The sequence below is a fragment of the Spinacia oleracea genome, chromosome 4 (assembly GCF_020520425.1).
Source record: "Spinacia oleracea cultivar Varoflay chromosome 4, BTI_SOV_V1, whole genome shotgun sequence".
Taxonomy (NCBI): Eukaryota; Viridiplantae; Streptophyta; class Magnoliopsida; order Caryophyllales; family Amaranthaceae; genus Spinacia; species Spinacia oleracea.
The window spans coordinates 114,702,541-114,774,629 of record NC_079490.1 but is presented as its reverse complement, the minus strand read 5'-3'; the positions used below and the strand labels follow the sequence as shown (position 1 = coordinate 114,774,629).

At 37.3% G+C, this 72,089-nt stretch overlaps 2 protein-coding genes across 3 annotated transcripts; both read left to right on the top strand.

Moving 5' to 3' along the window:
* Positions 1-49,518: 49,518 nt before the first annotated feature.
* On the top strand, positions 49,519-50,052 carry LOC110787026 (uncharacterized). Its single transcript, XM_021991608.1, has one exon. The coding sequence runs from the start codon at positions 49,519-49,521 to the stop codon at positions 50,050-50,052; it is 534 nt and encodes a 177-aa protein (XP_021847300.1).
* A 1,495-nt stretch (positions 50,053-51,547) lies between these two features.
* LOC110787039 (basic leucine zipper 34) lies at positions 51,548-56,491 on the top strand. 2 transcript variants are annotated; one of them, XM_021991613.2, is made up of 4 exons: positions 51,548-52,563; positions 52,837-52,930; positions 53,111-53,237; positions 55,564-56,491. In XM_021991613.2, exons 1-4 carry the CDS (start codon positions 51,935-51,937, stop codon positions 55,752-55,754), a joined length of 1,041 nt encoding a protein of 346 aa, XP_021847305.1. In that variant the 5' UTR covers positions 51,548-51,934; the 3' UTR covers positions 55,755-56,491. The 2 variants fall into 2 exon arrangements, with proteins under 2 accessions (XP_021847305.1, XP_021847306.1); XM_021991614.2 differs by having other exon boundaries at positions 51,549-52,563; positions 52,840-52,930.
* Positions 56,492-72,089: the final 15,598 nt, after the last annotated feature.

Below are 72,089 nucleotides of genomic sequence, written 5' to 3'. Positions count from 1 at the left end.
CTGGAGAACTAGTATGAAAAATCAAACAATGATGCCATTCCCTGGCAATGGTGCCATTTTGATAGGTCCTATTTTCCATCGTTGAAAAGAAAACAACCCGACCAAGCTACGTGCACTACCTCGAGCAGCGAGCGCAAGCTCACGTGCGACGATGGCAGGCGCGCGCAGCGAGCCAGAGGCCAACAAGCCTCGAGGCGCCTTGCGATGGTGTGCAGCGATGGATGCGACGCAGCACATAGGCTGCGCACATGGCCAGCGATGGCTGCGTGCGTGTGGCCTATGGTTGTGCGTTGCGTGGTGATGTTGCGTACCTTGTGTTACGATTAGATCGTTTTAAAATTTTCATTTGAAATTTTCAGTTTATGTAATTTTAATTAATTTTAAAATTAATAATTTAAATTGTTTTCTTTGATTTTAATTTTGAATATTATAATTATAATAAATTTCATTTATTCTAATTATTTTACTAAAATTAAAATCATGAATTAATTTAAATACGACTAAAAATAAATTAAATAAGCGGATTCAATTATAAATTTATATGAGCTTTAAATTTTAATTAAATTTGTATGTTTCCGGTTAGACTAGAAATACATTTTTATGTTTAAAATTAGTAAAGCATATGAATTTATTGGTTTTAGTGGGAGTATTTATAGTCATAAACTCTTGATTAGGTCTACAAATCCCTTAAGGTTAAACAACTTGATTAGAATTAATAAGGACTGAATAATTGGTAGATTATTGGTGCCCTTGATTAATTGCTGCAAATATTTATGTGATGCATAACGTATTTTACTAACCAGCTATGTGGGCCATTCATGATAATGAATGGGTGAATGGTATATATTTTATATGTACTGTTTTGTAAGTTATGAAGTGACTAGTATGGCCCAAATAGGATAGAAAATATGGTCTGCGTACCATTAATTTGAATGTAATTGGTCTAAAGTACCAAAATTGTTTTTCAATTCAAATATGGTCTGCGTACCATCAAATAGTTGTAATTAGTTTAATTATAGCTTATCCTATTTGAAGAAAATGGTGTGTCCCACGGAGATTTTCAAGACGGACTTTGAAGTTGAAGCTTCAAGATGAAGTCGGACCATACTAGATCACATTTATCTTATGCATGTTTTAAGTTATTTATTGCTTTTAAATATGTCTTAAATATGCATGAGATCAAAGCTTGATTATGTTGCATGATTAAGGATTTTAGTTCACTTAAAATCTAACCAACATAGTAAGAGCCTTAAGTTCCAAACTTAAAATTGAGTTAAAAGGTGCCATGCCAAAATAACACTTACTTGGATATCCTTTCTTCATCGATCTTAGTAATAGTTTTCCGCCATAGCGAGGTGTTAATTATCGATACTAAAGGGGTAAGGTACACAAATAATTGTGAGTACATGTTAGTTTTGGTGAAACTCAACGATATAAGTAAGGAGTCCTTTTATGTAGTGGCAAAATCGATAGGTTTACCTAATAAGTTCTTAGACGTGCCTATCAACCAAGAATAGTTTCTAGACTATTAGCAAATGGCTTTTGCTTACCTAAAAGATTTTAGAATTAAGTCTAAATACATAATGTGCTTAATTCTTCAATGGATTTTAGGATCTTGGAATCATTTTATTCACACCTGCCGGAACAAATAACTTGAATAAAATGCTTAATGAACATTGAATTATGCATGTATGCTAGAATTTAATTTTATTAAGAGAAACTGTGAATGATTATTTATTTGTTTATTCTTTTTCAATTGTAGTTTTAATTATGGCAAACAACAATTCATTCAACATTCGATCAATTCTCGAAAAGGAGAAGTTGAGCGGAAAAAACTTCCTTGACTGGCAAAGGAACTTGCAAATAGTTCTTATGCAGGAAGAAAAGGAGTATGTCCTGGAAGAGGCGATACCCGAAGCCGCAGGCAAAGGGGTCACTCAGGCAGCCCTCAATCGTTGGATTGATGCCAACAAGGATGTGAAATGTCTGATGCTCGCCACCATGAGTGCAGATCTGCAGAAAACGTTCATCAACTCAGATGCTTTCACAATCATCAGTGAGTTGAAGAACATGTTCCAAGATCTGGCTCGGGTCGAAAGATTCGAGACTCATAGGCAAATTCTTGAGACCAAGCTTAATAAAGGCGAGCCCGTAAGTCCACATGTTCTCAAAATGATTGGACTCATTGAGAATATGAGTCGGTTGGATCAGCAATTCTCTCAGGAAATGGCTGTAGACACCATACTCCATTCTCTTCATAACGGGTATGATCAGTTCAAACTGAACTACAGTATGAATAGTCTGGACAAAACGCTCACTGGGCTTCACGGTATGCTGAAGACCGCTGAAAAGACGCTCAAAAGTGATAAGCAAGATGTGCTTATGGTGCGTGGGGGCAAGTTCAAGAAATCTGGAAAGAAGAGGAATGCTAAGAAAGGTGGCAACAAGGCCAGCCCAACTAAGCAAACTGGCGCCAAGTCTGGAATGTGGAAGGTCAGTCAACCCACTTCTGAATCCGAATGCTTCTACTGCAAGAAGAAGGGGCATTGGAAGAGAGATTGCTTGAAGCTAAAGGAAGATCAGAAGAATGGAACAGTCGTTCCATCTTCAGGTATTTTCGTTATAGAATGTACACTTGTTAATTCAACTTCTTGGGTATTAGATACAGGTTGTGGCTCACACTTATGTTCCAATTCTCAGGGACTAAGAAGAAGTAGAAAGTTAAGCAAGGGTGAAGTCGACCTACGAGTGGGAAATGGAGCACGGATTGCTGCATTAGCTGTAGGAACTTATTATTTGTCGTTGCCCTCTGGGCTAGTTTTGGAACTGGAAGAGTTTCCATGTTCCAAGCCTTACTAAAAACATCATTTCAGTTTCTTGCTTAAATGCTAAGGGATTTTCCTTTTTAATAAAAGACAATAGTTGTTCGTTTTATTTTAAAGAGATGTTTTATGGATCTGCTAGATTAGTCAATGGACTTTATTTATAAGATCACGACAAACAAGTTTATAACATAAATACCAAAAGGGCCAAAAAGGATGATTCAGATCTCACCTATCTGTGGCATTGTCGATTAGGCCATATTAACTTGAAACGCATGGAAAGACTTCAAAAGGAAGGAATTCTAGAACCATTTGACTTAGAGGATTATGGTAAGTGCAAATCATGTTTACTTGGCAAAATGACAAAGCAACCTTTCTCTAAAGTTGGAGAAAGAGCAACTGAACTATTGGGTTTAATCCATACAGATGTATGTGGACCAATGAGTACAAATGCTAGAGGTGGTTTCAACTACTTTATCACTTTCACTGATGACTTCAGTAGATATGGTTATGTCTACCTAATGAAGCATAAGTCTGAATCCTTTGATAAATTCAAGGAATTTCAGAGTGAAGTAGAGAATCAATTAGGCAAGAAGATTAAGGCACTGCGGTCTGATAGATGCGGTGAATATCTGAGCTATGAATTTGATGACCATCTGAAAGAATGTGGAATTCTATCAGAATTGACTCCTCCTGGAACACCACAATGGAACGGTGTGTAGGAACGGAGGAACAGAACCTTGCTAGACATGGTCAGGTCAATGATGGGTCAGGCCGAACTTCCATTAGAATTTTGGGGACATGCACTAAATACAGCTGCACTCACTATAAATAGAGCTCCGTCTAAAGCTGTCGAAAAGACTCCATATGAGTTATGGTTTGGAAAGCCTCCAAAAGTGTCTTTTCTTAAGATTTGGGGATGTGAAGTATACGTCAAACGATTAATTTCAGACAAACTCCATCCAAAATTTGACAAATGTATCCTTGTGGGCTATCCAAAGGAAACAAAGGGGTATTACTTCTACAATACATCTGAGAACAAGATGTTTGTTGCTCGAGATGGTGTCTTTTTGGAGAAAGATCACATTTCCAAAATGACAAGTGGGAGAAAAGTAGACCTCGAAGAAATTCGAGTCGAACAACAAACTCTAGAGAATGCTCAAGATGACATTCAGGATGAAACTCAGAGATCTTTAGAAGAATCTGGTGAGAATCATGGTCATTCTAGAAATGTTACCCCGCGTAGATCGCAGAGATATAGATCTCAACCGGAAAGGTACTTAGGTATTTTGACGAACGAGAGCTATGAAGTTCTATTACTTGAAAGTGATGAACCTGCGACTTACAAACAAGCTATGACGAGCCCTAGCTCCAAGCAATGGCAGGAAGCCATGTAATCTGAATTAGACTCCATGTCAGAAAACCAAGTATGGGATTTGGTCGATTTGCCAGATGGCTACCAACCCATTGGAAGCAAATGGGTTTTCAAACTGAAAAAGGACAAGGATGGGAAACTTGAAGTTTTCAAAGCTAGATTGGTTGCAAAAGGTTACAGGCAAGTCCACGGTGTGGATTACGATGAAACCTTTTCACCAGTTGCAATGCTAAAATCTATTCGGATAATGTTAGCAATCGCTGCATATTACGATTAAGAAATATGGCAGATGGATGTCAAAATCGCTTTCTTAAACGGCGTTTTAACAGAAACTGTGTTTATGACACAGCCTGAAGGTTTTGAGGATCCAAAGAATGCTAAAAAGGTATGCAAGCTAAAGAAATCAATCTAAGGATTGAAGCAGGCATCCAGGAGCTGGAATATTAGTTTTGATGAAGCAGTAAGTGACTTTGGTTTCATCAAGAACGCAGACGAATCTTGTGTATACAAGAAAGTCAGTGGGAGCAAAATTGCTTTCCTAGTATTATATGTCGATGACATATTACTTATCGGAAATGACATTCCTATGTTGAACTCTGTCAAGATTTGGCTTGGGAAATGTTTTTCGATGAAGGATCTAGGAGAAGCACAGTACATATTGGGCATCAAGATTTACAGAGATAGATCTAAAAAGATGATTGGACTTAGTCAGAGCACTTATATCAATAAGGTGCTTGATAGGTTCAAGATGGCAGACTCCAAGCGAGGCTACCTACCCATGTCTCATGGAATAACTCTAAGCAAGACTCAGTGCCCAAAAACACTTGATGCGCGTAGACGAATGAATGGGATTCCGTATGCATCATTGATTGGTTCAATTATGTATGCTATGATATGTACACGCCCGGATGTTGCGTACGCACTCAGTGCTACTATCAGATACCAGTCAGACCCAGGAGAGGCACATTGGACTGTTGCCAAGAACATTCTGAAGTACCTGAAAAGGCACAAAGATGACTTCCTGTTCTATGGTGGAGATGATGAATTAATTGTTAAAGGCTATACGGACGCAAGTTTCCAAACCGACAAAGATGATTTCAGATCACAGTCTGGGTTTGTCTTCTGCCTCAACGGAGGTGCAGTAAGCTGGAAAAGTGCTAAGCAAAGCACCATTGCGGATTCTACAACTGAAGCGGAGTACATTGCTGCACATGAAGCAGCAAAGGAAGCTATATGGCTAAGGAAGTTCATAGGTGAACTTGGTGTAGTCCCCTCCATTAAAGGACCAATAGCCCTGTATTGTGATAATAACGGAGCTATTGCACAGGCAAAAGAGCCTAGACACCACCAAAGAGTCAAGCATGTACTTCGTAGATTTCACCTTCTACGAGAGTTCGTTGAAAGAAAAGAAGTCCAGATAAGCGAGATAGGAACTGATGACAACGTATCAGATCCATTGACTAAACCTCTGCCGCAGGCGAAGCACAACTCGCACACTGCAGCTATGGGAATCAAGCATATTGGAGAATGGCTTTGATGTCCTTATTTAATGTTTAAAATTTTTAGAGTTTAATTCTTTGTAAAACATTATTGGTTAATCATTCACAATAAATGAATAGAATTCATTTTTCCATTTAATTTGTGGTTTATTAAATAATGAGTCCCTTCAATTTGACGATATATTCAAGATAGACTGTCAGGACCAGTCCTGTGACTAAGAAATGTCTATCAAGTGAACTTGAATGTCAAAAGTTGAAAATGGTCCCTGGTCGGAGTTTTCTATAAAATTGGACGCATAGAAAACGTTAGACGACTAGAATGCAAGATGACTAGTAGTTCTGTTTCTTGAACTATGTGGACATGGAAATGTCATAATCATTTGTATAGATACTTACTTTGGGAAGACTAGTATCGGACAGACCTATAAAACTTTACTGTAAGAGATGAAAATCTGTCATAAGTAAATTTCATTAAAATTATTAGACACTAAATCCTCAATACCTGAGTGATTTGAGATTACTTGTTTGAGAACTGGTTGCTTTGACGTTGACCAACCGTCGCACCGTAAAAGGAGGCTATAAAGGCAACGCTCAGGTAATCACCTATCAAACAAAGTCTAATCTCAAGATCGATCGCAAGATTGGAATTGTCCTCCCATAAAACGGGATGAGATGCTTAAAAGTTGTACAAGGCCACTCGGAGAGCTAGAAACTGTGAAATGCATGGCCGTGCTCGCACACTGCAGCTATGGGAATCAAGCATGTTGGAGCATGGCTTTGATGTCCTTAATAAATGTTATAAAGTTTTAGAGTTTAATACTTTGTAAAACGTTTTGGTTAACCATTCATATAAATTAATAGAATTCATTTTCCATTTAATTTTGTGGTTTATTAAATGATGAGTCCTTTCAATTTGACAATATATTCAAGATAGAGTGTCAGGACCAGTCTTGTGACTAAGAAATCTCTATCAAGTGAACTTGAATGTCAAAAGTTGAAAATGGTCCCTGGTCGGAAGTTTTCTATAAAGGCGGACGCATAGAAAACGCTAGACAACTAGAATGCAAGATGACTAGTAGTTCTGTTTCTTAAACTATGTGGACATGGCAATGTCGCAATCATCTACAGATACTTACTTGATAAGATTAGTATCGGACAAACCTATGAAACTTTACTATAAGAGATGAAAAGCTGTCATAAGTAAATTTCATTACATTATTAGACACTAATCCTCAATACCTGAGTGATTTGAGATTACTTGTTTGAAAACTGGTTACTTTGACGTTGCGCACCGTAAAAGGACACTATAACGGCAACGCTCAGGTAATCACCTATCAAACGAAGTCTAACCTCAAGATCACAAGATTGGGATTGTCCTCCCATAAATCGGGATGAGATGTTGAAAGTTGAACAAGGCCACTCGAAGAGCTAGAAACTGAAAAATGCATGGCCGTGCTCAGATGAATCATAGGCTATGATTAGCTGTTTATTTGATCAGTTGAACTCTGAAACCGAGAAACACCTCTGGACATAATAAGGATGACAACTCTTACCTTATGTTCAAGAGAAAGCATCGAGCGACAAAGGAATTAGGAAATGCACACTTGTCCCTAAGGACAAGTGGGAGACTGAAGGAAATAATGCCCTTGGTCCAAGTATGCATTCAATGTTAAGTCTAATAAATGCGGTTCAGTATTAATTAACAAGTTAATAATTCAGTGAGATCAAGTGAGCTGAATGCCTAGCTAGAGGCCGCTTCAGTTCAAGTGGAATTAATGATATTAATCCACAGCTTACTCTTGACTGAAACCGTAGGGTCACACAAATAGTACGTAAACGGATCAAGTATTTAATGGCATTAAATACTCCATCTATGGATATTCGGAATCGACGGATCTTGGTTTCAGTGGGAGCTGAGATCGTCACAAGCAAGAAATGAATACTCCGGAAACGATGATATTGCCGGAAACGGAAATATGGATCGCATCGGAAATATAAATATTATCCATGTCGTAGATGTTGCCGGAAACGGAAACATGGTACGTATCGGAAAATATTATCGGAAATGGAAATATTGCCGGAATCGGAAATAATGCCGGAAACGGAAATATTGTCAGAATCGGAAATATTATCGGAATCGGAAAATAATTCCGGAAACGGAAATATTAAATATTTGTTCGAAACGAAAATTAATTCCGGAATCGGAAATATTAAATATTGTTCGTATCGGAAATGAATTCCGGAATCGGGAATTTAATCGGAAGCGTATCGTACGAATTAGCATCGAACGAGGCCCGCTAGACGAAGGCCCAGCACGAAGCCAGGCCATCGCCCAGCGAGCCACACGCACCATCGCACGCCAAGCCTCGACCAGGCCCAGCGGAAGGCCAGGCCCAGCCAAGGCCAAGGGCGCGCGCGCGAGAACACAGCAGCAATGGGCCGAGCGCTGTGCGCCTAGCGTGGGCCGCAAGGCTTGCGCGGGTGTACGGTGCTCGTGCAATGCTCGTGCGGGAATCCTAAAGCAATCGGGATTCGAAATATGATTAAATCCTAAAACTATTAGATAATGATTATTTAATAGAGTCCTAGCAGGATTCTAATTAAACTAATTAATATCCTAATAGGATTATAATTCCTTTTCCATACCTCTATAAATAAGTGCCTAGGGTCATAATTTATAGACACAATTGAAGTATTCAAAGGGTAAGTTTTTGAAAGAAAAATCAGCCATACACTTGCAAACACAATAGCCGAAATTCCTAGTAACCTTAAGGGCGATTCTAGTTGGTCTAACTTGAGGCGGATCCGGACGTACTGTGGACTATCTACGGAGGGACGACATTTGGAGTCCTAAAGACTTGTTCTTGTTCTTGTTCGGTTCGGGCGCAGCTAGGGAGGGCACGCTACAAAGTGTATGCTCCTAAATTATGCTAAATGATTATGTGTAAATAATATGTTTCCTGGCATTAAGGTTTTTCCGCATGATTTATGTTTTGTCATATATATCATAACCTATCAAAACAAACTCATACCACTTATTTGGGGTACCCCCAAGCTTATTCAACAACTATTCTAAACTACAACTCTTTTTGCCCTTTCTTGATTTGATTTTCTCTTTTTTTGTGTTTCAATTGAAACTTTTTCTCATGCCTTATTTTTCTCTATTTTTAGCTTTTTCAAAACTTTCCTTTCTCTTTTTTTTTTTGGCTTATGCATCATTTATTCACTATATACAACATAATTCCCAAACTTTGCCATTAATACCAATCAACATTCATTCCTCAACTTTGCATAATCATTCAAAACCATCAAGCATCATAACTCAAAGCTTCACTATCACTTCTAAGGGTGAAAATAAAATAAAGGCTATTAGGCTTGTAATGTGCTTATAAGAAATGAAGGGGAAAGGCTCAAATGGCTAGCAAGTGGGCAAATGCAAACAAAAATATATGAGAAAAATAGAAAATAAAGTCCTAAACTAAAAAGAAAAATAGTCCCCGAAAGAAATGCCTCTATCGTCCCCTAAAGTAGTTCGGTCGCGGTCTCGGGAAGGAAATAGTCAAATTTGGGAGATAAGAAAGTCAATGCCAAGGATCCATGCCACTCAATATATGAAAACAATGTGGTTGGACTAATGTGAACATGATCCTCACATAGGAGCAAATACCACTCTCTCCGGTTTCAAGTCATTAGAGAGATCAACACCTTCTTACCACAAACCAAGGGTTCAAGACTCATGCTACCCAAAGTTCAACCAACTTTCTTAACACCTAAATCCTAGATTCGACCCAAGACATTGAAAACCGTGTAAACATCTACCAATTAGGAATAAAAGAATTCTAGTCTACAAGTTTCAATTTTATTTGCCCAAGTCAAGAATATTGCCTAAGAAAACTAGAAAAACTTGTCTTGACAAAGATCGAAAAGGAAAAAAAAAAAAAGAAATGGAAAAGAAAATAAGGAAAAGAAAAGAAAGTAAAAAGAAAAAGAAAAATAAAGAAAATATTCACAAAATCAATGAAACTAATCAAGAAATATGCACAAAATCCAAAATATCCACAAAATCAAGCAATCCATCCCACGGAGATCAAAGTAGCAAACAATAGAATCTCCCCCCAAACTCGAATTAGGCCAAGTCCTCAAGGCCTAAAACGAAACTAGGAGGGGCACAGCTATCCATCCAACCAGTGCCCCATATGAAATATGCCCAACCCCAAGAATGCAAGAGAGTTAGAATGATATTACCGGAAATGTCGTGGGAGCAAGTCCCGCAAAGAACCGTAATAACAAATGAACTCACCAATAAGAATAGCCGGACATGGAAAAGATGGATGCAAAGATGTCCACATCAAGAAAGCTTGATCCACAAAAAAACTTCAAAAAATCAAGAAAAATTAGTATACATGGGCCAAATGGCCAACACCCACTGGTTGCCTCCCGAGAAGCGCTCTTTTTACGTCATTAGCTTGACGTCTCTTACCTCTAATAAATACCCCGACAACGATCGCAATAGTTTTTCATATGAAATGGCAAACATATCCAATAGTAACAAGTAGGCAAGAGTCAAATGAGATGCAAGCACAAAGTAGAATGTAACTCTATGCCTACGGGGAGTGGGGAACCAAAAATAAGAAAAATCAAAATGAAAAACAAAAGAAATACTCCCTTCTTCATGCTCCTTTGAGGAAGGAGAATCATTAGGATCAATGGAGGAAAAGGAATCCTCAAGCGGCTTGGGACAAAAAAGGAAAAGAAATGGGAAATGAAGGATAAATGTTGAGTTTCTTCTTTCGGAATGGGGAATGAGGGAAGGGAGTGGGAACAAGAGATTCACAAACAACTTCACTCACATCATAAAGAGCACAAGAAATGTCAACATAAGATCCTTCATTCACTTTTAAATTTTTTTGGTTGGCACATTCACTTCTTTCCTCAACGTTAATCGTTTTAAGCACTTCAAGGCAAAAGGGAGCAAATAGATTTTCATCACCATCATCGAGGCATTCACTCAAAGAGGAACGAGTAGGAACAAACTCTCCAATACTCAACTCCTCAATGTCATGCATCATAGGTGGCAATGTAGCCTCATACTCTTCTCTTCTCCATGAAACTTCCTTGATAGATTCTTGCATTAGGTTAGAAATTCCCAAAAATCCTTTTACAACTTGTTGGGACATGACTTCAAATGAATACAAACTAGAATCTATTCTTTGCTCTTCTTGAATTTCAAGATATTTTATGAAAAAGAGCCTCTCCAACAGTGATTTTGGAGATTCAAAATTCAAAGAGCTTAGGAAATTATCATGGAGAAAGAGAAGATCATCAAGTGTAATCGATTCGTCATTTTGAGAAACAAAGGAATTTGCCATTTTTTTGGTTTTCAAAAAAAAGAAAATGAAAAATGAACTAGTCTGGAGAACTAGAATGAAAAATCAAACAATGATGCCATTCCCTGGCAATGGTGCCATTTTGATAGGTCCTATTTTCCATCGTTGAAAAGAAAACAACCCGACCAAACAAAATTTATAAACCTCTAAACTAACCGGCTATATGGACTATAGCGGCAAGTATAGGGATCATCCCATAGGAATGGATATGTTTGACTATTCAATCTATGCGTTCACAAGCTAGTTCGGATGGAAAATGAGTTTTTGAATTAATCTAATGAAAGCTAGAAACGGAAACAAATAAAGAAATTCTAGAGGATTTGGGAATCGGCAATGGAAATCGAATCAAAGGAAGCACAAGGTCAAAACATTCATGAATAAGCAATGACTTAGCACATAGGGGAATAGAATCAAATGACGAACTCGCCACCTCTCGGATGGGGCACGCGAAACGTCTAATCTACGGAAGAGCTTTCGCCTAATCCTAGACTAAACAAACTTGCATATAATAGACACCACTATTCACTTACACAAGTTAGGCTCACAATGTCTTGCCAAACCTAGCGTATGCATTCCAATCAAGTCCCAATCAAATAGCATTTGCCACTACTACTCAATTAGTCATGGATGTCCTATCACTAAATCACATTTAATCACAACATCAATCATGAATTTCCCTAAAATTCCCCAAATTCAATCCCAAGGCTTCAACCCTAACCTCTAGACTAAACTACTCAATTAGCATGATTAACATCAACATTGAACTAACATTAATCCTAATCATGAAACTAATTGAATTAAAGAAACTAATTGAATCAAGAAAATTCAGAAAATTCAAACCTAAAAAATATAAAAACTCGATACTTCGTAAAATTAAGACCTTTCGCCCGAACATCGAAAATTAAAGGACTGAGAAAAAACAGAAAAGTGTTATCCTCGTCAACAACAACAACTACATTTTTGAAGTATGTCCATCTGTATAACAATAGTGCAGGTGCTTCATGCTTGTGCTAATCCCTAAAATCTCCAACATAATTGCCGAAAAACAACCAAACTAGGAAATTAATCCCCCTATCAAAGTACCAAAAAAATTGTTTTAAGTTACTAAGAACTAAAATTTCACTAGAAACCAGGTATCAATTTCATCTAAAATACAAGAACACATCTTTTCTCAACCAATTTCTTCAATTTTTCTTTCTATTTTATTGGGATTAATCATCATTAATAAAGTTTTCTCCTTTTATTTGATTGGGCGCAAACCCACAACAAATCTATTTCTGCCCAGAAAGAATTCCACCCTAGATAATCGAATCCCAAATTCAATACATATAGAAAAATAGGGAAATTCATAAATTGCTGGAAAATTGTTGATTAATCATCATTTAAAGCCTATTGAATGAGAAATAATTGGGGAATAAGAACAATTGAAGATAAAAAAAAATGACGAAAAATCAAATAAACAATGAATTTTAAGCAAATCGAAGATGAAAATAAATTTATGCATTACCATAACCGCCTCAACTATCATCTCTTGCCATTTCTACCTATTAGAAATCCAATAACACCTTAAAGGAGTCCGGAGATGGTAATTACTCCTACGACACCATTTTCAGGCGCTCTGTGTTCTTCAATCTGGAGAATTTTAGAGAGAAAAACCCTAGATTTTTAGTCTTCTTCTTGTTCTTAATCTTCTTAGGGATGGTATACGTCCTCTTCTTCTTCCTCTTCTATTTGCCACCACGAAGGCGAAGGACAAGGTGGAGGGTAGACACCTTCTAGATGTCATAGTCGGCGACTGTTCGTCGGTCTTGAACCTGTTTTTCGACGAAGATAAGACGTTGCTGGTCTGGTGGGATTCCTTCCTTATCTTGGATCTTGGCTTTCACATTGTCGATTGTGTCAGAGGATTCTACCTCTAGGGTTATGGTTTTCCCGGTTAGAGTTTTCACGAAGGTATACATTTTGGGGTTATGTTTCTTTCTCCTCCTTTTCTTTCAATTCGGTTGCGCCTGTTGTTGTGAAGGAGAGAGGAAATGAAAGTTTGTATGGGTGAATTAGGTCGAGTGCAATGAAGAATTTGAGTGTGAGACTCGGTACTAAATATAATCTTGTAACAGTCAAATAAAGTGTAAGTTACAAATAAAAAATATAAATTATTATTAGCAGGTATTTGTAACGGGAAACTGAAAGTGTAGGTTACAAATGCGTTTATTGTAACAGTAAAAAATAATGTCCATTACAAAAAATTTCCAACATTATTTTACATAGTATTTGTAATGGTCATTTTTAGTTTCCCGATACGATAGGGTTTTCGTATTTGGCGACCAAACCGTCCGTTACAAATAGGGCTTATGATTGACGTTTTTTCCACTAGTGACGAATTTTAAGAATATATAATATTTGTTTTCTCGAAATAGTGTCCTTTTCAAGAATTTTTTCCAAAATGACAAGTGGGAGAAATAGACCTCGAAGTTTCTTCGAGGCGAACAAAAAACATACACGGGCATTCCAGAGGCTTTTAGAAGTTCAAAAATCCCACACTAATTCACTAAGGACTTTAGAAGTAGCTTTGAATAATATATCTCAGAAGACTTTACAAGTACTTCAAGGAGAATAGAATATTCAAAAGACTTTTAAAGTGGCTATTGGTATTCTATTGTTTGATGTTCAATACTCATGTAGGCATAGAATTCGGGTCAATAAAACTATGAGATTCTTATATTATATAGTGAAGAAACCTACAACTTGCAGTCAAACTATTATCATGAATAGTAATGAGTTTGTGACTTTTAAGAAAGCTATGACAAACCCATATTCCCTAAAATGGTTAGAGGCCATAATAGACTTGATGATTTAAATGGTTAGAGGCCATGAAAAAAACGCACTGTTTTGATGACAAAATTAAAATTTTGTTGATTTGCAAGAATGGTATTACACCTATTGGTTGTAAATTGGTTTTAAGGATAAAAACCATCAAACATGGAATAGTGTTTTCACACAAAGCTATATTAGTTGTTAAAGGTTACAAACAAATTCACGACGTTGATTGTGTTGAAACCCCATGCATAATCAAAATGCTTAAGTCTATAAATCAAGAAATGATTGCATATTGGTACATATGGAAATTGGATGACAAAACATCTTCCTCAATTAAACTTTGGAAGAAACTATGTACATGATTTTGTTAGGTTATGAACAATATAATGAACATGCGGAAAACCATAATTGCCAAAATCCTTGTTAAATGCACATAATCAATTAGCATAATTTAGTAATCATACATTGATGATGTGTGCCCTTCCTAGCTGCTCACGAACCGAACAAGAACAACTTAAGACTCCAAACGTCGTTCCTTCGTAGAAAGTCCACAATACGTTCGTATCCGCCTTAGGTTTAACCAACTAATATTTTATCTAAGGTATAAGGAATCCGTGATCTCACTTTATGTGATAGGAAAAGTATGTTTTTGTGATGTTTTTAATTCATGATCACGGACCAAGTATTTATAGGAAATAGGAAAATCCTAAAGTGCCAAAACCCTAGAAGTAATTTAGCAGTTTTGGGGAAAATCCCAAAACCCTAACACCCCTTAGGGCAGCCGGTCAGCATACTTGTTGCACAAGATAACCCATGTTTGGGCTTGCTGTGCACAACCTGGGCGCGTTGGCCCAGCAGCGCTGGCCAGCTCCAAGCGCGCGCGCATGTTGGGCGCTGCGCCTGCGCGCTGGCGCTGGGCATTGGGCCTTGCAGCCTTGTGTGCTGGCGCTGGGCCTTGTGTCGGCGGTGCGATGCGCTTGCGGGCTGGCTCGTCGAGCGTGGGTCGGCGCTTGCGCGTTGGCCTGTCGCTCGTCGTGCTTTCTATTTGTTTTCCGATTCCGGAATTAATTCCGACTCAAACAACATTTCCGTTGTCCGTAATATTTCCGATTCCGACAATATTTCGGATTCCGATAATATTTGCATTTCGGACAATATTTGCATTTCCGATATTATTTCCTATACGAACCTTATTTCTGTTTCCGGTAATATCTTTGACATCGTTAATATTTATATTTCCGATATGAACCATGTATTCGTTTCTAGCCACTTCATTTCCGGTAAATATTATTTTCTTGCCTTTTGATGGTTTCTTTAGCTCCACTTAAACCAACATCCATCATTTTCGAATATTCATTAGAGTATTTACTGAATACAATCACCTAAATACTTGATCCCTTCACGTAGTATTTGTGTGATCATACGGATTATGTCAAGAGTAAGTTGTGGCGCTAATAATATTAATTCCACTTGATTTGAAGAGACCTCTAGCTGCATTAAGATCACTTGACCTCACTGGATAATTAACTTGCTTAATTAATACTAAACCGCATTTATTATACTTCTCATTAAAAGAAGACTTGGACCAAGGGCATATTTCCTTCAGATATGTCATAGGATTTTTGGATCCAAATAATGCTTGGAAATGAATTCTAGCTTATGAAATCCAAGTATGGATTTAGGCAAGCAATTTGGAATTGGAACTGTATTTTAGTGAAGCTAATAAGTATTTTAGTTTCATAAAATATACATAACTTTTAAGGATGTATAAGAACTTTAGTGGGAGTAAAAATCAAATGGTCTTATGTGTATCAAGCATATATCTATATTGTAAAATAACATTCAAATGTTAATGACTTAGATTTGAAATTATTTACTAATGTTGGACCAAGGAAAAACTTAGTACATATTGGGTATTAAGATCCACTAATTACAAAGATCTTAAAATTGTTTTGGATTAAGTAATGGGATTTACGAAAGACTCCATAGGAGATATTCGACCCATGTGAAAAAATCTAAATAATTAATGTTTAAACTATGTATAAGTATTTACTAAGTTAAACATCAAAGGATCTAAATGAGATTCTTCACCTACATTGTATGCCAAGGAATTTAACTGGATTCAGTATCTACTGAAACTGGATGAGCTAAAGTTACATGGATAGAATTCAATTGGCAATTATTCTGCAAAAGAATTTATCATGTATGACATAATATGAGGATCACCAAAAATGCCTTGTCTGTGTTTAAGCATGACGAACCTATACCAATCTTTCATGATCTAAGTAATGATAAACTAGATTGAGATAAAAAAAATAAAAATGAAAAAAAATATTAAAAAAATATATAAAAAAAGTTCCTACGATACTTGGAAAAGTTATAGGAATAGGTCTTGATTCTACAAAATCAAGATACGCTAAATATTAATGCTACCCATATAACCCTTGCAAAGGATCAAGCAAGATCTCTTTGGAGTTAACCATTGGCAAGGACGAGCTATATGAATCGTGGTTTGAAATGGCAACATGGATTGAATACCACGTGTTGTTGCGTGGGAAACTAAATATTTCTATGTCTTAGATACATAAATAAAGTCTTCCACCTATGTGTGAACAGCTTGGAAAAGTAAAATCCAAACAAAGCATCACTATCAACCTATATAGTTAAGCAATGAAACACTTATTTTCTAATAAGCAATGAAACAAATTTGTTTATGTTAAGGAGTTCTTCATTGAACTTGTGTCGGTTACATGTCTCCTGACTTGATGGTTCTTCATTGCAAAAAGCATAAAATAACTATTGAAGCAAAAAAACTAGATCACAAAATTAACAGACTCAAAGATCCTATAATCCTATCTCAATATGCATTCAATGAAAAGATATTAAGATTGGAAAAGCATGAAAACTAAACCTATGAAACAAGTGAGATTCAACACTCACATTGTGGAACTGGAAATCAAGTATAGCTTTAAATTCCATTAAATGTTTTAAAAAATGGGTTAGAGGCCCATAGTTGTATAACATTCGAGTTGAACATTTATCATATATGAAATACATTTTCATATTTCATTTAATATTGGTTTCGTATTAAATGATGAGTCCTTTCAATTCTACAATATTTTCAGGATAGACTGTTAGGATTAGTCATGTTACTATGAAACGTCAATCAAGTGAACTTGAATATCAAAAGTTGAAAATGGTCCATGGTCGGGAGTTTTCAATAAAGGTGGACGCATAGAAAGCATTAGACGACTGGAATGCAAGATGACTAGTAGTTATGTTTCTTGAACTATGTGGACATGGCAATGTTATAATCATTTGCATAGATACTTACTTGAAAATATTAGAACCGGAAAGACCTATGAAACTTTACTATAGGAGATGTAAAAAAATTTCATAAGTAATTTCATAAAGTTATTAGGCACTAATCCTCAATACCTGAGTGATTTGAGATTAGTTATTTGTGAACTGCTTACTTTGACGTGGTCAACCATCGCACCGCAAAAGGAGACTATAACGACAACGCTCGGGTAAGAACCTATCGAACAAAGTATAATCTCAAGATCACAAGATCGGGATTGTCCTTCCATAGATTGGGATGAGATGTCAAAAGTTGTAAAGGGCCACTCGGATAGCTAAAAGCTTTAAAATGCATGGCCGTGCTCATATTGATTATTCTCTATGATCATATGTTCATTTGATTAGTTGATCTCTGACACCAAGAAATACCTCTGAACATAATAAGGATTACTAGTCTTACCTTATGTTCATGAGAAGGCATCAAGCGACAAAGGAATTAGGAAATGCACACTTGTCCCTAAGGACAAGTGGGAGATTGAAGGATATATGTCCTTGCTCCAAGTATACATTGAATGCCTTTAATGCACAGTTTAATAAATACGGTTCAGATAATTAAACAAGTTAATTGTTTAGTAAAATTAATTCATCAGAACGCCTATACGGAGCCCGCTTCAGATCAAGTAGAATTAATAATTCCACATCTTACTCTTGACTGAACCCGTCGGGTCACACAAATAGTATGTGAACGGATCAAGTGTTTAGGTGAATATATGTTATTCAGTAAATACTCTAATAGATGGATATTCGAAAATGATGGATGTTGTTTTCAGTGGGAGTAAACAAATCATCAAAAGGAAAAGTCGATAATATTCTCATAAATGAAGATATTGCCTGAAAAGGAAATATGGTACGTATCGGAAATATAATCGGAAATAGAAGTATTACCAGAATCCAAAATGTTCCGGAAACGGAAGTATGGTTCGAATAAGAAATATTATCGGAAATGGAAGTATTGTGGAATCGAAAATATTGCCGAAAACGGAAATATTGTTCGAATAAAAAGTAATACCAGAATCGGAAAACAAATCGGAAACACAAAGCTCAAAAATCTAGAAGCACGGGCCAAAGGTCTGCATGCATCAAAGCCCATGGATTAGGCAATCCCACGAGCTCGTCGTAACGCAAGCCCATGGGCATGCCATGAGCAACGCTAGCCAAGATCCAGCGCATGGGCCAGCATGAAGCTAGCCCATCGCCCATGGACCAGCGCGCGCGAGCGAGAAACAAAGCAAGCAGTGCAGCGCCAGTCCATGCAAAATGCAAGGTCATCCCAGCACAGCGCCAAAGCATAGCAGTGTAGCGGGCGCATGAGCCAACCCAGCGTCACGCGAGCCCACTGTTGACGTGGGCGCTAAGGTAACTTGCCGAGAAAGTTACTTGTTCCGCAAGTAACTCCAACCGGCCGGTTGGATTTGACTAGGGCTCTATGCTAGTTTCCTAAATCTCCCTAAATACTAGTTACCTAAATATAATGGAGTTAGATTGTATAGAATTTTAGAATTTTCCGAGGCAATTCTTTACTGTGTGTGTTAACGTGAATTTAATACTTTTTTTTATCTCCTAAAGTGATAACCCGAATTCATTTATACCTTACATTGATATTCTAAACTAATCAAATAAAGGTGGATCCAAATGTAATATGGACTACTACGGAGGGGCGACACTTGGAGTCCTAATCTTGCTCTTGTTCGGCTCAGGAGCAGATAAGGGAAGGCACACATCACATATTGTATGTATTCTCAATTATGCTAATTTATTATGTGATTTATATGGATTCTGGAAATTATGGTTTTTTCGCATGTTAATTAGATTATTCATAACCTAAGACCCCTTTCGCTCTCTTCTCCTTCAACCTTCAACAATGCCAACCACCAAGCCACGTCAAGTGTTGCCCTCTGCCACTCTCTTAAACTTAGCTCTTGTCCCCCTCTTCACTTATCTATCTCCTTGCCCCTCTCTCACTCTGTTACACCTTTCTCTCTCATCCTCGCTCGTTACCACCACAACCACAACCACCCGTCGCTCAAACGTCAACAACCCACCCATCACCAAACCGGCAAACTAATTTCAACCTTCATCTCCATCTTCCATCATCACCCTCACCCTATTCTACATTAATTTCTCCTTCCTTCATCAACTATAACCATCGCCCTGCTTTCGCCATCCAAAACCAACCCAACACAACCCCAACTCAGCTTTCTACATCGTTCTCTCTTCTTTCAGTCGCTGCACCAACAGGTAAATTATTCTTACTTTTAATGATTAATTTATTTTATTTTAGGTCATCAGATATGAAGGAGATAATTTGGGTAACTTGAGATTGAGATGATGATGGTAGAGGAAACACGAAGGAGGTTATGAATATGATGATGATTGATGATTGGATATAAAGAAAGAGGGAAGAATTTTTATTTTTATTTCAAATTAAGTTGGAAAAATACCTTTTTCACCTATTACCAGCCACATGGGATTGTTAAAAGCGAATGACTATAAAAGTTTAGATTATTAAAAAAACTCATACGTGGAATTAATAAAAGATAATGGTCTAAAGGTTGGATTATTATAGTCAATTTTTCCTTTTACATATAGAGTAATAACTTTTTCCTCATCTCACATGTTTTTAAAAATTTACCGAATACAATTTTGTGGAAAGATTATAATCTAAGTGACAAAACCACAACAATTATACAATAAAAAAGGGAGATTTGAACCTAATTTAATATAAACAACTTTGAAAATTATGAACGTGCATTGGCGTTTTTTTTTTGTTTCGGCCTAATCACTTTTGTGCAATATACAAACTGGTTTCCCTTTTTTGTGCAATTTGAATGAATTGACTAGTACTATATATGACAGTGCAATTTTAATGCAACATATACATAAGCTATAACTACTCCACATTTCATAAAAACTTAGATGAAATATTTCTTCATATTTTGTGCAAATTAAGTAGTTATACTAAATAGTTAGAAAGAATTGTAGTTTTAGAATCTTTGCACGAAGATGACAATTATTCATGGTGTTGATTGGATGTTGACGTTAATTTTACCAAATGAATAAAACTCAATTTTTTTTTTAAAGGTAAGGAAAACATACTTTAGAGCCTCTCCGCACAAGAGTAACTCCTAAGTAGTCGTTGTAAAGAATAGAAGATACACTTTGGCTAGTAGTAGGGTTTATATACATACTTTCACTAATCAAATGCCCAACATTTGCAATCCAATCTGTTGCTGAGTTTGCTTTTCTAAAAGCGTGCTTGATCTCCCAAGTGTAAAAAGGTAAGGAGATGTGTGATGTAGATAATGATACTATGAATTTTCCAAGGTGTCGCCCATATACCTTTAACCGCATTGATGATAAGAAGATTGTCTCTCTCTATCTGAAGATGTGTATATTGATTCGTCGTGCTTTTTGAAATCCTTTTTCAAGAGCAATAGCTTCGGCCATAAACACTTGAGTGACCATGGTTATAAGTACAGGCGGAGATAGAGTGTCATGTACTGTCTCTCATGATAATTCTTGTTGTTGCTGATGAAGATTTACAAGAGCCATCAAAGTTCTGTTTGGAGGTACCTGTTGGGGGGGATACTAGCGAACCATAATAGGAGGTGGTGAAGAAAGAGGGGTAGTGGTGTGTCAGGTGAAAGGGGTACCCTTGAGTTGGTGATGGTCCAAAAGTAGTCTAGATTGCCATTCGTGAAAAGCAGTGTTAGCTTTATATAAACTTTAAGGGGTTAAAAGATGCACTATTAAAAATGCAATCGTTTCTCTCCTTCCAGAGTGACCAGATAAGAAAGATGGATTTGCATAGATTATTGAGATTATTGGGGTATTTCCTTAAGAGATGAAGAGTTTCAAGGAGGTTGTGGCTAGCTATATTATAATCTAGCCATTTTTTAGTGATCGTGAGCTCCCATATTTGTTTGGAAGACGAGCATTGCAGAAACAAATTATTTCTTGTTTCAATATACGTACCACATAGAGGACACACATCAAAAGGGAGAATATTCCGTTTATAAAGAGTGTCTCTGACTGGAATGCTATTATGACAAAATTTCCATAAGAAAATAGTGACTTTCACAGGGATATCTATTTTCCAAATCCAACTATAGTGCCACTTATGTAGTAAACTATCAAAACCATGTGCTAACCAGGTAGCATATTTAACAGAAAATTCACCTGAGGTGGTGGCACCCCATATCGAGGTGTCTTCCAAGTCAATAGACGAAATCGGAAGGCCCTAAATTTTCATGGCCAAATTTTAGGGTGCAATAGAGGAAGGTTTATATACATCCCATTATCGAGAGGGAAGAATAAAATTGGAGACAAGAAACTCACTATCAATGGAATTTATGTTCAGATTTAGATGCTTAACCAGATTATCCTGGATTACCCAGTTGTCTAGCCAGAAATTAATAGATTTCCCCTTTTCAATTTTCCAGTGGGTACCCTTATGAAGAATTTCTCTCTAGCTGAGTATGTGATGTCAGATAGGCGAATCCTTCGATTTAGGCTTATAATCAAAAATAGGAAAGCTGGAGAGATATTTCTTCTTGACAAGAGAAACCCATAATTCTTCTCATTTGGAGAATCTTCCAGCCAAGTTTGGCAAGGAAAGCCTGATTTAGCGGTCTCGTTTTTCGGAGACCCATACCCCCCAAACACTTAGGCTGACAAATTTTATTCCAAAAGATAAGATGAGTAGAAGTTGAAGAGGTTGTTTGTTTCCAAAATAAGTTCTGATGAATAAAATCTAGGGTCAAACAAGTTTTTTGTGGTAAAAGAAAGGAAGATCACACATAAGCTGGTAAGGCTTCCAGATTGATTTGAATGAGAATGGCCCTTCCAGCTTTAGATAGGAAATTAGCATGCCATAAATTAATACGGGAGATATTCTTTTGTAGGATATTTTCATAATCCGTTTTTGTCGGTTTGTGGAAGAAAAATAAGCACCTAGATATCTACCTAAGGAAGTAGATTTAGTCATTGAGAATGTTGCAACTATATTATCTATACGTTGATTATCAATATTGTTTAGAGAAAAAAATTGCATATTTGTGGAAATTTACTAGTTAACCTGACAGGTTGCAAAAAGAATTGATCAAGGATTTTAAATGGTTGGTAGTCGAAGTTGTATCTTTAACAAAAAGGATATTATCATTGGGAAAAAAAAGACAAGGAACTTTGGGGGTAAGGGGTGCAATGCAAATTCAAATACCTGTACTGGAAATAGTGCTACTTTGAGTAAGAATAATTATAAAAACTTCCATGCATAGTAAGAAGAAGGAAGGAGACAGGGGATCTCCTTGACGGATACCCCTGGTAGGAGTAAAATGTCCCGTGGTGGAACCATTAATTTTGAGTGAGTAAGAAACTGTGGTAACAAAAGCTTTCACCCATTGAATCCATTGATCAAGAAACCCAAAGTCTGCTAGAGTTGCCCATAGAAAATCCCATTCAATTCTACCTTACACTTTTTCCATATCAAATTTAAGAGCGCACCAACCAACCTTCGATGTAGATTTTTGAAAGGTATTTAGGATTTCTTGAACTATCAAAAGATTATAGGAAAAATTGATAAAGGCAGTCTGAACTATGGACGTTTATCTTTAAAAGGTCCCAAGTATGGATTATTACTGACTGGTCCCAACTAAGGGGGGTGTTTACTTTGCGTGGGTCTTTTTACCGGTGACCGGATGTGTAAGTCAAGGATTTTTTTTTTTACCCAAAATAAATATTCTTAACTTTTTTCTCTCTCCACCAAATCTACCCCCGCATCCACCGCCGGCCACCACTTTCCTCTCCTCCCTCCTCGCCTCTCACCTTCACGCTGCGCGCAAACTCTCCCCTTCAGCCTCCGGCGCCGGCCCCTTCAGCCTCCACCGCCGGCAAATAATTATTTTTTTAATTTAATAAAATAAATAAAAAACAAGGAGATCTTGTGCACGGCCATTGTCGTTCAAACCTTCTCCGGCGAGAATTGGGTTGTGGGCGGCGAGATCTGGGTTCCCCGCCGCGAAATAGAGGGGAGTGTAGGGCGGCTTGTTTGCATCTCCGGCGAGAGGGGAGTGTAGTGCGGCGAGTTCGCAGCTCCGACGGATATGGTGTGAGCGAGAGGAGAGTGGAGTGCGGCTTCTCCGTTCGGGTTTGCGCTGGACGGAAACCGAGAAGTGAAAAACAGAAGGGAGATCGGTAAACAGACATGTGGTGGGCGGTGAGATTTTGGGGTCGACGGTTGGGTTTGGTAGCTAGCTAGGGTGGTGGGAGGTTGTTGCAGGTAGTGTTGCTGAGGGAGGAAGGAGGTAAAAAAAATAAAAAATTTTAAAATCAAACACCCAAATAACTGGGTGGGTATTTTAAGTGGTTGGTTTTTTATTTAATGGGTGGGATTTTAGTTAAATGGGTGGGATTTTTATTAAATGGGTGGATTTGTTTTAAAGTGGCACGTGATTTTTTTAAATGACCCGACACGTCATCGTCTTCAACTTAGTAAACCGGTCATTTTGGAAAAAGACCCACGCAAAGTCAACAACCCCTTTATTTGGGACCGGCCAGTAATAATCCGTAGTTGGGACCTTTTAAAGATAAACGTCCATAGTTGGGACTGCCTTTATAAATTTTTCCAAGATTATATCATGGATAGACCTTTCTACCGTAAAGGCATTTTGGAAAGGGCTAATATGTTGTTGAAGGATAGGTCTGTGGATACTAACTAATATCTTAGGAATTTCTTTGTACATAGTATGACACAAACTAATGGGCTAAAGTGATTCGGATTTCCTGGGTTTTCGTTTTTTAGAATATGGGTAAATATAGTATGATTTGAGCTTTAGGAATTTTCCCTTGCAAAAAGAAACTTTTAATAGCCGTAGTAACCTCAGTGGAAACAGTCGTCTAGTACGCTTTGGAAAATTGAGAGCCAAATCCATCTGATCCTGTTGACTTGAGAGGCTTCTTTAATTCCGTCATCCGAGAAAGGATGTAGTAGACTATTTTCTTATTCTTGAGAAAGCTATTTGACAAAAAGGAGAGGTCGAGTTGTCTATTTGAATCGGAGGAGGATAAGACTCTCTGTTTAAATGAGTTAATGAGTATACTAGTGATAATGGAGGGGTTAGACTCTAATTGGCCCAGGTCATTTTGAACTGATAAATCGTATTCCTATCAGACTATGTTTTGACTTCTTGATGGAAAAACTGGGAGCTTATGTCTCCCTGGGTTCGCCATTGTTTTCTATTGAAATATTTCCAGGATGGTTGGCCAAAAATAAGTAATTTATCCCTTTGTTTAATCAATCGTAGCAAATGATTGTGAAGAATCTGGTTAAAATGATGGCTTAAGAAATTCGCCTGGATAGCCGAAATATTTTCACTGTTTTTTTAAAGCTTGATGATATTGTTTCCGTATTTAACTCTCTCCCGGTCTCGGAGTTTGATTTTGTAGGGGAATACAGTTAAATACATATAACATGTGCAGAACAATCCCCAAAGCAAGGAAACATGAATAAAGCACAGATTAAGCAAACTTACATTCGAAGCGTGTTTTCCCGAGATTATGATTCACGAACACGAACAAAGAACTCCAATTGTCGTTCCTCTATTTGGTTCACCGACACGTTCAGATCCGTCTTGATAATCGTAGCTTAGACAATGATCAAGAGTGTTTGATTTTTGGGAAGAACAGTTTTGTGTAGAGAGCAAAACAGAAACTACGTAATTTTCTAAACTAGGTTTAGGGTTACGAAAAACTAACCGGCAAAGGCACAAGGCATTAACCGGCCACACAATCACACTCACCGAAGCCACATAGCAGCCGAAGCCCACACAGCAGCCGAGCAGCAGCAGTGGGCCGTGGGCCGTGGGCCTTGCTTGCTCAGCTCGCTGCGCTGCTGCCCACTTGCACGCACACGCTGTGCCGCGGGCTGGCTGCTTGCTGCACGCAAGCTTGCTGGCTCGTTGGGCCTTGCGCGCATGCGCGCTTGGCTCGACGGGCCGGCATCTCCGTTGCGGCTCGTATTCGCGACGAACGCCTTACGGCTATTATTTATCGTATCGTACACGACGAATCACCGTCGTACGATACGATTATTTGTTTCACCCAGCTTACGAATATTCTCGATACGATATACGATTCCGATCCAACGTCATATCGTATATTAAGTTTTTCCGAACTAATTCCCGAAAAGCTACTAAATGAATTTCCGATTCATTTAATCCTGTGATCTATTACATGACATTGGTGTGACCTTATAGGTTCAGTCAAGAGTAAGTTGTGAGCCTAATATAGATTACAACTCACTGATCGGAAGCATTGCTCCACCTAGTTGTTCCGATCACTTGATCTCACTGAATTAATTTTTTGCAATTAATCTGAACCTTGGTATTAGACTTAATGCACCTTGGGTGAAGGACACATTTCCTTCAGTCTCCCACTTGTCATTCAGACAAGTGTGCATTCACATTCCTTTGTCTCTTAGTGTTACTTGCTGAATATAAGGTAAGATCCAAGCCATCCTTATTAGGTCCAGAAGTGTTTCTCGGATTACTGACTTCAACTGTTAAACTTTTACAGAAGGTTAAGCCAAAAAAAAAAAAGACAAATGAAAAGTACAAAAAATGTAAAGGTGGGATTATTAAAAAATATGTCGTAGGTGGACTTAATAAAAGAAAATCGGCCAAAGGTTGGATTAATATTACCAAATTTTCCAAATCCTTAATCATGAAACATAATCAAGCCTCAATCTCATGCATTATATCAAGACATATTTAAATCAATAAATATCTTAAAACATGCATAAGATTTAAATGTGATCTAGTATGGCCCGACTTCATCTTAAAACTTCAACTTTAAACTCCGTCTTGAAAATGTATTGGAAACTCCGTCTTGAATTTCACCATGGGAGGCGCCATTTTCTTCAAATAGGATATGCTATAATTAAACTAATTACAACTATTTGATGGTACGCATACCATATTAAAATAAAAACTTTGGTGCATTAGACCAATTTTACATTCAAATTAATGGTACGCAGACCATATTTACTATCCTATTTGGGCCATACTAGTCACTTTCCACAACCTGCAAAATAGTACATTTACGATATATCATTCATCCATTCATTTATCTATGAATGGCCCACATAGCAAGTTAATGGAAAATTATGCATCACATAAACATTTGCAGCAACTAATTAAAGGTTTCAACAATCTATAAATTATTCAACGTTATTAGTTCTAATCGAGTTGTTTTAACCTTAAAGGAATGTAGACCTAATCAAGAGTTTAATGACTAAAAGCTCCCACTAATTTTAAACATAAAATTGTATTTCCTAGTCCAACCGGAAACTTACAAATTAATTAAAATTTAAAGCTCACATAAAATTAATTTTAAATCCCTTTATTATTTTCAGTTGATTAAAATTAATTAATTATAATTTTACCAAGGTTTTTATTTTATTAAAATAATTAGTATAAAATAAATTATAATAATTAAATTAATGAAAATTAAATTCCGAGAAAAATTTAAATTACGAAATTAAATTTAATTAAAATCGTTGTTCAACCGAAAATTAAAAAACACGAAGACAAGTCTATGGGCCAAGGAAAGGCTCATGGGCGTATGGCCCATGCCTCGCCATGGCTGCAACGTCGCAAGAGCTGACCGCACACATGGTTGAGGCCATCACACAGCCAAGCTCCTCGCCAGCGCTTGCTGGCTCGACGCCATCGCTTGTTGTCGCTGCTGCTTGCTACGTATGCGCGCATGGCAAGAGGGCATCCATCGATGCCTCGTCGCCATAGCTCGTTGGGCACAACACGGGGCTGGCAGACGCGCATGGCTCGAAGGCCATCGATCGCTGCCTCGACGCCAGTGCTCGCTGGGCGTGTGCACGTGTTGCCCTTTCCCCTTGCTCGATCACTTGCACAGCACACACCGCACATGCCATGTGCCCGCGCGCGCAAACTCGTGCCTTGCTCGTTGCCTAGTACCGCATGGGCGACAAGCTCCCTTGCTCGTCATCGCATGCCCGCACTATGCAACACCCCTTAAGGGTAACACTTAGCTTCCATTGCTTCGTGCCTGCAAGATTGTGAACGATTAATAAAAATCAAAACGTTTATATTTAAATTTAACGAAAAATTAATAACTCATATTAATTTCACTAAATTTAAGCGAAAAATCGAAAATTTATTAGTCAAATTAATTTTCGATTACATGATTTCTTAGGGATTAAAACCTAGGTCATAAAATTTTAAAATTTTCAACTTTAACCAATTTTATGGTGGTTTTTAATCATAGGATCCTAATTAAATTATCAATTAATTATGAAAATCAAAACAAATTCTAAATTATTTGAAATTTCAACAAATTAATTGTAATTACAAATTAGGTTGTATAATTAACAAAATTAGATCTTAACATTGTTAAACATATACAGTAGGTCAATCATACATTCAGGATTTACATACAAGATTCGCAAATATTTAATTTAAAATCATACAAATTACAAATTTTGCATTCGAAAAACTAAAACCTCTGAAAAGTCATAGTTAGGCTTCGAATAGAGGAATTCTGGGTTCGGCATCTAATCCCTGATTTTTGTCAAAAATTTTAAAACGTCGTTTACATGCGAAATTCACTATAAAAACATGGAAAATTTGTAATTATTAATCCAACCTTTGCCCGGTTTTCTTTAATTAAGCCTACCTATGCGATATTTCTAAATAATCCAACCTTTATGACCCAACTATTATTATTAATCCTGGATGACCGGTTACCTGCTACAAAGTCAAGGAAAATTTGTAATTATTAATCCAACCTTAGCCCGATTTTCTTTAATTAAGCCTACCTATGCAATATTTCTAAATAATCTAACCTTTATGACCCAACTACTATTATTAAGCCTAACAAGTTACTAACCTGCTATAGGCGGTATTCACCCTTACGTGGCATATAACAATTATAATTTTTTTTTTTTTTCCCCTTATTTTCTTTAATTGCTATTTTAATTTTCGTTCCTCTCTCCTCTGCGATTTTCTGCTTCATCTCTGCACTCCTCTCCATTATTTCTCTTCTACCTCTTCTCCACCATTGTCGATCCCTCATACGGTCATACCTCTCCATTCGAAGTTCATCAAAAATAATCAGCAATTGCTATGGCTGGGGTAAAGCGATTGCCTGTTGGATCTGGATCTTCTTCAAATTCAAGGTTTTTTTTTCTTTCTAAATTTTCAACAAGACCACAATAACCAACATCCCACAACATAAAAAAAAAACTTTATTATTGCAACATATCATCAAATAATCGCACGAATTTGCAATTAATTACAATCACGAAAATAATCACCCCTTTAATTCATGGCAAATTTTTAAAATTTAATCCATATTAACTATAATTGATTATGGAATTAATTAGAGGCTCGTGATACCACTGTAAGGTTATGAATAATACAAACAATATAATTCATGCGGAAAAACCATAAAGCCAGGAATCCAAATAAATTGCCATATAGTCAATTAGCATAATTTAGGTTACATACAATGTGATGCGTGTCTTCCCTATCTTCTCCCGAACCGAACTTGAACAAGTCTTTAGAGCTCCAAGTGTCGCCCCTCCGTAGAAAGTCCACAACACGTTCGAATTCGCCTTGGGTTCAACCAACTAGGATATTACTTAAGGTTTTATGCACTCGGGTTAGGCTATAAACTATGTTTTCCCTTGAACACAATCTAAGTAAAGAATATGATTTGGTGTATTAAATTATGAGGGCTAGCCTCATATTTATAGAGTAGGAAATAAGGAATTTGAGTCTCACTAGGAAAACAATTACCAATCCTATTAGGATTGAAATTCTGAACCAATTATAATTGTAGCGATAATTAAACTCTTAATTAATCAAATTCTAGTAGGACTAGGAAAACTAATACTTAAAGCCAAAGTTACTTGGCGACTAAGTAATCGGACATTGCTTGAAGCCCAAGACGAAACAACCAACGCAGCCACAAGGGCCAGCTGGCGCACGTGCTTGGCTTGGCCCAAACGCAGTCGCTTCTAGCCCAAGGCCCAGCGGGCGCTGTAGTTTGGCCTTGGCCATGTGGGTTGCTGCTTTCCTTGGCTTGTTGCTGCTTGCCTTGGCTCGTTGCGGCCCACAGCGTTCCAGGCCCATCGCACATGGATGGGCGCTGGTGCTGGGCTTCACGCCTTGTGTTGTGCTCTCGGCCTTTTACTTGTCGAGCGATGGGCCGGCTCGCTTGCCGACTTGTCTCTCGTCGAGCTTCTGATTCGTTTTTCGATTCCAGAATCTATTTCTGTTTAGAATAAATATTTACGTTTCGTAAATATTTCCAATTCCGGAATAAATTTCCTATTCCGACAATATTTCTAATTCCGGTAATATTTTCGTTTCCAGCAACATTTCCGATTCTGGTAATATTTCTATTTCCGATAATATTTTCCGATACGAACCATGTTTCCGTTTCCGGCAACATCTATCTTGGATAATATTTATATTTTCTTCATGAACCTGTTAGGTTATGAATAATACAATAATATAATTCATGCGGAAAAACCATAAAGCCAGAATCCAAATTAATTGCCACATAGTCAATTAGCATAATTTAGGTTACATACAATGTGATGCGTGCCTTCCTTAGCTGCTCCGGAACCGAACAAGAACAAGTATTTAGAGCCCCAAATGTTTCCCCTCCGTAGAAAGTCCACAGCACGTTCGAATCCGCCTTAGGTTTAACCAACTAGGATTTTACTTAAGGTTTTATGTATTCGGGTTAGGCGATATTATGTTCTCCCTTGAACACAATGAGAATAAAGAATATGATTCTCAATGTAATTGATGTGTATAACTATGATGGCCTAGCCTCATATTTATAGTGTAGGAAACAAGGAGTTTGAGTCTTACTAGGAAAAGAATTACCAACCCTACGAGGATTGAAATTCTTATTCAATTAGAATTATAACATAAATTAAAATCTTAATTAGATCAATTCCAGTAGGACTAGGAACACTTAATCCAAGGTTACTTGGGAATTAAGCAATCGGACTTTTCTTGGAGCCCAAGACGAAGCAACCCAACGCAGCCACAACGGGCCACTTTAATTCGCGTGCCTGCCTAGGCCCGGCCACAGCCGCTGCCCGCAGCTGGCCGAAGGCCCAGCGCGCTGCGGCCTTGCCATGGCGGGCCTGTACTGCCGCTGCTTTGCTCGCTGGCTTGGCGCTTCCCATGGAGCTGCTGCCTTGCTGGCTGGCTTGGCGCGGCCCATGGAGCTGCTGCTGCATGTCTTGTTTGGCGCGATCCATGGCGCCGCTGCCTTGGTTGCTTGGCGCGGCCCATGGTGTTGCTGCCTTGCTCGCTTGGCGCGGCCCACCGTGTGCTGCTGCCTTGCTTGCTTGTCGGGCGATGGGCCGGCTCGCTTGTCGGCTTGTCGCTCGTCGAGCTTCCGATTAGTTTTCCGATTTCGGAATCCATTTTCGTTTCGAACAAATATTTACGTTTCCGTTAATATTTTTGATTCCGGAAATAATTTCCTTTTCCGACAATATTTCCGATTCCGTTAATATTTCCGATTCCGGCAATATTTCCTATTCCTGCAATATTTCTATTTCCGATAATATTTTCCGATAGGAACCATGTTTCCGTTTCCGGCAACATCTACGACTTGGATAATATTTATATTTCCTTCATGAACCATATTTCCGTTTCCGGCAATATCATTATTTCCGGAATATTCTTTATTTTGCCTTTTGACGATTTCAGCTCATACTGGAACCGAGATCTGTCGTTTCCGGATGATCATAAATGGAGTACTTAATGAATAATATATCCACTTACATACTTTATCCGTTCACGTACTATTTGTGTGACCCTAAGGGTTCAGTCAAGAGTAAGTTGTGGATTAATATTATTAATTCCACTTGAACTGAAGCGACCTCTAGTTAGGCATTCAGTTCACTTGATCTCACTGAATTATTAACTTTTTAAATAATACTGAACAGCATTTATTAGACTTATCATTAAATGCATACTTGGACCAAGAGCATTATTTCCTTCAATCTCCCACTTGTCCTTAGGGACAAGTGTGCATTTCCTAATTTCTTTGTCGCTTGATGCCTGCTTATGAACATAAGGTAAGAGTAGTCATCCTTATTATGTCCAGAGGTATTTCTCGGTTTCAGAGTTCAACTGATCAAATAAACAGCTAATCATAGCCTATGATTCATCTGAGCACGGCCATGCATTTTTCAGTTTCTAGCTCTCCGAGTGGCCTTGTTCAACTTTCAACATCTCATCCCGATTTATGGGAGGACAATCCCAATCTTGTGATCTTGAGGTTAGACTTCGTTTGATAGGTGATTACCTAAGCGTTGCCGTTATAGTCTCCTTTTACGGTGCGCAACGTCAAAGTAACCAGTTTTCAAACAAGTAATCTCAAATCACTCAGGTATTGAGGATTAGTGTCTAATAATGTAATGAAATTTACTTATGACAGCTTTTCATCTCTTATAGTAAAGTTTCATAGGTTTTTCCGATACTAATCTTATCAAGTAAGTATCTGTAGATGATTGCGACATTGCCATGTCCACATAGTTTAAGAAACAGAACTACTAGTCATCTTGCATTCTAGTTGTCTAGCGTTTTCTATGCGTCCGCCTTTATAGAAAACTTCCGACCAGGGACCATTTTCAACTTTTGACATTCAAGTTCACTTGATAGAGATTTCTTAGTCACAAGACTGGTCCTGACACTCTATCTTGAATATATTGTCAAATTGAAAGGACTCATCATTTAATAAACCACAAAATTAAATGGAAAATGAATTCTATTAATTTATATGAATGGTTAACCAAAACGTTTTACAAAGTATTAAACTCTAAAACTTTATAACATTTATTAAGGACATCAAAGCCATGCTCCAACATGCTTGATTCCCATAGCTGCAGTGTGCGATTTGTGCTTCGCTTGCGGCAGAGGTTTAGTCAATGGATCTGAGATGTTGTCGTCAGTTCCAATCTTTCTTATCTCGACTTCTTTTCTTTCCACGAACTCTCGTAAAAGGTCAAATCTACGAAGTATATGCTTGACTCTCTGGTGGTATCTAGGCTCCTTTTCTTGTGCAGTAGCTCCATTATTGTCACAATATGGAGCTATTGGTCCTTTAAAGGAGGGGACTACACCAAGTTCACCTATGAACTTCCTTAGCCAAATAGCTTCCTTTGCTGCTTCATGTGCAGCAATGTACTCCGCTTTAGTTGTAGAATCCGCAATGGTGCTCTGTTTAGCACTTTTCCAACTTACTGCTCCTCCGTTGAGGAAGAAGAAAAACCCGGACTGTGATCTAAAATCATCTTTGTCGGTTTGGAAACTTGCGTCCGTATAGCCTTTAACCATTAATTCATCATCTCCACCATAGACCAAGAAATCATCTTTGTGCCTTTTCAGGTACTTCAGAATATTCTTGGCAGCAGTCCAATGTGCCTCTCCTGGGTCTGACTAGTATCTGCTTGTAGCACTGAGTGCGTACGCAACATCCGGGCGTGTACATATCATAGCATACATTATTGAACCAATCAATGATGCATATGGAATCCCACTCATTCGTCTACACTCATCCAGTGTTTTTGGGCACTTAGTCTTTCTTAGAGTCATTCCATGAAACATGGGTAGGTAGCCTCGCTTGGAGTCAGCCATATTGAACCTTTCAAGAACCTTATTGATATAAGTGCTTTGACTAGGTCCAATCATCCTTTTAGATCTATCTCTGTAGATCTTGATGCCTAGTATGTACTGTGCTTCTCCTAGATCCTTCATCGAAAAAAAATTCCCAAGCCAAATCTTGACAGAGTTCAACATAGGAATTTCATTTCCGATAAGTAATATGTCGTCGACATATAATACTAGAAAAGAATTTTTGCTCCTACTGACTTTCTTGTATACACAAGATTCGTCTGCGTTCTTGACGAAGCCAAAGTCACTGACTTCTTCATCAAAACGTATATTCCAGCTCCTTGATGCTTGATTCAATCCATAAATGGATTTCTTAAGCTTTCATACCTTTTTAACATTCTTTGGATCCTCAAAACTCTCAGGTTGTGTCATAAACACAGTTTCTGTTAAAACGCCGTTTAAGAAAGCGGTTTTTACATCCATCAGCCATATTTCGTAATCGTAATATGCAGCGGTTGCTAATATTATCCGAATAGACTTTAGCATTGCAACTGGTGAAAAGGTTTCATCATAAACCACACTGTGGACTTGCCTGTATCCTTTTGAAACCAATCTGGCTTTGAAAACTTCTAGTTTCCCATCCTCGTCCATTTTTAGTTTGAAAACCCATTTGCTTCCTATGGCTTGGTAGCCATCTGGAAAATCGACCAAATCCCAAACTTGGTTTTCAGACATGGAGTCTAGTTCAGATTGCATGGCTTCTTGCCACTGCTTGAAGCTAGGGCTCGTCATAGCTTGTTTGTAAGTCGCAGGTTCATCGCTTTCCAGCAATAGAATTTCATGGCTCTCATTAATTCGTCAAAATACCTATGTATCTTTCTGGTTGAGACCTATATCTTTGCGATCTACGCGGGGTTACATTTCTAGTTGGTTCTTGATTCTCACCAGATACTTCTAAAGATCTCTGAGTTTCAACCTGAATGTCATCTTGAGCATTCTCTAGAGTTTGTTGTTCGACTAGAATTTCTTCGAGGTCTACTTTTCTCCCACTTGTCATTTTGGAAATGTGATCTCTTTCCAAAAAGATACCATCTCGAGCAACAAACACCTTGTTCTCAGATGTATTGTAGAAGTAATACCCCTTTGTTTCCTTTGGGTAGCCCACAAGGATACATTTGTCAGATTTCGGTTGAAGTTTGTCTGTAATTAATCGTTTTACGTATACTTCACAACCCCAAATCTTAAGAAAAGACACATTTGGAGGCTTTCCAAACCATAACTCATTTGGAGTCTTTTCGCCAACTTTAGATGGAGCTCTATTTAGTGTGAGTGCAGCTGTGTTTAGTGCATGTCCCCAAAATTCTATTGGAAGTTCGGCCTGACCCATCATTGATCGAACCATGTCTAGCAAGGTCTTGTTCCTTCGTTCTGACACACCATTCCATTGAGGTGTTCCGGGAGGAGACAATTCTGACAAGATTCCACAATCTTTCAGATGGTCATCAAATACATAGCTCATATATTCACCGCCTCTATTAGACCGCAGTGCTTTAATCTTCTTGCCTAGTTGATTCTCTACTTCACTCTGAAATTCCTTGAATTTGTCAAAAGACTCGGACTTATGCTTCATTAGGTAGACATAACCATATCTACTGAAGTCATCAGTGAAAGTGATAAAGTAGCTGAAACCACCTCTAGCATTCGAACTCATTGGTCCACATACATCTGTATGGATTAAACCCAAAAGTTCAGTTACTCTTTCTCCAATTTTAGAGAAAGGTTGTTTTGTCATTTTTCCAAGTAAGCATGATTCGAATATACCAAAATCCTCTAACTCAAATGGTTCTAGAATTCCTTCCTTTTGAAGTTATTCTATGCATTTCATGTTAATATGGCTTAATCGACAATGCCACAGACAGGTGAGATCTGAATCATTCTTTTTATCCTTTTTGGTATTTATGTTATAAACTTGTTTGTCGTGATCGAGCACATAAAGTCCATTGACAAATTTAGCAGATCCATAAAACATCTCTTTAAAATAAAACGAGCAACTATTGTCTTTTATTAAAAATCTAAATCCCTTAGCATCTAAGCAAGAAACAAAAATGATGTTTTTAGTAAGACTTGGAACATGGAAACACTCTTCCGGTTCCAAAATTATCCCAGAGGGCAATGACAAATAATAAGTTCCTACAGCTAATGCAACAATCCTTGCTCCATTTCCCACTCGTAGGTCGACTTCACCCTTGCTTAACCTTCTACTTTTTCTTAGTCCCTGTGAATTGGAATATAAGTGAGAGCCACAACCTGTATCTAATACACAAGAAGTTGAATTTGCAAGTATAACAGTCTATAACGAAAATACCTGAAGATGGAACGACAGTTCCGTTCTTCAAATCTTCCTTTAGCTTCAAGCAATCTCTCTTCCAATTCCCCTTCTTCTTACAGTAGAAGCATTCAGATTCAGAAGTGGGTTGGCTCACCTTCTTCTTTTCAGACTTGGTGCCGCCAGTTTGCTTAGTTGGGTTGGATTTCTTGCCACTTTCTTAGCATTCCTCTTCTTGCCAGATTTCTTGAACTTGCCCCACGCACAATAAGATCATCTTGCTCATCACTTTTGAGCGTCTTTTCAGCGGTCTTCAGGATACTGTGAAGCTCAGTGAGCGTTTTGTCCAGACTATTCATGTTATAGTTCAGCTTGAACTGATCATACCCGCTATGAAGAGAATGGAGGATGGTGTCTACAACCATTTCTTGAGAGAACTGCTGACCCAGCCAACTCATATTCTCAATTAATCCAATCATCTTGAGAACATGTGGACTTATGGGCTCGCCCTTCTTGAGTTTGGTGTCAAATATTTCGACTCCAGCTAGATCTTGGAACATGTTATTTAACTCACTGATGATTGTGAAAGCATATGAGTTGATGAACGTTTTCTGTAGATCTGCACTCATGGTTGCAAGCATTGGACATTTCACATCCTTGTTGGCATCAATCCAACGATCGAGGGCTGCCTGAGTGACCCATTCGCCCGCGGCTTTGGGCATCGCCTCTTCCAGGACATACTCCTTTTCTTCTTGCATAAGAACTATTTGCAAGTTCCTTTGCCAGTCAAGGAAGTTTTTCCTGCTCAACTTCTCCTTTTCGAGAATTGATCGGATGTTGAATGAATTGTTGTTTTCCATAATTAAAAGTACAATTGAAAAGAATAAACAAATAAATAATCATTCATATTTTCTCTTTATAAACTTAAATTCTAGCATACATGCATAATTCAATATTTATTAAGCATTTTATTCGAGTTCTTTTTTGTTCCAACAGGTGTGAATAAAATGAATCCAAGATCCTTAAATCATTGAAGAACTAAGCACATTATGTATTCTGACTCAATTCTAAAATATTTTAGGTAAGCACATCCTTTGCTAATAGTCTAGTAACTACTCTTGGTTGATAGGTACGTCTAAGAACTTATTAGGTAAATCTATCCCATTTGCCACGACATAAAAGGACTCCTTACTTATATCGTTGAGTTTTACCAAAACTAACATGTACTCACAATTATTTGTGTACCTTACCCCTTTAGAATCAACAAGTAACACCTCGCTATGGCGGAAAACTATTACTTAGATTGATGTAATGGTTATCCAAGTAAGTGTTATTTTGGAATTGCACATTTGAACTCAATTTTTAAGGTTTTGAACTTAAGGCTCTTACTATGTTGGTTAGATTTTAAGTGAACTAAAATCCTTAATCATGCAACATAATCAAGCCACAATCTCTTGCATTATTTAAGACATATTTAAAGCAATAAATAACTTAAAACATGCATAAGATTTAAATGTGATCTAGTATGGCCCGACTTCATCTTGAAGCTTCAACTTCAAACTCCGTCTTGAAAATGGATTGGAAAATGCATCTTGAATTCACCATGGGAGGCGCTATTTTCTTCAAATTGGATATGCTATAATTAAAACTAATTACAACTATTTGATGGTACGCAGACCATATTAAAATAAAAACTTTGGTGTATAAGACCAATTTTACATTCAAATTAATGGTACGCAGACCATATTTACTATCCTATTTAGGCCATACTAGTCACTTTCCATGACGTGCAAAACAGTACATTTACAATATACCATTCATCCATTCGTTTATCAATTAATGGTCCACATAGCAAGTTAGTAGAAAAATCATGCATCACATAAACATTTGCAGCGACTAATCAAAGGTTCCAACAATCTACCAACTATACAACCTTAATAGTTCTAATCGAGTTGTTTTAACCTTAAAGGAATAAAGACCTTATCAAGAGTTTAATGACTAAAAGCTCCCACTAAAACCAAGAATGTACATGTTTTACAAATTTTAAACATAAAATTGTATTTCCTAATCCAACCGGAAACTTACAAATTTAATTAAAATTTAAAGCTCACATAAAAATAATTTTAAATCCCTTTATATTATTTTCAGTTGATTAAAATTAATTAATTACAATTTTACCAAGGTTTTAATTTCATTAAAATAATTAGTATAAAATAATTTATAATAATTAAATTAATCAAAATTAAATTCCGAGAAAAATTTAAATTACGAAATTTAATTAAAATCGACGCTCAGCCGAAAATTAAACGAACGACCCAACGTGCCAGGGCAAGGCTGTAGGCCGAAGCCCACGCCTCGCCCAAGCAAGCGACACAACAGCGCCCATGGCCTGCTTGTTACTGGTCGAGAGCACAGCCTTTGCATGGGCTGGTGCTAGCAGTGCTCGCTTGCGCTTGCTTTGCCACACATGCCTCTTCGCCCTTTGCCTCACTGCACGCAACGTGCACAACGCTGGCCGAGGCCTTGCGTGCACGTTCGTGCATGCTCGTCGCCTAGCACCGCGTTGGCGACGAGCTCCCTTGCTCGTCGTCGCGCGCACGTACTATTGCAACACCCCTTAAGGCCGGGTAACACTTAGCTTCCATTGCTTCGTACGTGCAAGTTTGTGAACGATTTATAAAAATTAAAACTTTTATATTTAAATTTAACAAAAAATTAAAAATTCATATTAATTTCACTAAATTTAGGCGAAAAAATCGAAAATTTATTATTCAAATTAATTTCCGATTACATATGTTCTTAGGGATTAAAATCTAGGTCATAAAATTTTAAAATATTTCAATTTTAACAATTTTATGGTGGTTTTTAATAATAGGATCCTAATTAAATTATCAATTAATTATGAAAATCAAAACAAATTCTAAATTATTTGAAATTCAACAAATTAATTATAATTACAAATTACGTTGTATAATTAACAAAATTAGACCTTTAAATTGTTAAACATATACAGTAGGTCAATCATAGATTCAACATTTACATACAACATTCGCAAATATTTAATTTAACATCATAAAAATTACAAATTTTGAATTCGAAAAACTAAAACCTCTGAAAAGTCATAGTTAGGCTTTGAATTTGGGAATTCTGGGTTCGGTATCAAATCTTTGATATTTGTCAAAATTTTAAAACGTCGTTTACATGCGAAATTCACTATAAAAACATAAGATTTCTACCATTATTGACAAAACTGCCGAAAAATCCTGCGAACATATAATCAAATAATCCCACGAATTTGCAATCAATTACATCCACGAAATTAATTACCCCTTTAATTCATTGCAAATTTATAAAATTTAATCCATGTTAACTATAATTGATTTTGGAATTAATTAGAGGCTCGTGATACCACTGTTAGATTATAAATAATACAATAATATAATTCATACGGAAAAACCAGAAAGCTAGAATCCAAATTAATTGCCACATAGTCAATTAGAATAATTTAGGTTACAAAAAATGTAATTCGTGCCTTCCCTACCTGCTCCCGAACCGAACAAGAACAAGTCTTTAGATCCCCAAACGTTGCCCCTCCGTAGAAAGTCCACAACACGTTCGGATCCGCCTTAGGTTTAACCAACTAGGATTTTACTTGAGGTTTTATGTATTCAGGTTAGGCTATATTATGTTCTCCCTTGAACACAATGAGAATAAAGAATATGATTTTCAATGTAATTGATGTGTATAAATATGAGGGCCTAGCCTCATATTTATAGTGTAGGAAACAAGGAGTTTGAGTCTTACTAGGAAAAGAATTACCAACCCTACTAGGATTAAAATTCTAATCCAATTAAAATTGTAACATTAATTAAACTCTTAATTAGATCAATTCCAGTAGGACTAGGAATACTTAATCCAAGGTTACTTGAGAATTAAGCAATCAAACTTTTCTTGGAGCTCAAGACGAAGCAACCCAACGGGCCACGTTGGTCCTCGTGCCTGCCTAGGCCCAGCCACAGCCGCAGCTGGCCGAAGGCCCAGCACGTTGCGGCCTTGCCTTGGCGGGCCTGCACAACCTCTACTTTGCTCGCTGGCTTGGCGCGGCCAATGGAGTTGTTGCCTTGCTCGCTAGCTTGGCGCTGCACATGGAGCTGCTGCTGCCTTGCTTGCTTGGCGCGGCCCATGGCGCTGCTGCCTTGCTTGCTTGGCGCGGCCCATGGTGCTTCTGCCTTGCTCGCTTGGTGCGGCCTATCGTGTGCTGCTGTCTTGCTTGCTTATCGAGCGATGGGTCGGCTCGCTTGCCGGCTTGTCGCTTGTCGAGCTTCCGATTCGTTTTCCGATTCCGGAATCCATTTCTGTTTCGAACAAATATTTACGTTTCCGTTAATATTTCCAATTCCGGAAATAATTTCCTTTTCCGACAATATTTCCGATTCCGGTAATATTTTCGTTTCCGGCAATATTTCCTATTCCGACAATGTTTCTATTTCCGATAATATTTTCCGATACGAACCATGTTTCCGTTTCCGACAACATCTACGACTTGGATAATATTTATATTTCCATCATGAACCATATTTCCGTTTCCGACAATATCATCATTTCCGGAGTATTCTTTATTTTGCCTTTTGACTATTTCAGCTCCAACTGGAACCGAGATCCGTCGTTTCCGAATGATCATAAATGGAGTACTTAGGCCCTGTTCTTTTTTTCTTTTTTGCAGTTCCATTAAGTTCCGTTCAGTTCAGTTGAGTTCCATTAAGTTCAGTTCAGTTCTGTTCAGTTCAGCTCCATTAAGTTCAGTTCAGTTCAGTTCAGTTTAGCTCCATTAAGTTCAGTTCAGTTCAGTACAGCTTAGTTCAGTTCAGCTCCATTAAGTTCAGTTCAGTTCAGTTCAGTTCAGCCAAATAAAGTTCAGAAGAACAGGGCCTTAATGAATAATATATTCACTTAAATACTTGATTCGTTCACGTACTATTTGTGTGACCCTACGAGTTCAGTCAAGAGTAAGTTGTGGATTAATGTTATAAACTCCACTTGAACTGAAGCGGCCTCTAAATAGGCATTCGGTTCACTTGATCTCACTGAATTATTAACTTGTTAATTAATACTGAACCGCATTTATTTAGACTTAGCATTAAATGCATTAAATGCAAACTTGGACCAAGGGCATTATTTCCTTCATATACCACGTCAGTATCATTGTAAGCATGTAACAATAAAAGTTGGATACTCCCTCCATTCCTAAATACGTGTCATATTTGGATGAATGCGCGGGTATTAAAAAAAAAAGAGATGTGTGTAAGAAAAATAATGATTGATAGTATTTTTTTTGGGGGGGGGGGATTAAAGTAGATAATTATTTATTCATAAAGTACAAATAAAAGTGGGTGTGGGGGATTGAAAAGTGAGAAAAGTGTAGAATGTGTAAGAAAAATTAATCATGATTTATGAAAAAGTGAGAAAAGTGTATGGAAAAGTGGGAAAAGTGTATGTTCAATAATAAAAACATAACACTTATAAGGAAACGTTATTTTTAGAAACAAGACACGTATTTAGGAATGGAAGGAGTACTATTAGCCACATCGAAATACCATTACACTAAAAGGACAAAGTACCTTAGTACTCTTCCGTCCCACATTACTCGTTACGCTTTCATTATTCATCCGTTCCACATTGCTTGTTACACTTTCAAATTAGGAATGGTCCCATGATTATTATATTATTTTTCTCATTCCAACAAAAGTTTGGTACCCGCACCCTCTCTCGTTCAATTAACAAATATCTCACTAACTTCTATCAAATTTACTTTTTCAATAAAATAACAATTGATAACCAAACTACCATTTATCACCTAAAAATTTGTGCAAAGTTAAGTGTAACGAGTGATGTGGGACAGATGGAGTATATCTGAGTGAGAAAAAGTCATACTACCTTCGTATTTTTTTAAGAGTTGCATGTTGATCGGCACAAGTATTAAGAAAGGAGAGTACAATGTAATATAGTAATAAATCAAGGTGGGGAGGGAGTAATAAACAAACAATAATATGGTGGAAAAAATGTATTTTAATCAAAGTAGAGATAGAGAGTTTATTGTAGCAGTGGCCCATAGGAAAGTAAAATACACTTCGTCATTCCTTTTTTATTCTTTACGTATTCTGTTTAAGATGTTCCATTTTGTTATTTATATTGATAATTTTCTTTTATATTATCACATAAATGTCTTAATATTCTATCAAAATTGTGCTCATTGATTATTTTAACCAATTAAATTCATTTGGGTATTAAATTTTCCATTTTTTTTCTCAATTTTTTTTAAATGAAAACATTGTAAATAAACGTAATTTGATTATTTAAATAAAAAAAATTGAGGAATCTCAATCCTCATTAGTGACTAGTGAGTGGTTAAATCGTGTGCATGATACCAAACGTAAAGAACAAAAAGGGACATAGAAGTATTAAATAATTTATGAGTAGGTAGAAAACTTACCAAGAATAAAAATAACCTTAAATTAATACAATCGCAAATAGTATATACTCCCTCCGTATTTATTTAAAAGGTACTTTGATTGTGACGTATTTTCAGGAGGGTGAGTTGAATTTATTAAATAAGATGCAAGTCGGGTATTGAGTTATTATTTATTGCAATAATTAAAAAGAGCATGTGAGTAAATATGGAGACCATAAAAATAAGAGAAATATTAATATAATTGAAGGTGGGGACTATGACATGTCAAAAATAGAAAATACAAAATACATCTTTTAATAAAATACGATCAATTAAGAAAAATGTACTCCCTTCGTCCCGCTTTCTTTATAGAATCGTCCCTTAATCATCGCCTCGTTTCTATAAATAATATACTTTTACTAATAATATATTATTTCTCTTACTTAACTTTGGGCCCACAAATGTTCCAACCTACATTGTCAAATCGTTTTACACAAATAGATAGAGAGACCAATAATGATAATCGGCACTGATCGATCCAAGGGTTAACGAACAAAGAAGTGCATAGGGAGTCACACAAGAATATTTTCATTGATTTTATTTTTTTTGTGCCAATGTGCCATAACGACAGGATGAGAATCGATCCCAAAATCACTTGAAACCGGGAGGAAAACTTTAACCAACTCAATTATCCCACTCTCATTGATTATCATACTCAGTAATTAATTAAAAATGAATTATCTTTTTTATTAATAAGAGTTAAAAAAATATTTCTTTTTTGGTGCGAATAAGCTACAAGGGCAATATATATTACAAATGGGGGCAGGGGGATTCGAACCTGAGACCTATCGTACACATGCCCTCAGTCTTAACCACTAGGCCAAGACATCATTGATAGAGTAAAAAAAAAACACAAATTCTTATTTACAATGGGTGTACAATAAATATTGTACACCGAAGTAAAAGTTAACTCAAAATGCTTAAAAGTTAAGCTTATATATGTAAAAGTTATCTATTTTTAAGTGATAATTTTTTTCATTTTAGTAAAACTTATTTCTTCAAAATCATTAATAATGTATAAAATTAATTATTTAATCATTTCTATCAACTATTTTTTACAAATATAAAAGTTAATCAAAACTAGGTTAAAGTTACGAAAAAAGGGGTAAAAGTTATCTTGGTGTACAATAAATTTATTGTACACCTGGTGCGCGCAAGACCTTTAAAAAAAAATAAAAAAAAAATGTAAGAGGTCACATCGGCACGTGGTGCGTGAGTGATTGTTTCTCTCTCATGAAACAAACAGTTAATTAAACATACTGGACGACTTTTCCAGTAAAACCGTTGAGTGATGAGTCCCCCAACCTTTTCCCAGCCTGTTGCTAGCTGTCTCTTTATCCCCTCCTCCATGTGACCCACCCTTCTTAGCTCCCCCCTCTCTGTTTTATTTATTCACTTCTATTTTAACTTTTACCCCAAGAAACCTAGAATATTTACTTTTTTTTTTTAATTTCTTAGGTGCATCTTAGCGTATTGGGTAATGGTTTAATCGTGTTCAATATGTGCTTATAGATTTCAGTCACATTCACTTATCGGATTGCGTTCGGATTGAGTCAATTTTTAATATGTGCTTATAAATTTAAGTCACATTCACTTATCGGATTGCGGTCGGATTGAGTCAATTTTGTATTCCCTCCGTTCCAAAATTATAGTCTTATTTTCTAAATCGGACGTTTCAAAATTATAGTCCTGTTTCTAATTTTGGCTACTAAGGTCCCCACTTTCTCATGTACTATATTAATTAAAAATGTATTGAAAACTCCACATGTACTATATTCTACTTTCATATGTACTCCCTCCGTCTCTTTTTGTTTTTTACGTTTGGTATTTTACACGCGTTTTAATGACTAATTAATTTGCATTGAAATTACTCTACTTTTTTATTTAAACAAGAAAAATTACGTTAATTTATAATGTTTTCACTTTTATCAAAAATCTGACATTGGGAAAATGAGAAATATTTAATGTTCAATGGATTTAATTAGTTAAAATAATATTTGGGCACAAATTCTGATAGAATATTAATGCATTATGTGATAATATAAAAAGAAATGTAAAGAACAAAATGAAACACCCAAAATGGAATATGTAAAAAACAAAAAGAGACGGAGGGAGTACTATATTTTTTTTCACATGCAGTTTATTCCACTTTTCCATACAACTCAATCATCATTTGTACTTTATTCCACTTTTTCTTGTACTATATTCCATTTTTCTTAAAACCCGTGTTTTTGGTCAAACGAACTATAATTATGGGACGGAGGGAGTAACAACTTTAAGTTCTATTAAGTCTTGCTTTATATTGCATTATTGTTTATCACAACTTTTTATTTAAAGATTATACAATAAATATTGTACATGAAAGTAAAATATAAATCAATATAACTTAAAAGTTATGATGATATAATGTTAAAGTTATCTACTTGTTAGTGATAAAAAAATTTCGCTGTAATAAAATTATCTTAAAAATCACTAATAATGTATAAAGGTACCTATTGTTTGAGGGAAATGTATAAAGGTAACTATGTAATCTTTTAAAGTATTTATCCATTAAAATATAATATAACACTTATAAATTTAACAAAAATATATTAAAAAGAAAAAAAGAAAAAAAATTATTCGAATTCACAATAAATTTATTATACACCTAATGCGTGTAAAACCTTTTGTTTGTATATAATCTTGATTAAATATGGTCATAGTAATTTATGCCCAAACTATAACAATTAATGCAAAAATAAGAAAACTCTATTGAGCCGAATAAAAATTTATATAATAAAATAGTTATATGCATTTTACTACACGATAAGACAATTAAAAATAGAGTCTTGGAGTATGATTTATGACTACTTTAGCTAATTATGAAAAAAGAGTACGATAAAACCTACGTAGTAAATTCGACTATGATTATTTTTTTTGAATACCACTATTGGGGGCGTGAATTGGATGGAATAGAATGGACTTGGCTATGTTTAAATCCAAGTCCAAAATTATTCAAAAAAAATTGGACTTGGATATTTAAGTTCGAATCCGATCAAATTCTTTTCCGAGTCCGATCCAGTCTATTTATAAAAAAGTTTGTGAGTCTGAATCCAATCTAATAGATCTGAATTTTTTTAGGAAAAAAAACTTCATCTTAATTTTTTGAAAAATGTTAAATTCAAATGGGTTTGAACATAAATGCAAATAATATTGTTACCTGGTAACTTTTTTAACACAACAAATAAAACATACGAGTATTAACTATTGCACATGAAATGGTTTCACAACTATAACTACAAGTCACTCTTCTAAATAAATAGCTAATAACCAATAGATATAATTTGAAATAACAATATGTTTTACACATCTAAATATTTAGCCGGAAAAGATTTCAGTTCTTAAAAAAAACAAAATTTTAAAATATATATACTCCCTCCATTCTTAAATATGTGTCCTATTTGTATGAATGCGCGGGTATTAAGAAAATGAGAAGTGTGTAAGAAAAAAAAATGATTGTTGATTCTTCTAGCTGTGTTTGAGAGGTTTCGAAGAGGCGATCACCTTCTTCGTCACCATGGGAAGACCTCGGAAAACTCAGCCCAAATCTTCTGGAAAGAAGTCGAAGAAACAGGATGAAGCTGTAATTCCTAAACCACACACTCGAGCAACTGTTAAGAACCACCAAGCTCCATCAATGGTGGAGGATGATGAAAATTCTGGAAAATCGATTGTAGACCCAGATGATTTGATTTTCGAGGAACACGAAATTCTTACTCCAAAATCATCATTGGTTGCTCTACAACAACGTTCACAGGTCCGAAATGATTTCAATGAATGGATTAATGGCCTTCAATCGGGTAATGATGCTCGTACCCTTTTTCATTCAAATGTAAGAATTGGCGCGAACACCCATATTTTGCCTGCGAAATCAATTGATCATAATACTGCAACTAATGTGCTGCCTGATGTTGAGATTACAACTGATAATGAAAATCTAATAACCCCTGCAATTATTGAACTAGATGATATTGAGGATGAAATTACTTTCTGGAAATCAGCCATTGTTTGTTATGTGTTGGGAGCTAACCCTCCCCAACATGTCATGGAGGGGTATGTGCATCGAATTTGGGGGAAACTGGGAGTAGACAAAGTAGCAATGGTGGGGAAGGGATTGTTCCTCATTAGATTTACCACTATGGAGAATTGCCAGAAGGTGATCAATGGAGGTACTCAGTTCTTTGATTCCAAACCAGTGATCATCAAGTCATGGTCTGAAGAGATTAACTATGCTAAAGACCCAATCAAACAGGTTCCTGTGTGGATTAAGCTGCCTGGACTTGAGGTGAAATATTGGGGAGAGAAGAGCTTGTTTAAGATTGCAGGACAAGTTGGACAAGCCATTAGAGTTGATCAAGCAACTAAGAATAGGGATAAGCTCATGTTTGCAAAGATTCCAGTTGAGGTCACAATTGGTCAACACTACCCTAAATGTATTCAGTTTGTGAATGAGAAAGGGGCACTAATGGAGCAAAGTGTGGAATATGACTGGCTCCCCATTGAGTGCAACCATTGCAGGGGGATTGGGCATGCTAGCCATGCTTGTTCCAAGAACAACCCAAAGCAGAACAAGGTTACCAAGGTGGTGAGCAAGCCTGTTAAAAAAGTGTGGCAACCCAAAGCTGTTCAAAGAACACAGGTGATAGAAGAGAAAGTCAATGAACAAGTTGTCACTACTCTTGATGCTGAAGGGTTCATGCAGGCAACTTCTTTCAGCAGGCAACAATGTCAGCAACTGAAACCAGTGAACACAAGGAATAGATTTCAGACACTGGGGTTCCCTGATGATAATGATGGTGAACATGACTCTGATACTGAGGTGTTTGGGGATGGTCTGTTAGATCAGGGGTTGACTGCCCCTGGGTCTAATGGATAATATCCTTTGCTGGAATGTGAGGGGACTGAATAGCAGAGCCAAACAATTTGAAGTGGGGAGGTTTATCCATTCTCACAAAGCTAAACTTTTCAGTCTCCTTGAAACAAAGGTCAAGGCACCAAAAATGGGTGACTTGTACCTCAATATCTGTCCAGGGTGGAATTTCACTACCAACCTTAGCTGTTCCTCTGTAGGAAGAATAATTCTGGCATGGGATTCTTCTACTTTTGATGTGGATATAGTGTCCATGAGTAGCCAGCACATTCATAGTGTTATCAAACCAAAAAGCACTGGTGTCAGTTTTCAGTGCACATTCATATATGGGATGAATTTGAAAAATGAGAGATTGCCCCTTTGGAACTCTCTCTCTCACATTGCTGATAACTGTAAGCAACCATGGGTCATTATGGGTGACTTTAATGCACTAATGGAGATTGAGGATAGAATTGGTGGGCCTGTTAGGCTTGGTGATATTCAGGCTATGAGGAACTGTATGTTCCATTGCAATCTCTCCACCATTAAGACTGTGGGTAGACAATATACCTGGAACAATAAGCAAGAAGGGGAGGCAAGAGTTTTTTCAAGAATTGATAGAGTTTTGGCCAATGCTAGCTGGTTGGATCTATTCCCTACTGCAGAAGCAAACTACCTCCCTGAAGGTGAGTTTGACCATAGCCCTATGTTGCTTTGTTTTCACAAAAATGATAACTTAAAAAGGCCTTTCAGATTCTTTAATATGTGGGCTAATGCTGAGAACTTTATTGATGTTGTTCAAACCAACTGGGAGAAACCTGTGTTTGGTTGTACCATGTACAGAATCCTACAGAGACTCAAGTGGTTAAAGGTAGACCTGAAGCAAATGAACAAGGAGGGTTTTAGTAATGTTGAAACTGAAAACACCAAACTCTACTCTAATCTACTACAAATCCAAGCTAGATTACATGCCACCCCAAATGATGGAAGCTTGGCTGATGCTGAAAAGCTAGCTGCAGCTGATTATAAACAGGCTCACAATGCTTATATGTCTTATCTCCATCAGACAGCCAAGATTAATTGGCTAGCTCAGGGGGATGAGAACACTAGAGTTTTCCACCAGAGTATCAAGCAGAGAAGAAGACACAATACAATTCATTCAATTCAGAACATTCAAGGTGACAGAGTCACAACAATTGAAGGGGTGAAAGATGCCTTCACTCAGTTCTACTCTGATTTGTTCTGTACTCAAATGGAACACAGAACTCATGTCAATCCTGTGACTATTAGAAGAGGGCCAACACTTAATGAGTCCCAGAAATCTTTGCTGGATTGTGATTTCTCAATGGATGATGTGAAGAAGGCTTTATTTTCAATTCCTAACCACAAGGCTCCTGGAATGGATGGCTACAATAGCTATTTCTTTAAAACTGCTTGGCATGTTGTCAAAGATGATCTCTATAAGGCAATCACTGACTTCTTTACCACAGGGAAAATCCTCAAAGAAGTTAATGTAACATCAATTACTCTAGTTCCTAAAATCCCAGTTCCAACTGCTGTGGGTGATTTCAGGCCAATAGCTTGTTGTTCTGTCATCTACAAATGCATTTCCAAACTCATCTGCAGTAAGCTCAGTTTGGTGCTTCCTGAGCTAATCTCTCCCAATCAGGGAGCTTTTGTTTCTGGTAGATCAATTCTGCATAATGTTCTGATATGTCAAGATATAGTTAAGATGTATAACCAATCTCACACCCCCCCTTGCTGTTTGATGAAAGTTGATATTAGGAAAGCCTATGACACAGTAGAGTGGGCATTCATTGAGGAAATGTTGACTGAGCTTGGGTTTCCTATTTTCTTCACCAAACTAATCATGACTTGTCTTTCAACAACAAGTTACTCTCTTCTCATTAATGGTAGCCCTTCTGATCTTATCCAGCCTAAAAGAGGACTCAGACAAGGGGATCCCCTCTCCCCCCTCCTCTTTACTCTTTGCATGGAGTATTTCTCCAGAGCCATGTCTACAGTTGGTGAACACCCTCAATTTCATTTCCATACCAGGTGTAGAACTATTCAGCTGAATCATTTGTGTTTTGCTGATGATCTCTTGATGTTTTGTAAAGGGGACATTACTTCAGTTAGTTTGCTCTTGGAAAGTTTTAACCTATTTTCAAACACTACTGGCTTGCAAGAAAATCCCTGCAAGTCCTCAGTATACTGTTGTGGTATTTCTAATGCTGACAAAGAAGGAATCAGTGTTGTTTCTGGCTTCAGCTTTGGAGAGCTACCTTTTAGGTACTTGGGTGTTCCAATCAGTACCAGAAAACTTCAGGCTGGTGAGTGTGATCAACTGGTGAACAAAATGGTTGCTAGAATTAAAATTTGGAGCTCAAGACATCTCTCTTTTGCTGGAAGAATGCAGCTTGTTAACTCAGTTTTAATGAGTGTCAGTGTGTACTGGTGCCAGATTTTCATCCTTCCTAAGAGTGTTATTAGGAAAATTAACTCTGTATGCAGAGCTTATCTTTGGCATGGTACATATGATGATAGCAGGCCTGGTCCAGTGGCATGGATTAACCTGTGTGTTTCAAAAACACAGGGTGGGCTTGGGTTCAGAAACCTTGCTATTTGGAACCAAGGAGCTGTTGGGAAACTGGCATGGTCCATTGCTCAGAAAGAAGATAATTTATGGGTAAAATGGGTGCATGCAGTCTATGTTAACAGAAGAATTGGTTGGTGTACATGCCCTCTATTGCTGCTAGTGGGGCAGTAAAGTATATCTGCAAAGTCAAACTTGATTGTACCAATAGGCTGCATTCTGACTCTTGGCTGACAACCACAAAATATTCTATTGGAGACATGTATAAGCAATTGAGTGAGCAACAGGCTAAGACCAATTGGTCTCATTTTGTATGGAATAGATTCACCATTCCAAAACATAGGGTCATTCTTTGGTTGGCTCTGCAGGACAGGTTAAAAACTAAGGCCAAGTTGTTCCCTTATGGGGTTACTGATGATGATCTGTGTGCTCTCTGTGGCTTACATACAGAGAATAGCTCTCATCTGTTTTTCTCCTGTCACTACAGCACTGAATGTTGTAGGAAAGTTCTTCACTGGTTGGGGTTCAACACTCACAGAACAAGCTTGTTCATGATCCTCAAATGGGCTCATAGGCATTGTGTGGGTGGTTTTAGAAGGAGAGTTTGTTATGCTGCTGTTGCAGGGGTGGTTTATCAGATTTGGAAGGCAAGAAATTCAGCAATTTGGGATGCTAAGGTTCCATCTTTGGATAGCAGTGTTAACTGTATTCAGTCTGATGTTAGACACAGAATTAAGAGTATCCTAGGTAGGAAAGTGAGTACTAGAGATAAGGATTGGTTATATTCCTTGTAATGTTGCTGGTTTTCTGCTCTTTTGAGCTTTGGTTTGCCTGCTAAAGTGGAGGGAGTCCTTCCTAGAAGGTTTGTCTCCCTTTAGTTGGGCTTAGTTTGTAATAGTTGGTTGATTAATATATTAAATCCTCTCTTACTTGTCAAAAAAAAAAAAAAAAGATTGAGAGTGTTTTTTTTAGGGAAATAATAAAGTAGATAATTGTTTATTGGTAAAGTACAAATAAAAGTAGGTGTGGAGATTGAAAAGTGGGAAAGATGTAGAATGTGTAAGAAAAATTAATCATGATTTATGTAAATTTGAGAAAAGTGTATGAAAAAGTGGGATAATTGTATGTTCAAAAATAAAAAAAATGACACTTATAATGGAACACTATTTTTAGAAATAGGACACGTATTTAGGGACGGAGGAAAATATTAAAACTCAAAAATCAGCCATCACATTCGACGAGAGCAAACAATAGACAAAGAGGTTGATACAATATTTTTGGATTACGTGTTTTATATGGAGTGTAATATTTGGTTGTTTTTTGTTGCACGTAGTAAATAGAGGCAAAAAAATCACATATTTCACAATAGTTTTTAAATTACATATGTTTATATATAAATGAAATCTTAAAACTTTGGACTTAGTTGAATATTTGGATTTCAAAAGGTTGAGTCCAAGTTCAGTCCAAAAATAATTGAACTTGTTAATTTGAGTCCGAGTCTGACCCCAAATTTTTTCAAGTCCGATCCAGCCCAACATGTTTGGACTGAACTGAATTGAGCTTTAGACTTTTCTCAACCCACTTACACCCATAACCACCATATACAGTCTTGGAGTATGTGAATCATATTGGACATATTCTATAAATACAATTTAAAATATTTATAGAAATTAACAATATATTCATACTACCTTCGTTTCACAAAGATTTTTATAGTTAATGTTTGCACAAATATTAAACAAAAGTAGAAAAGTTAGTTGAATATAATAAAATATGGATAATGTAAGAGAAATGTGTAAAAAGGTAAGTGGTTGTAAGAAAAAAAAATGAATAAAGTAAGAAAAATTAAGTGGAAAATTGTAAATATTATAGGACAAAAGGGTAAGTTAGTAAATTTTCATGTCCGAAAATAGAATAAACAAATGTAAAGTACATTATAGACGGACTAAAACGGAAAGTATAAAGATAATTTTGAAAGAAGATAGTATTTTCATTTGATTTGACAGGTGAGTAGACCAACAACATGTAACTTTACCAAAATTCATTAGTCGATCTAATTAGCTTTCTCATTTTTTACTAATGGTAGATTGGTAGTAATTATAGAAATGGTAAGATTATAAATTTACACAATGTTTTGGTGAATCTGAAAGAAAAATAAAAGGAGGTGGTAAGATTATATGATGTGCATGGTAAAATCGATTATAGCAGAAATAAGTTATCCCCGACATAAAGACATAGTGGAGTGATTTACTTACTCCGTATAATCCAATAAAAAAAAACATAAATTTAAAATTGGTTGCATGTTAGAATTATGCACACTAGGAAGGGAAGAGGAGAGGAGAGAGAAAAAGAGTTAAGAGAGACAGCTTAGGGTAGAGCTTATGATGATGTCTTTTTATTAAAGATCCACATCTTATCCTCCTCTCACTTCTGGAGTTCTGGTAGTTCTGTACACAAATACACAACAAAATTCAGTATTTTTAAGGAGAAGCTAGCATTTTGTTGGTCCATTCCATATTTCCATATTTCCATAATTCCATCATATATATTTTTCTCTTGAGTTTTAGTAGTTACCTACCAAAATCAGTCTACTGATCGAGCTGCCGTCACAGATAAGACGAGGTTTGTGGTTCATTTTTAAGGAGTACTCCGTAGTAATTAAGGGAGGTACGACTAATGGCACAGTTACCTCCTAAGGTCCCTAGCTTACCAAATCAAAATTGGCCTCCTGCTTTCCCACCTCACCAAAGAATGCCCCCTTTAACCAACAATGTTGGTCCGCAGCAGCAGGCTTCACCCCCGGCTTCTAATGCGAATAACTCTAACAACCCTTCTTCCTGGGTTGACGAGTTTCTCGATTTTACTTCTGTAAGACGGGTTACTCACCGCCGATCTGTCAGTGACTCCATTGCTTTCCTTGAAGTTCCTCATCTTGGTGATGACTGTCGTAATTCCGGTAATGCCGGTGCTGGTGGCTTTGATAGGCTTGATGATGACCAACTAATGTCCATGTTTTCTGATGATATCTCCGCCGGGATAACGGGGATGGTGGGCCCACCTTCTTCCCCATCTGATCAGAATTCAAATAATGATGATAAGGATATGTCTGCTGATAACACTAATTCTAATGTAAACAATAACGATCAACAGCTCCTACAATGCTTCCCCAAGAGCGAGCCTGGAGAAGTTGAGAGCGCGTGCAACAATAATTCTGATAATAACAACCAAATCCCCGCTCCAGCTTCCGATGACGCCAATCAGAATTCCGCTACCGATAATATCCTCGATCCCAAACGCGTCAAGAGGTAATTCATTTTCCGAATTATAAATCAATACCAGGGCTTGTGTACGTATAATTATTTCTTTCCTGTTTGCAATTTATCATAATAACTGGCCGTCTAAGAACATGACCTTGTACTTTCTATCGCTATAATCACGGTCAAATATTTTTTTTTTATATTGCATAATACAAGTAAATAATGTCATAATTGGATCTAAACTCATAATTTATTGGATCTAAACTCATAATTTATTGGATCATTTAAGATTGATTTGTTTTTTGTTTCAATTTTCTTAAGTAGAATTTTGGCGAACCGGCAATCGGCTCAAAGGTCAAGGGTCAGGAAATTACAGTACATATCGGAGCTAGAAAGGAGCGTGACTACGTTACAGGTATAATATTATGTACGACATATAATGTACTGATTATAAATATTACGTGCATGAATAAGTTTGATAGTAAATTAAATTATTAGTATAATTAAGTTAATTAATTTTAATATTTACGCGTTTTCGAGGTTATAAGTTTTATTCAATTGTAATTTAATTAATTTTTGTGAAATAATAATAAAGACGGAGGTATCAGCCTTGTCTCCGAGGGTTGCGTTTTTGGACCACCAAAGATTGATTCTTAACGTGGACAATAGTGCTCTTAAGCAAAGGATTGCAGCTTTGGCTCAAGATAAGATTTTCAAAGATGGTAAGTACATAAGTTTTCTCTTCTCTTCTTTAATTAATTATTTATTATTATCTCTAATCTCAGATTAGGATTTCGATCCATCTCTTAATAATTTCTTAAACAATTCTTTACTTGTTCAAGTTGATAGTTAAGATTTAAGACGGCCGATCGAAAACATTGAATTATTGTGTATATTATCATGATTTTATCAACTGTATTACGTAAGTCGTGAAAAAGGTTTTTCGAGTTATAGTAACACACCGCGCAATAAAAAGCTAGGGTGCATTGTGACAGTAATTTGATTTGTATTTTTAGTCAAGTGTAATAAACTACGTACTCCACCGTAATGTCTTATTCATCAACTTGTTCTTCTTTACTCGCACATGCATGTGAATAATTGTAAGTCGAAATCACACCATAAATAGAGACATTAATTATTCATGTTTCTTAAAAATGCCTAGAAAAAGGGTTTTACTTTTTAGTGGTTATTAAGAACATGCTATTAACACCCTAGGAAAATACCTTAACTATTGAAGATTGTACAACCTATTATTATGTTATAAAATTGCCAAATTTTGTCTACTCCCTCCGCTCTTATTTATCAGTTCCTTATAAAATATTAAATAATCCACTAAACTAACAACTTGCATGTGAATCTATAAAAAATCTCACTCATTTAGTGTTTTGTGTTGTTAAATTAGAAAATAAAGGGACCACTTGCATATTTAATTGGGATGAAAAAGAAATTACAATTGTAATATAAGGATAAAAGGAGAATAATTACTGAAGAAATAAGGAAAGATTTTAAAAGAGACTAATAAAAAAAACATCCGAATACAGGAATGAGACTAATAAACAAGAACGAAGAGAGTAAAATTATGCTCTTCCACTACAAGAATCCGCGTTCATACCGACCGCTCAATTCTTCACTAGTTATAATTCTAATTACCTTAAACACAAATGGCAAAATAAATCACTACTCCATGCTCCCGATTCCTAAAGAACACGTAGTAAAACGATTCCGTATAATGCTTGAGTTTAATTTATAATGATTATAATTTTGGCCCTTAGTTCATTGAATAAAGTAGCGTTTTGAAAAAAGAAAAACCATAATTCTAATCATTAGGAGGTAATTTAATTTGATAATTTTCAAGAATAATTATAGGAAAAATCACTCATTATCGTATGTTTCGTAATTTTTCTGTTAGAAAAACTAATTTTGAAAAGTTATTCCTATAAAAGAAGAACACTTAATTATAACAATGTCAACAAACAAACTTAAAATTTGATGTTTGATTATTTTTAAATATAAAAAAAAACAGATTTTGGCTAGAAAAACACGGTATGCTACATTTTTATTTATGCTTAATTTCTTAATTATAACTGAAAATGTAAGAATATCTAACATTCTCATGGTAAAAAAAACCAATTTTAGAGGTTACTCTATAACTATATTTGGTATATGATAAATGATAATGACTGGTTTCATATACAAGAATAGAGATTTAATTTCATTCAAGCATTTGCTTGTACAAACATTGTTTCTTTAACTTCTAATCCATACAAAAACTTGCATATGTGTTGAATATAATGCTAATAAATCACTACAAGAAATTGTACCATTAACGACGGGAAATCCCGTCGCGAAAGGCCAATAATCGTTGATTAATGACGGGGTTTCCTGTCACGAACCCGTCATAAAAGGGGGCCGTCGTTAATAGAAAATTTCGTCGTTAATCCGTCGTAAAAGTCATTTGCGACGGTTGTTCCCGTCTTTGTTTGGTTGTTAGACCCGTCGCAAAAGACTTTTACGACGGGATTTTTGACCCGTCGTAATTAGGTTGTCGTTAAAGATACAAATTCTTGTAGTGAATTCATCTTACTTACCTAAATAAAAACTTATATAAGATGGTCTTATGTATAAGATCAACTTGATTTATGTACTGTAACTATTTACGGTTTGTTAACGCAATGTACGTTGTGTTTTTTTTTTAATTGCTGACATTAGCAACCTTGTTCATATGATGGTCTCATATAAGAGACTTGTCCATTTACGTATACTGTCATTTGAGGTACCAACCATAACTAATACGACTAGTACACATTTGAACCTGATGTCTACACAGTGGGTAGATTAATAAAGATACTAATGGAACAGGGTGGTGGAATTAGTACATTAATGATATGATGCAAATTAAATAGTAATGAATGCGTGATATCTTTTTAGGGATAACAACGTAACATGTACTTTGAGTGACTTTATTCCACTTTCAGATCCAAACAACTCCTAATTAATTCTCCTAATACAAAAAAAACTTAATCATAACACCATCATCTTTTGGTCCAGCTCACCAAGAAGCGTTGAAGAAGGAAATTGAGAGGTTAAGGCAAATATATCAGCATCAACAACAACAACAACAAAACATGAAGAACAAGATGAACACCAACAACACTACCAGCGCAAATGCAGCGTCCACGCCACCCACGTCCGATTTTAGCAACATGGGTTTTGCGGACAAAGAACAACTTATGACCTAGAACGACTATTATTATTATTATTATTATTATTATTATTATTAGAGGTGATCAAAGGTCAAGTCGAACCTAAAAAATGCTGGCACTCAGAGGTAACTGAAAAAATAATGTTGAAAAAAATAAAGGAGAGAGAAAATGATGATAGTGTGACTAGTGGTGATTGTGGTGGTGGTGGGATTATCTAACCTGTGTGTATTCACATGACATGTTCCTAGGTTCTTCAACTTTTTTCTTTTTAGTTTTTTTTGAGGTTTTTATTTGTTTAATTAAATTTAATTATTTAATGAGGAGAAGGGGACCAAGATCAAGTGGAAGATTCAAGGCTGGTACACTGACACGTGTCCAACAAGTATGGGGTTCAGATTGTTGTTCTAAATTACTATTTTAACTTATTTGGGTTAAGATTTTTTTTTATTTTTTTTTTGTGATTTTATGTTTCGGTTATTTTCTGAATTATTTTTTAGTAAAAGAATTTAATTATTTATAGGAGAATTATTTATTGGATGTGAATTTTTGGGAGGGAGGAAAAGTGGGAGTGTTGGGAGGTTGTCAGATTGACTGGGGGGTGTGTTCAATGTCTCATTGTGATGACTACTTTTCATTGTGGATTAATTTTTCTAATTGTAATAATGCTCTTGTTATATTATTCTGTTTTTTTTAATATTATTATTGGTATGCAAATGCAATTGTATAAAGGAACTTTAATTTTTTAAAGAAAAGTTCAAATTGTGTTCGTGTAATTTGATTTGCTTAGCTTTCCGATTGATAATTGCCATGTTATTTTGGCAACCGTAATTTTCATGTTTATCACTTTATTGTGGAATGTTTGTATATAGAATCAATGACATACAATTAAGAGACGTATGCAATTATGCATGCACCTTACTTCATCTTTTGCAGGCTAAAGAGCGGAACTTCGTATGTTTTTGTCTACCGAGTAATATCATGATATTCCCTTTCTAGTAACTCATACATTTTGTAATTTTTCATTTCAATCAAATAACACCTTAGAACACGTACATTGGTTGACTCTTTAAAAGAGTTCTTGGAGGTCTCTTTACTCCCTCTCTATCATTATCTTTCTACAAGATACACTCAAGAATTCATTCCTAAAAACACCCAACATTGGTTGGTTCCTCAAATGAGCTCTCCAATATTTTTTTTATCGTTTGGTGGTCCCATGTCAATTCTTCATTTATTTCATATATATCAACAATGTTAATATTTATTGGTAATAACTAATAAGTTAAGTTATTATGATAGAAAATTTTAGGTTACTGCAATATTAACAATAATTAGATTTCAAAAAAAATAATTATTGATGATAAAACATTGATAACATCTTGTACTAATTAACTGCTATTATCTCCTAGATTATAGCTATAAAGGATAATCATAACTGATTAATTGAAGAAGACAAAATAATTTTAGTTGCAAATAAATAGCACAATATTAGGCTTGTTAAATAGGGAAGGGAAAAAAAAAGTAACCATTATTGTAGATTTTCCGTAAAAAAATATTAAACATATTAGTTTTTCATTTTATTGAATCATAAATATTAGATGTAAAAAAGTTATTACTTAATTGTATTTTTACCCAAAGTTAATATCTACTTTTAAAAAAGTTACTCCTCAATTTTCAACAAGAACCAACTCTTGGAGGGCTCTTGGACAAGAGCTATCTTGAAGTAGCTCTCCATGAAGAGCTACTCAAGAGCCCCTCAAGAACCACTCAAGAGCCCCAATGTTGGCAAAGAGCTAGTTCTTGTTGGAGAGCTACTTGGAGAGCCACTCCAAGAGCCCCAATGTACATGCTCTTAGTATATCCGAAGTAAATGGTAGAGGTTCTATGTGACATACACTAGTGGAAAAATGTTCATTTGTGTCGGTCTTTTAAGCCCATTTGCGTCGCACATTGGTGCAACGCAATAGAAAGTGACGCAAATGACTAAAAGTCATTCCACCGCACTTTTGTGCGACGCAAATAACAGTCATTTGCGTCGCACATTATCTAAACTGCGACGCAAATGACTTTTTTGGCACCATTCTGAAAAGTCATTTGCGTCGCTGATTAAGCTAATGTGCGACGAAAATGACTTTTCAATATGGTGCCAAAAAAGTCATTTGCGTCGCAGTTTTACCTAATGTGCTACGCAAATGACTTTTTCTTAAAAAACTGAAAGTATCATTTTCGTCACTCTTTAACAAAAGTACGGCGCAAATGACTTTGATTTTATATAAAAAAATGAGCTCCACGTTTTATTTATTTAATCTACACTCATATGTATAGTGCAAATTAAATAAACAAAATGTGAAACTCTTAACTTTATTGCATCTGGCTCACCCTAATATGTTAGTCCATAATAAAAAAAAATGTTTACAAAAATTAAAATCATAATATATTAATAACAACGAGAAACGAACAAAAATATGTTGTCTTAGAAACAACATACTCAAGGAAGCCTTCCAACACCAATTTCGACACCTTACAATTACAGTATTTGAAGTGTAATGCTTCTAGGAAAATCTCCTAACTAAATTAACGATACCCTTGAGCCTACATATATGGAAAATGTCATAACTAAATTAACGATACCTCTGAGCCTGCATAATTAAATTACAGTATTTGAAGTCTTCAAGAACATACCCCGAGCCTGCATATATGGAAATTATATGGAAATGCCAGCTTGATTCTTAACAGTAGGTCAAAAGCTGAGTAAACACAAGTTCATTGACAATGAGATGAGAACCTAAGGAACTCTTAGTAGCATATATAGACCTGTCAAATAAGACAAACTTTAAAATTTAAGTATGAGAGATAAAGTACCTCAGTAGCATAGACCTGCCAACACACAACACTGCTAGACCAACACTAGCAGCAACACCAGCTGCAACACCAGCAGCAGCACTAGCAGCAGATGAATGAGATGAGTTGGTAGCAGGAAAAGAGGAGAGTACAATTAGGTAGAGGCAATGCAACTTAAGAAGGAGCATAATAATAATTAGGCACCCTCCTGCTGTCTGGGAAGTTTGGATGGAACTAACACGTTCTTCCTGCAACCTGTCAAATACTCACACAGAAATATAGAAGAGAAGAGGCTTTCTTTAATTAACACCAACAGTACGGATACAATATGCAGTAACTTGAGGCTACAACTCTCAAAGTAAGTGACTTTATGGCCTGTTTGGATTCTAGCATTTCATTTGAAATTCTGGAATTGGGCCAAATGACTAGTTTGGCTAATCCAAGAATTTGGATTTGCATTTGGCTCAATTCCAAGATTCAATAATGTTCAAGGTTGTTTGTAATCACTTCCTTGAACTAGAATCATCTTCAAAACATGGAGTAATTAAAGATGAGGCCTTTCTAATGTTTAAAGGTTTAATCTTTGAGATTCAAGACTCCACTTTTCAAATTTCAAGTTCAAGTTTCAAGATCCAATAATGTTTAGGGTTGTTTGTAATCACTTCCCTAAACTAGGATCATTTCAAAATAAGAGCATATTAAAGATCAAACCTTTTCAACATTAAAAGGTCCAATCTTTGAGATTCAAGACTCTTAAGTTCAATATTTCAAGTTCAAGTTCAACATTTCAAATTCGAGTTCAATATTTCTAAGTTCAACATTTCAAGTTCAATATTTCAAGTCCAATATTTCAAGATTCAAACTTTTCAAGTTCAAGTTCTATGTTCAAAATCCAAGACACTTTAGGTTGAGCAACTTGACCTAAAGTAGAGATTTTTGCTTTGAATCCGTGTTGGGCGCACTTATTCTTAAGGAGTCGCTTGGCGTTCGGATCTCATGTGCTAAAATTCAAGTTCAATACCGCACTTTCAATTATGCAAGTTTAATACCGCACTTTCAATTATGCAAGTTCAATACCGCACTTTCAATTATGCAAGTTCAATTCCGCACTTTCGATTATGCAATTTCAATTCCGCAACTTTACTTGCCTAGTCCTTCTAGGCAATGTGGTTTCACCTCCTAGTCCATTTTTAGGTGGTCTTGTACTTTACTAATTTTGCACCTATTTTTCATTGTGATGTTGCTTTACTTGTTTATTGCTTTCATCACCTCACATGCTAAATACAACAAAATACAAGGTTACACCACGCTTAACAAAGATAATTTCTTGGACAAACCGGTCTTAGGTTCCCTTAAATTAACTTTAAAGCAAAGTGGTCACAATACAAAGTAGAAATTCTATTTGTCCTAAATTCAAATCCACATAGTCTAAACTAGGGTATTTTCAAAAATGTTGTGCCACGCATTTGAATCATTTTTAAATCTCGCGGAATAAGCATCTCGTTCCCTTGCCCGGATCTCACCCATCCGTTTCTAAGATTCAATGCCTTATCCTAATAGAGTCACTTTTGGTCTTTCCAAACGAGACCCTAAATAATGTTTGGTGGCGAATCCTTCAAAATAAAAAGATACGAAGGTTCTAAAATCGCCCCCGTAGGAAGGGAAAAAGCATACGACAAAAAACCCCCCTACAATTCTGGCGACTCTGCTTGGGAGTTCCTGATTTCAACTTCGAAAATACGAGCAGACTTTGAGCATCAAGCCACTGATCTGCTTAAGTTCTGGATGCCAGCACTGGCGCCAGGCGCAGGCTCCTGCGCCAAACGCCACTGCCTGCATCCAGCACAGTGGCTCACAGTGGCTTGTTGCCCACGTTTGCTCAAGTTTTCAAGTGGGAGTTAGTCTGTTTTTGAATTTTGAAGGACGCTCCCAAACCTTGAGAACGAATGTCGAAAAACGAGCTTTTCAAATACAATATTCAAGCGCGATTTCAATTTTCAATTTCTAGGCATTTCATGCATATTTCGAAAACCATATTTGTGCAAAACGAATTTCTACCTTGCCCAAACGGATGTGTTCTACATTCCGGCTAGCCCCGGGGGCAACGAAATGGTGACTCTCCATACGGTTCCCGACCAAAGTGTGTGACCATTTCCGCGCCTACCAAAACTTGGCATTTGCTTGACATTCCCGATGTCAAGTATGGAGGTCGTCTGCCGACACACACGTCCCTTAGGTGGATGTGCAAGTTGTCGCCGGATCCGCCTCTTAGTCGAGTACCTTTTGACACCCAAAGCCGACCACTTGCATCATACAAAACTTAGACCGACCTTAGATTGAGAACTTTGCATGTCGCATTCATATCCATGTTAGTGTGACAACATGATAATTGTGCATTGTGTGGGCGTCTTTGCACGCGTGAATGACTAACCTCGAGTTCTAGCTTTGCCAAAACCATTAGCCTCCAACTAGGAAACCCCTAGGAGCATCATTCAAACCTCATGCATCTAAAAATCGCCGATTTAAGGTCCTTTTAGGAGTGCTACTCCATTTGATTCAAAACCCTTAAACACGCCTCACGCACAAATTTCAAATCCTATCCAATGGCGTCATAATGCCGGATTTTCTAGTCCAAATTTCGAGTTTCAAATTCAAAGTTCAATCCAACGGCGTCATAATGCCGGATTTTCTAGTCCAAATTTCGAGTTTCAAATTCAAAAGTTCAATCCAACGGTGTCATAATACCGGGCTTTCTAGTCCAAATTTCGAGTTTCAAATTCAAGTTCAACCCAACGGCATCATAATACCGGATTTTCTAGTCCAAATTCCAAATTCAAAAATCAAATCCAACGGCGTCATGCCGGATTTTCTAGCTCAAGCGTTCAAATCTCCGATCCCATCTTTCGATCCTCAAATTCAAGTTGCCAATTCCAATCTCAAAGCCTCAAACTCAAATGTCCAAACTCATGCCGGTGTGATGCCGACTTTTCAATTCAGTCTTTCAAACCTCAAGACAAAATTCCTAAGTTCAACCTTTCAAACTTCAAGTCCTATATTCAAAATTTCAAGTTCCGAATTCATGCCGGCATAATGCCGACTTTTCCATTCCATATTTCAAACCTCAAGTTCTAAGTTCTAAATTCAATCTTCCAAATCTCAAGTCCCATATTCGAAACCTTCAAATTCCAAATCCATGACGGCGTAATGTCGAAATTTTCCTCATTCAATTTCAAATTCAAAATTCCATGACCAAACACTTCAAAATTCCAAGTCCACGGCGGCATGATGCCGGACTTTCAAAATTCCACAACCAATGTCTCAAATCCATGGCGGCGTAATGCCGGGATTTTCAAAACTCAAAGCCTCATACCCTATACAAAAGTGCGTCTTTTCCATTTCAAAGTTCAAACTCCGAGTCAAGTCCAAATTTCGAATGCATCTTCAAGCTACCTTGTCTTTCATTTCTCCCAAATAAAAAATTCCAAATACTTCCAATGGGTTGAAAATCCCTTGAAATAGTACAAGTCCAATTGTCCAACGGGTTGAAAATCCCCAGAAATAATACAAATTCAAATTCCACATTCTATCTACGGGTTGAAATTCCCCTAAAATACTTCGAAATCCAACGGGTTGAAATTCCCCTAAAATACTTCGAAATCCAACGGGTTGAAATCCCCCTAAAATAGTCCAAATTCTACTTCGGGTTGAAATCCCCCTAAAATATTCCAAATCCAATGGGTTGAAATTCCCCTAAAATATTGACGGGTTGAAATTCCCCTGAAATAATACAAAACCAATTACCTTTCAATTGGGTTGAAACTCCCCTGAAATAATACAATATCCAACCTCCTAAAATATTTCCAATGGGTTGAAAATCCCTTGAAATAATACAAGTCAAAATTTCAAATTCTCAATGGGTTGAAATTCCCCTAAAATAGTCCGAGTTCAATATTCTAATACAAGGAGAAAACCTCCACGAAAGAATAAAGCTCCTCTCAAATATTTCCAACGGGTTGCAAATCCCGAATACCAATACAAAATCCAAAATCCCGAATCTTCAGAGTGGCACTTAGAGTCAGGTCTAGGTCTCATTCATTGCATGCATATCATATCATGTGTCGGGAAGTCCAAATTTTAAAGTCATGTGGTGTGTCCTAACTAGGAGTCCAAAGATCCTGTGGGTTCGACGTAGAGGAGAAAGGTTGAAGAAAACTCCATCAGCCCTAGCATCCCTTATAGCCGGTATTGAGTAAGCAGCCAACTCACCTTCTACAAATGAAGCTTCAAGTCCCTTTCAAGAATCAGTTCAAATGGCCACTATCGATCAAATCACTCAGCTTATGGCCGCCGTAGGCAACCTCAATACCAACCTAGAGATTGTGAGCAACCGCTTGGGTGTTGTGGAGCAGGTCGCACCCGCCGATGACCTAACCAAGTGAAGGAAATAATGCCCTTGGTCCAAGTATGCATTCTATGTTAAGTCTAATAAATGCGGTTCAGTATTAATTAACAAGTTAATAATTCAGTGAGATCAAGTGAGCTGAATGCCTAGCTAGAGGCCGCTTCAGTTCAAGTGGAATTAATGATATTAATCCACAGCTTACTCTTGACTGAACCCGCAGGGTCACACAAATAGTACGTAAACGGATCAAGTATTTAATGGCATTAAATACTCCATCTATGAATATTCGGAACCGACGGATCTTGGTTTCAGTGGGAGCTAAGATCGTCACAGGCAAGAAATGAATACTCCGGAAACGATGATATTGCCGGAAACGGAAATATGGATCGTATCGGAAATATAAATATTATCCAAGTCGTAGATGTTGCCGGAAACGGAAACATGGTACGTATCGGAAAATATTATCGGAAATGGAAATATTGCCAGAATCGGAAATATTGCCGGAAACGGAAATATTGTCAGAATCGGAAATATTACCGGAATCGGAAAATAATTCCGGAAACGGAAATATTAAATATTTGTTCGAAACGGAAATTAATTCCGGAATCGGAAATATTAAATATTGTTCGTATCGGAAATGAATTCCGGAATCGGAAAATTTAATCGGAAGCGCATCGTACGAATAAGCATCGGACGAGGCCTGCCGGACGAGGCCCAGCGCGAAGCCAGGCCATCGCCCAGCAAGCCAAGCGCGCCGCACAAACAGCCACGCCAGGCCCAGCGCAAGGCCAGGCCCAGCAGGCTGCGCAGCGCGCACAGCGCGCACAGCACGCGCAGCGCGCAGCGCGCGCGGGCGCTGCGTGGGCTGCTGCTCGCGCGCACGCATGGGGCCCATCGTGGCTGCCGTGCGTGTGTGTGCAAGTGTTTGTGTTCGTGCACGTTTCCTAAAACATGCAGAGTTCGGTTAATGATTAAATTCCTAATTCTATTTGATAAATTAATTAAATTAGAGTTCTTGTAGGATTCTAGGTTTAATTAATTTGTATCTGAATAGGATTTCGATTCCCTTTCCATACCCCTATAAATATGAGGCTAGGGCTCACAATTTATAATAAGTTTCAAAGTATTCAAAAGTGAGTTTTTGAGAGAAAATTAAAACACACATCTTGCTCATAAAAGTGCCGAAATTTTCTAGTACCTTAAGGGCGATTCTAGTTGGTCAATCTTAAGGCGGATCCGGACGTGCTGTGGACTATCTACGGAGGGACGACACTTGGAGTCCTAAAGACTTGTTCTTGTTCGGTTCGGGCGCAGCTAGGGAGGGCACGCAACAAAGAGTATGCATCTAAATTATGCTATATGATTATGTGTAAATAATATGTTGTCCTGGGTTAATGGTTGTTTCCGCATGATCTATGTAATGTCATATGTATCATAACCTATCAGTGGTATCACGAGCCCCTTATTATTTTCATAATCTAAATTGCATGAACATGGTTAAATATTACAAATTTGCAAGAATTAAAAGGGGTGATTAATTTTCGTAATTGTTAATTAATTGCAAATTGCGTTTATTTAATTATACGTACGCAGTTTTTCGGCAGTTTCTTCGTTACTCATCCGAATTGAGTGATTTTTGTGTCAATTCCGCATGTAAAAGGCATTCTAAAATTTTGACAAAAACAGTTTTTTTCGGCCGAACCCAGAATTCTCAAATTCGAAGCCTAACTATGACTTTTCGAAGGTTTTAGTTTTTCGAATGCAAAATTTCGTAAATTTAAGATGTTAAATTAAATATTTGCGATTCTTGTTGATAAATCTTGAATTTTTGATTGACCTACTGCATATGTTTAACAAGTTTCAATGCCTAGTCTTGTTAATTATGCAATCTAATTTGTAATTATGATTAATTTGTTGAAAATTAGAATAATTTAGAATTAATTTGATTTTCATAATTAATTGTAATTTAATTAGAAACCTATGATTAAAAACCACCATAAAAATTGTAAATTTATGATAAATTTTAAATTTTTATGACCTAGACTTGAATCCATAACAATCGGAAATCAATTGGATAATAAATTTTCGATTTTTCGCCCTAAAATTATGAAATTAATATTATTTATTAATTTGTCATTAATTTTAAATATAAATTTTAAATTTTTATGCGATTCGTTCATAAAACTTGCACGCACGAAGCAATGGACGCTTCGTGTTACCCTTAAGGGGTGTTGTATAATGCGGGCATGCGACGACGAGCAAGGGAGCTCGTCGCCCGTGCGGCACGAATGCAATGAGCAAGGGCGTAGTGCACGAGCACAAGGCAGCAGCCCTGCCTTGTGTCGTGTGCCACGAGCAATGGACGAATGGGCATGGGCGAAGGGCGAGCCAAGGCAGTCGCGTGTGGGCAGCAAGCGAGCTGCGCCACAACGCGCGCTGCCTCGCACAAGAGCGCGCAGCCTCGCGCGCAGCGAGCGCAAGCTCGCGTGCCACGAGCGCTGCGCCCAGCATTGCTCGCGCGCACAACGAGCGAGGACTCGCGCGCACAGCCAGCATTGCTCGCGCGCACAGCGAGCGATGTCGCCCGCCCAGCGAGCGATGTCGCGCGCCCAGCGAGCGATGTCGCGCGCGCACTGCGAGCGATAGCTCGCGTGCGATGAGCGCTGGCGCGCGCAGCGAGCACCAATGCGTGCGGAGGCTTGCGATGGGGATGCAGCAGCTATGCGACGAGCGCATGGGCTGCGCGCACATCGGCTCGTGGGCTGCTCCTCGTAGTCGCGACTTAATATCGTTCCGGATATTATTTATCGTTTCGTATACGACGAATCACTGTAGACACCTACTTTTGTCCCCATTCCCGAAAGGGAAGGTTCGATGATGAAAACGTAAATCTCCACTTGACAACGCATCTCCTATAAAATAACGAATCTCATTACCCTTTTTCATTTCACCCGAAACCTGCTATTTATGGAAACCTGCTATTTATGGAAACCTGCTATTTATGGAAACCTGCTAAAAATAGTAACTGCCGTAATGGGTAGTTGTTAAAAGTGGCAAGTCATAAAAAGATAGAAACCTGTCAGAATTAGGTGTTGCACTCCAACATAAATCCTAAATGAGATAGAAATTGCGAGAGAATCCTATTCCTAATATGATTCGAAAGTAAGAGCCACGTATTAATTAAAATCCTAACGAGCCTAGAGTTCGTAACGGGCCCAGACGCATCCCGTCACAAGGTTAATACGCACTAAAGGACTCAATTAAATCTCAAATACTCCGGATTCTAGGAATCCGAATCTGACTAAGAAAAACAGCCCAGACCCTATTTTTAACGCCTGGCTCTGGGCGCCAAAATCTTCGGCGCCCAGGCCTGGGCGCTGAAAAATACCTGGTACGTGTGTTTTCCTAATTCCTCGTGGATTAGAATTCTGCAATTCTATCTTTCCACGAACTCTTTTCTATAAATACGGCCTTAAGTTCGACGTGAAAAGGACACACAACACACAATTATATTCTGAGTATTGACTCTAAACCCCTAAGCCTAAGCCTCACGCTGCAAAACTGATCACGCGTTCTGTCGCAATCGATCCATAAATCGAACAGAACGTATCCTGTCCCATAATTTGAGATTCGTTAAATAAAAGGAGAAATAGCAAAGTCAAAGTGGTTAGTTTTCTGAGAACCGTGACGCACCTGTCAAGGGTGCGTCGTAATGTGTCCCTTTTTCATGGTTTAATTGCTTTCCTCGCCCTTTTATAAACTGTTAAACTAACTAAAATCTGATTGTTCGATCACGCTTAATAAATATGATATTTTTGGGAAATTGGATTATCACGCTAGGTCCCTTAAAACAATCTAAATCAGATAATAGCGTTCGATCTAGTACTATATGTTGCATATTATTAAAATCAACTTAGATTAGTTTAATAGTTAACGCATGTCCCTTCAATTATTTATGCTGAGCTAGTAAGGATATCCTGCCTCTGGAGTTATCGAAGAGCGAGTACTCCTCTCGGTAGTTACAGTCCCCCGAACCCTCAATCTCTACCCTGCGGGTGTACGTTGAGCGATCCCCACCACCAGAGATCACAAGGGAACCTACGGCCGTCGTGGTCAAACATAATTGCACTCCCTTTATGTCACGATAACCGGGTTTTGTCAGTTTTTCTCATTGTCGTTAAAAACTGAATGGCGACTCCTGTATTACTAGTCAATTGGGTGTAAACTCACAGGAAATCCAATTACACTTGATTTGACAAAAAGAAGCGTCACACCCACGAGGGACGAGATCACGCAATAGCCTCGTGCTTTTTCGACCCCCTCACAATCACCATCGTACGATACGATTTATTCGTGTCGCCCAGCTTACGAATATTCGCGATACGATATACGATTCCGATGCAAGGTCGTATCGTATAATACGTTTTCAAACTAATTCCCGAAAAGCTATTAAATGAATTTCCGTTTCATTTAATCCGGTGATCTGTTACGTGTCATTGGTGTGACCTTGTAGGTTCAGTCAAGAGTAAGATGTGAGCTTAATATTCATTAGAACTCACTGATCGGAAGCATTGCTCCAGCTAGCTGTTCCGATCACTTGATCTCACTGAATTAATTGTCCGCAATAAATCTGAACCTTGGTATTAGACTTAATGCATCTTGGGTGAAGGACATATTTCCTTCAGTCTCCCACTTGTCATTCTGACAAGTGTGCATTCACATTCCTTTGTCACTTAGTGTTACTTACTGAACATAAGGTAAGATCCAAGCCATCCTTATTAGGTCCAGAAGTGTTTCTCGGATTACAGAGCTCAACTGTTAAACTTTTGCAGAAGGTTAAGCCTTAACCATTCTGAGCACGGCCATGCATTTTACAGTATCTAACTCTGCGAGAGGCCTTGTTACACAACAACACCATATCCTATCAAAGATAGGAGGACAATCCATTCTTGCAATCTATGAACACTCACTTTGATTCATAGAACGCCCAATAACTGCTTTTATAGCCTCCTTTTACGGTGCGACGTTTAGCGAGCATCAAAGCCAACTAATTCTCAAACGAGCAGACATAATCGCTCATGTTCTGAGGAACGGTTTCTAATCACCATTAATGAGAACTACCTATGACATGACTTTAATCTCTTAAAGCGTTCTCATGGTCAATCTGATACAAGATCCAATAAGTATCTATGCAAAAGATTCTGACATCCAGTCACTCTAGTTCAAGAAACAATACTAAGTTATCTACTTGCAATCTAATCTTCATTAGTCATTGGTCGTCCACCTTTCAATGACCTGGATTAGGGATCCTTTGTGACTTCAATATTCAAGTTCACTTATGGGTGTTTCTTTGTCGAAGAATCCATCTTGACATCCCATTTGAATGATTTGAATCACATGGACTTATCATTTAATATTAAACCAAAATCAAATGAATATGAAATAATAAATTTCATAAAAATGAAATGGTTAAACCAATTGTTTTAAACATAGATCTAACATATGTTCTAAAACAATACTTAGAAAATCAAAGCCATTCTCCAACATGCTTGATTTCCATGGTTGCTACATGTGCGTTGTGTTTCACTTGTGGCAAGGGTTTAGTCAATGGATCCGCGACATTGTCGTCAGTTCCAACCTTGCAAATCTCGATTTCCTTTCTTTCAACGATCTCTCAAAGTATATGAAATCGCCGCAGTACGTGCTTGGACTTCTGGTGGCTCCTATGCTCCTTTGCCTGGGCAATGGCTCCGCTATTGTCGCAATACAAAGCCACTGGTCCTTTAATGGAGGGGACAACCCCAAGTTCTTCGATGAACTTCCGAATCCAAACAGCTTCCTTTGCTGCTTCTGAGGCAACAATGTACTCGGCTTCAGTTGTACAATCCGCAATAGTGCTTTGCTTAGCACTTTTCCAGCTTACTGCTCCGCTGTTGAGGCAGAACACAAACCCAGACTGTGATCTGAAATCATCTCTGTCGGTTTGAAAGCTTGCGTCCGTATAACCCTTAACAATCAACTCATCTGTACCACCATAGACCAGAAACTGATCCTTAGTCCTTTTCAGGTACTTTAGGATGTTCTTGGCAGCAGTCCAATGTGCCTCACCTGGTACTGACTGGTACCTGCTCGTTGCACTGAGTGCGAACGAAACATCCGACCTTATACAAATCATAGCAAACATGATGGACCCAATAGCCGAAGCGTATGTAATTTCACTCATCTTTCTACGCTCATCAGATGTTTTGGGACACTGATTCTTGCTTAGATATGTGCCATGTGACATGGGTAGATGGCCTCTCTTGGCTTCCATAATATTGAACCTAGCTAGCACTTTGTCAATGTAAGTGCTTTAGCTTAGTCCAATCATCCTCTTAGATCTATCCATATAGATCTCGATGCCCAATATGTACTGCACCTCTCCTAAGTCCTTCATTGAGAAACACTTTCCAAGCCAAGTCTTTACTGACTCCAACATAGGAATGTCGTTTCCAATAAGCAGTATGTCATCAACATACAAGACTAGGAATGCAATTTTACTCCCACTGACCTTCTTGTATACACAAGATTCGTCTTGATTCTTGATGAAGCCAAACTTATTGACTGCTTCATCAAATTGTTTATTCCAACTCTTTGATGCCTGCTTTAGTCCGTAGATGGACTTCTTAAGCTTGCATACCTTTCCTTGGTTCTTTTGATCGACAAAACCCTCCGGCTGTGTCATAAACACAATCTCTTCAAGAACACCATCCAAGAAGGCAGTTTTGACATCCATTTTCCATATTTCATAGTCATGAAAAGCGGCAATCGCAAGGATTATCCGAATATACTTAAGCATTGCGATTGGAGAAAAGGTTTCATCGTAGTCAACGCCGTGAACTTGCCTGTAACCTTTTTCTACCAATCTAGACTTGTATATGTATACACTTCCATCTTTGTCTTTCTTCAACTTGAAGACCCATTTGCATCCGATAGGTGTAAACCCATCTGGCAAATCAACCAAATCCCAGACTTGATTTTCAGACATGGAGTCTATTTCCGATTTCATGCCCTCTAACTATTTAGTGGAGCTTGGGCTTGTCATAGCTTGCTTGTAAGTCATAGGTTCATCACTATCCAATATGAGAACCTCTAATTTTTCAGTCAAGAGGACGCCTGTCCATCTGTCCGGCTGAAAAATAGTTCTACTTGACTTACGAGGGGCAACAACGTTTTGAGAAACTACTCCCACTGGCTCTTCTAAAGACCTTGGAGGTTCATCAACCTGAACTGCTTCTAAAGAGTTTTGAGTTCGTTGTTCGTCTCGAATCTCTTCGAGGTCCATTATTCTCCCACTTGTCAATTTGAAAATATGATTTCTTTCCAAAAGGACACTGTCACGAGCAACGAAAACCTTGTTGTCTGACTTGTTGTAGAAATAATACCCCTTTGTTTCTTTTGGATACCCGACGAAGAAAAATTTGTCAGATTTTGGTTCGAGCTTGTCTGAAATTAATCGCTTGACATATGCTTCGCAACCCCAAATCTTCAGAAAAGACAACTTTGGAAGTTTCCCAGTCCATAATTCGTATGGAGTCTTTTCAACAGCTTTTGACGGAGCATGATTTAGTGTGAGTGCTGCAGTTTGCAACGCATGTCCCCAGAACTGTAAAGGAAGTTCGGCCTGACCCATCATTTGTTAGGTTATGATACATATGAATAAACATCAATCATGCGGAAAAACCATAATGCCAGGAAACATATTATTTACACATAATCATATAGCATAATTTAGATGCATACACTTTGTAGCGTGCCCTCCCTAGCTGCGCCCGAACCGAACAAGAACAAGTCTTTAGGACTCCAAGTGTCGTCCCTCCGTAGATAGTCCACAGCACGTCCGAATCCGCCTTAAGATTGACCAACTAGAATCGCCCTTAAGGTACTATAATTTTCGGGTATTATAGGGCAATAATATGACTGAATTTTTGCTATAAAAAATGTCACTTTGAATACTTGAAAACTCGTCATAAATTGTGAACCCAGGCCACATATTTATAGGGGTATGGAAAGAGAATTGGAATCCTACTAGGATACGAATTAATTAAATTAGAATCCTAGTAGAACTCTTATTTAATTAATTTATCTTTTAGGATTAGGAATTTAATCATTAAACGAATCCTATACGCTTTAGGTTTCGTATGTGAACACAAACACACACGCACGCACAGCAGCCCACGAGGGGCGCCATGCGCACGCGCGCACAGCCCGAGCAACGCAGCCCAATTGCCACGGAGCCCACGACTGCCGCAGCCTAGGGCGCGCGCTGGGCCTGCCTTGCGATGGGCCTGGCGCAGCCTTGGGCTAGCGTGTTGTGGCGCGCGTTTCCCTTGCTGGACGTGGGCCTGGATTCGTGCTGGGCCTTCGTCTAGCAAGCTCGTCCAATGCTAATTCGTACGACGTGCTTCCGATTAATTTCCCGATTCTGGAATTCATTTCCGATACGAACAATATTTAACATTTCCGATTCCGGAATTAATTTCCGTTTCGAACAAATATTTAATATTTCCGTTCCGGAATTATTTTCCGATTCCGATAATATTTCCGATTCAGACAATATTTCCGTTTCCGGCAATATTTCTGATTCCGGCAATATTTCCATTTCCATTAATATTTTCCGATACGTACCATGTTTCCGTTTCCGGCATTATCTACGACTTGGATAATATTTATATTTCCGATACGATCCATATTTCCGTTTCCGGCAATATCATCGTTTCCGGAGTATTCATTTGTTTGCCTTTGACGATCTCAGCTTCCACTGGAACCAAGATCCGTCGATTCCGAATATCCATAGATGGAGTATTTAATGCCATTAAATACTTGATCCGTTTACGTACTATTTGTGTGACCCTACAGGTTCAGTCAAGAGTAAGTTGTGGATTAATATCATTAATTCCACTTGAACTGAAGCGACCTCTAGCTAGGCATTAAGCTCACATGATCTCACTGAATTATTAACTTGTTAATTAATACTGAACCGCATTTATTAGACTTAATATTATATGCATACTTGGACCAAGGGCACTATTTCCTTCAGTCTCCCACTTGTCCTTAGGGACAAGTGTGCATTACCTAATTCCTTTGTCGCT

Excerpts from the sequence above, each read along its gene's own strand:
- LOC110787026 (XM_021991608.1), top strand. The coding sequence starts at position 49,519 with ATGTATAAGCAATTGAGTGAGCAACAGGCTAAGACCAATTGGTCTCAT.
- LOC110787039 (XM_021991613.2), top strand. The coding sequence starts at position 51,935 with ATGGCACAGTTACCTCCTAAGGTCCCTAGCTTACCAAATCAAAATTGG. Across the intron at positions 52,564-52,836 it reads GATCCCAAACGCGTCAAGAG|TAGAATTTTGGCGAACCGGC; the intron begins GTAATTCATTTT and ends AATTTTCTTAAG. Across the intron at positions 53,238-55,563 it reads AGATAAGATTTTCAAAGATG|CTCACCAAGAAGCGTTGAAG; the intron begins GTAAGTACATAA and ends CTTTTGGTCCAG.